This window comes from Carassius auratus, linkage group LG28B, assembly GCF_003368295.1.
Source record: "Carassius auratus strain Wakin linkage group LG28B, ASM336829v1, whole genome shotgun sequence".
NCBI lineage: Eukaryota > Metazoa > Chordata > Actinopteri > Cypriniformes > Cyprinidae > Carassius > Carassius auratus.
The window spans coordinates 6,821,955-6,894,043 of record NC_039293.1 but is presented as its reverse complement, the minus strand read 5'-3'; the positions used below and the strand labels follow the sequence as shown (position 1 = coordinate 6,894,043).

Genomic DNA, 72,089 nt, shown 5'->3' with positions numbered 1-72,089 from the left:
GAGTCCTGTTTGAAAATGAAATCTGCATCTCCATAAAGTTGGTCAGCAGCAGGAAGCATGAAGTGCTCTAAAACTTCCTGGTATACAGCTGTGTTGACCTTTGACCTCAGAAAACACAGTGGACCAACACCAGCAGATGACATGACACCCCAAACCATCACTGACTGTGTTAACTTTACACTGGACCTCAAGCAACGTGGATTGTGTCCCTCTCCTCTCTTCCTCCTGACTCTGGGACCCCGATTTACTTTCATCAGAGAACATAACTGCGGTCCACTCGGCAGCCGTCCAGTCCTTTTTGAAGCGAGACGCTTCTGACGCTGTGTGTTGTTCAAGAGTGGCTTGACACAAGGAATGCGAAGCTGAAACCCATGTCTTGCATACGTCTGTGTGTAGTGGTTCTTGAAGCACTGACTCCAGCTGCAGTCCACTCTTTGTGAATCTCCCCCACATTTTTGAATGGGTTTAGTTTCACCATCCTCTCCAGGGTGCAGTTATCTCTATTGCTTGTACACTTTTTTTCTACCACATCTTTTCCTACCCTTCGCCGCTCTATTAATGTGCTTGGACACAGAGCTCTGTGAACAGCCAGCCTCTTTTGCAATTACCTTCTGTGTCTTGCCCTCCTTGTGCAAGGTGTCAATGGTCATCTTTTGGACAACTGTCAGGTCAGCAGTGTTCCCCATGATTGTGTATCCTACAGAACTAGACTGAGAGAACATTTAAAGGCCTTTGCAGGTGTTTTGAGTTAATTAGCTGATTAGAGTGTGGCACCAGGTGTCTTCAATATTGAACCTTTTCACAATATTCAAATTTTCTGAGATACTGAATTTGGGATTTTCCTTATTTGACAGTTATAATCATCAAAAGAAAAAATAAACATTTGAAATGTATCAGTCTGTGTGTAATGAATAAATATAATATACAAGTTTCACTTTTTGAATGGAATTAGTAAAATAAATAAACTTTTTGATGATATTCGAATTATATGACCAGCACCTGTAGTGTGAGGCCAGGTGCTGCTGATTGTTCTAGGATCATCGCTTATTCATTAATGTAGATATTGAAGAGGGTCGGTGATATTTTTATTCATTAAAGTGTTATCCTTCACTGCCTGTGGTGTCCTGCAATCGTGACAGCTCATGTTTTTGCTTTAGTTTATTTCACATCATTCCACACAGAATCGTTCTGAGAGCTCCAGTGATGACACTGACTTAAACCGTACATGTCTTTACATTTGAGAACTGCACTGATGCTTTCGATGAATAAATGATGATCTGGATTCATGTGCTGCAATGATTACTCCTGAACTTTGACCTCTGATGAAACAAACTGCACAGTGATGGCTTTGTGGAGGTTTCTTTAATGTATCACAGTAAAAACAAACAAGAAACATTCAGATTTTAATTGTACAGCAAGACAATTCAATATTCAGGACGAGATGGTAACAGACAGTGAGTTACAGTGTAACATTATCATGCAGAATTCAAAACTGAAGAAATGACTTCGATCCACAACATTAATGCAGTAAAACCAAAAGTCTAAACAGCATCTAGTTTTAATATGAGTGATAAATGAAAAGAGGCATTACAAACTACAGCAGAACAAATTTGATTTCTGTGAAATTCTGTCGACTTTAATTCGCCTCGGTTTAGATTGAAGAATTGAGAAGGAATTTTAAAGAGATTGACACATACACACACACACACACAAGAGTGAATCCCTTGACCTTTGACCGAAGTCATCCAACCATCAGCAGAAGAGTGGAGGCTCAGTAGATGGGTGGAGAATAGTAAGATGGCTTGAGGTTACCATAGAGCAAACAGCTGCAGACGAGTGCCACCAGCTGTTGAGCAGAGACACACACACACACAGAGAGAGAGAGAAGTCATATGATGAGCCGGGTGTCGAGAGGCAGGCAAGGAGCGACACAAACACACACACACAGGGGTTAAATGATGTATATAGGGGTTCACGGGTTCTTTATACTGTACAAACTATATATTCTATAGCCCTTCACCAACCCTACACCTAAACCTAACCCGTCATTGCTTCTTTTGCATAGACTTGAACACTTTGTTGGCATTAATGGAAGTGCATTAGCATGGTTTAAATCGTACTTATATCAGTTCGTAGCAGTGAATGAAGATGTACCATATCGATCACAAGTGCAGTATGGAGTACCTCAAGGCTCAGTACTAGGGCCGCTACTCTTCACGCTTTATATGTTAAGTGCTTATAACGGTTTTCTTTTATGGAAGGTAGGGATGTTAACCGACTGTTAAGAATTTTGACAGATTAATACAATGGGCCCTATTTTAACGATCTGGAACGCAAGTGTCAAAGCGCAAGTAACTTTGTGGGCGGGTCTCGGCGCTGTTGCTATTTTCCCGGCGGGATAAATGGCTCTTGCGCCCGGCGCAAATCTAAAATGGGTTGGTCTGAAGTAGCTTCATTATTCATAGGTGTGGTTTGGGCGTAACGTGAAATAAACCAATCAGAGCGTCATCCAACATTCCCTTTAAAAGCAGGTGCGCAAGTTCCATTATGGATTGCTATTATTATGGCGTATTTACCAGGCGCACGCCAGGAGCGGTTCACAGCCGAGGAGACTGATGTTCTTGTAAGAGCAGTGAAAGACAGAGAAGATGTGTTGTATGGGGATGGGAGAAACCCACCCAAAATAGCGTCGGTTAAACAGGCGTGGGAGGAAATAGCCACAATTGTTTCATCGATTTTTTTTCCTGGTTCTTGACGGACAAACCAATTTGTCAGATGTCCTTATATACATATATGACCTCAAACAGGTCTGATCCTTAATTACTACAATTAGCCTGAATAATTTGTAAGCTAGATTTATGCCTATTTTTTCACATCTTCGTGGCACACCACAATGATTTCCGTCAGGTCAAGTGTTAATATTTTTTTAGTGTAACAATTTATGATTTGCAAAAATAACTGTTGCATCTGTGTAGATTACATGAGCAAAGTGAATGCGCGTTGTGCACGCTATACATTATGGTCAAGCATGCGCCCTTAAAATAGCATAATGAACAACGCGCAACGCGCCACTGACTTTAGACTAGGTTTTTTCTGGTCAGTGGCGCAATTGTTTAATGGAACAGCAAAATAGCACCAGGGATTGTTTGAGCCGGAACACGCCTCCTTTTTTGCGCTGAACCGCCCAGGCAGCGCAAGTTCATTCACTAGTTTAGCGACGTGCTTCTGTGGAGGGAAAAGCGCGCTTTGCGCAGGTGCAAAATAGGAATGACACATGCGTCGGTGTATAAAGTCAATTGCGCTGGGTGCAAGATAGGGCCCAATCAGTTAAATTATTAAAAAAGTTATTTATTTTCAGAAATTTATCAAAATATTTAAAAAGGTTTGCTTCTAAATTTACATAAAAAAACATGTTGTGTAGCCTATGGATAAGTCACATTTTATAATTTCATCCAGAAATATGCCTAATGCCAACGCGAAATGTTTACAAACATTATAAATAAACGCTGTAAACATCTATGCTATTTTAGTTCACCTCAATCCACAACAAATCCTTTCAATTAACAGTAGCCTATTTAAAAAAGAACAAGGATAAAAATAGCCGTGTTCCAATATCCACATAAAACAAAATGTTTTGTATAACATTATGGCGGTACAGTGATAATACTTAACAGCACACATTTTATTACATATTTAAATGGAGCAGTGTGGTTTTTTTTTTGTTTTTTTTATTTCATATGTTTGACAGGCTGTATTTTATTATGATAAAGAACAGACTATTTTGTCAAGGTATCAAAGCTTGTGTGTGTGTGCAGCACCAGCGCAATCACTTGAGTTTTTCCCTTCTAACAGAGGAAACTTCTTTGAGTCACAAAGATGATCGTAATTGTAAACGGTTTGCCTTTATTTGTGTACATTCACAATAAAAACTAATCTGTGTGTGTAAAATAAGCCTAAAGAAAAATAGGATGCCACTTTCTGCAATCTGGCTTCCTTTCGCGCAGCACAAACATGAACTGAAACTACATTTTTTTGTTCATTTTTGTAATTTATTATTCAAGTAAAAATATATATTTTTGTGTAGGCCTATTTATTAGCTATTTATTTATTATGTTTATTTATGATGTTTTTCTCCGATCACAGAAGTGCTGCAGGTGCGTGATGTGATGTGAAGACCATGTGAATCCTCATGTGCGCATGTAAAATTAATCCCTGGGAAAGACATTTTAGTATTTTCAACGCCACACAGACACTTATCCTTTCTAATTTAGTTCAATTCTAATTTAAAATAATCTTGTTAACAAACGTCGTTTAGGAAAAATAACAGAAATTACCGTATTTTCTGGACTATAAGTCACACTTTTTTTCATAGTTTGGCTTGTCCTGCGACTTATAGTCAGGTACGACTTATTTATCAAAATTAATTCGTCATGAACCAAGAGAAATGAATAAGAGAAAACATTACCGTCTCCAGTCGTGAGAGGGCGCTCTATGCTGCTCAGTTCTCCTGTAGTCTACACTGAAGACATAGAGAGCCCTCTCGCGGCTGGAGACGGTAATGTTTTCTCTTGGTTCTAAACATATGCAACTTATAGTCCACCGCGACTTATAGTCCGAAAAATACGGTAACATCCCTAATGGGAGGAAAACACTTGTTCATATATTGGAATCATGTCTGTTTTTCTGTGAATAGTATATTTCATCAATAATGTGTTTGCTGAGTTTGGTCATTTTAAAAGACAGTTTACTGCACTGAGATTTGTTAAGTGTTTTAGAGAGCTCTTAACGGACTCACCATGATTCCTGCCGTCCCCAGAAACCCTCCCAACACTAGCGGTGCGTTCGCGTCGAAGACCTCATCGATCACACTGGGACAGCTCTACACACACACACAAACACACACACACAGGTGAGAGCCTGCACTCCTCACACAACACACAGCCAGAGAGTCAGAGCAAGAAAAACAGGAAGTGACTCACAGAATACATCAGCTTCTCCAGGAAGCTGGCTTTTGGACAGGTGTCTCGCACAAACATCTCAATCGATCCACCGACACCGCAGCAGTCGAACTGAAACACACACACATCCCTGTCAGACCACATGTTCGAGTGTGTGTGTGAGTGTGTGAGAGAGAGAGAGAGTGTGTGTATCTTACAGTGTTGTGGAACAGTTTTAGGGTGACGGCTTGAGCGGGGCTCCTGGTGTTGAGATACTGAGCGTAGATTGTGGCATAGAAGTTCACCAACTCACCTGACACCTGCAATTCAACACACACACCTTAAAATCAGCTCTTTTATACAGACACCTGTGTGTGTGTGTGTGTGTGTGTGTGGTTTACCCGGTCACTCCACATGAAGGCCATCACACCAGCTGCGATTTCAATGATGATCAGAACGGTCAGCAGGCCAGAAAACTGAAGGGCAAGAAGAGTTGTGCTGTAGTGTTGGATTGATTAGTGACATTAGAGGAGAATTGCATTTTACAGGTTTAAAAAATGTGTCTAAAAATGAGAGTTTTGTCCTTCTGTATTAAGGGTTTTAACAGCTGTGTTCAGATTCTTCTCAAGTGCTGTTGTTTCTGCAGTGATGCTCACCACACCGAGAGCTGCTTTGCTGTTGTTGCAGGCACCACAGTCACCGATGATGGCCATCACCAGCATCAGGCCCCCGGTGACCACCAGCACCGACACTCCTGTGGACACACACACACACAAGCTCAAACACCAGCTATTTCACACCAGCCAGACAGAAACAGCAGCAGAACACACCGATGTTGAACTGAGCAGTGTTCAGATCGATGTCGAAGAACCCACGGGTCTCTGCTCCAAACCGGAGCCACATTCCTAGAGCCACCAGACCGAACCCCACCAGCTGCAAGACATGGAGACACCACAGCCCTCAGACACAACAGCACACACACACACACACACACACTGAACAACTGCTGTGACTCTACTGTGCTGAAGACACCCGTCACAGCTCTCAGGACGTTTCCTATCAGATGTCAAATAGACGTCTCTGAGGTGACTTTAAGATGTTTATGATTTAGAATGTATGTAAAACTGACATCTTATAAACGTCTGTCAGATGTTTGCACACAGTAGATGCTTCCAGATCAAGAGATCTTCTACAGACGTTTTGCAGATGTATTTGTGCTGTCTAGGTAGCACTTAATTTACATATTCAAATGTATTGATGGTGCTTTTAGCAGGCTTTTATCTAAGGAGATGGCATTTAACCGATAGAAGAGTAAATATTGATGAAAACTCACCGCGAACAGAAAGTTAAACAGGATCAGGAAACATTTACACATCTGCGCACACCCGTCCATGGCAAACCGATTGATTTCACTGCAACAAAAACATCATAGGAATCTCTTAATGAACTAATACAAACAATTTTTTAGCAAAAATAATGACGACACTTTAGCATAGAATTTGAGAAGCCTGAAGCGATTCACTGCCAGTCAAAAGTTAGGGATCAGCCAGACTAAATGTTTTTTTAAAGAAATCTCTTCTGCTTATGAAGGCTGTGTTTATTTGATCAAAAATACAGAAAAAAACCCACTAATATTGCAATTTGTTATCACAACATCTCTATTTTAATATACTTTAAAATATAATATACAGGTGCATCTTAATAAATTAGAATGTCATGGAAAAGTTCATTTATTTCAGTAATTCAGTTCAAATTTTGAAATTCGTGTATTAAATAAATTCAAATACCCACAGACTGAAGTAGTTTAGGACTATGGTTCTTTTAAATTGTGATGATTTTGGCTCACATTTAACAAAAACCCACCAATTCACTATCTCAACAACTTAGAATATGGTGACATGCTAATCAGCTAATCAACTCAAAACACCTGCAAATGTTTCCTGAGTCTTCAAAATGGTCTCTCAGTTTGGTTCACTGGGCTACACAATCATGGGGAAGACTGATGATCTGACAGTTGTCCAGAAGAAAATCATCGACACCCTTCACAAGGAGGGTAAGACACAAACATTCATTACCAAAGAAGCTGGCTATTCACAGAGTGCTGTATCCAAGCATGTTAACAGAAAGTTGAGTGGAAGGAAAAGGTTTGGAAGAAAAAGATGCACAACCAACCGAGAGAACCGCAGCCTTATGAGGATCGTCAAGCAAAATATATTCAAGAATTTGAGTGAACCTCAGAAAGAATGGACTGAGACTCGGGTCAAGTCATCAAGAGCACCACACACAGACGTGTTAAGGAATTTGCTGAACCACAGACAACATCAGAGGCGTTTTACCTGGGCTAAGGAGAAGAAGAACTGGACTGTTGAACAGTGGTCCAAAGTCCTCTTTTCAGATGAGAGCAAGTTTTGTATTTCATTTGGAAATTAAGGTCCTAGAGTCTGGAGGAAGGGTGGAGAAGCTCATAGCAAAACCTGCTTGAAGTCCAGTTTTAAGTTTCCACAGTCTGTGATGGTCATGCTTTAGCCTAACGGTTAGAAAGTTGGACCTGTAACCTGAAGGTCACAGGTTCGAGTCTTGGTGCTGGCAGGAGTTGTAGGTGGAGGAAAGTTTATGAACAGCGCTCTCTTCCACCCTCAATACCCATGGCTAAAGTGCCCTTGAGTAAGGAACTGAACCCCCCGCTGCTCCCCAGGCACCTGATATATAGCTGCCCACTGCTCCAGGTGTGTGTTTACTTTTCACTGCTGTGTGTGTGCACTTGGATGGGTTAAATGCAGAGTACAAATTCTGAGTATGGGTTAACATACTTGGCAAATTTCACGACTTTCACTTTTTCAATGTCATCCACTGGTGTTGTGTTTTTTTGAAAACCAAAGTCACTGGTTCGTTTACAAAGAAATTTTGGAGCACTTCATACTTCCTTCTGCTTACCAGCTTTTTTAAGATGCTGATTTCATTTTCCAGCAGGGTTTGGCACCTGCCCACACTGCCAAAAGCACCAAAAGTTGGTTAAATGACCATGCTGTTGGTCACCAGACCTGAACCCCAGAGAGAATCTAAGGGCTATTGTCAAGAGGAAGATGAGAAACAAGAGACCAAACAATGCAGATGAGCTGAAGGCCACTGTCAAAGAAACCTGTGCTTCCAGACCACCTCAGCAGAGCCACAAACTGATCACCTCCATGCCACGCTGAACTGAGGCAGTAAGTGAGTACAAACCTGATTCCAAAAAAGTTGGGACACTATACAAATTGTGAGTAAAAAAGGAATGGAATAATTTACAAATCTCATAAACTTATATTTTATTCACAATAGAATATAAATATCATATCAAATGTTCAAAGTGAAATTTTCTCTTATTCATTTGAATTGTAGAAGCCTGTATTCAAATTTTAGTAAAATACATGATTATTTGAACACATTACAAAATAAATGTACTGTTATAGCTTTGTCTGAGACCTGGTTAACAGATGAGAAAGGTGCAGAATTTTATTTTGAGGGTTATGAATTGTTTTATGTTAATCGGATTAATAAGAGAGGAGGTGGGGTTGCTCTATATGTTAGTAGTGATCTGAAATGCAAAACAATTGAGTGTATGACTACTGCAACAGAAGATTTAATGGAATGTTTAATTGTTGAGATCGAAATGAAGAAACAGAGGAATGTTGTTGTCACATGCTTATATAGAATTCCAGGGTCTAGTATTACAGTATTTAATAACAAGCTGGAGCAATTATTAGTTGGGATGAATGAAAATAAAGTGTCTGTAATTTGCGGGGACTTCAATATAAATCTCTTGAATGTGTCTAATCATACTAGTAGTTTAGATTTCCTAGATTTAATGTATAGCAGAGGCCTTTATCCTACCATTACTAGGCCTAGCCGAATAACCTCCAGTTGTGCCACATTAATTGATAACATTTTTGTAAATATATTGGAAAAAACAGTCAAAAGTGGTCTTTTGATAAATGACACAACTGATCATTTGCCGATATTTCTAACTCACTTCTGTGAAGTTAAAATAAATAAAGAAAAGTTTAGTAAAGTTATTAGGTTGAGAACTGAGGAAAGATTAAACAGATTTAGGGATGATCTTATGAAAGAACACTGGGACAATGTTTATAGTACAAATAATGTAAATAAGGCTTATGAATTCTTTCTTGAAAAGTATCTATGGTTATATAATAAAAATTGCCCAATAAAAATATTGAATGATGAAGCAAGAAATAATAATAAGCTTTGGTTAACGAAGGGTATATTGAAATCTTGTAAAAAGAAGAATAAGCTTTATCGGGATTTTGTAAAATATCGGACCGTAAACGCAGAAAAAAAATATAAAGCTTATAAAAATAGGCTGACTTCTATAATGAGATGTGCAAAAAAAGATTATTATACAAATTTGTTGATGGAAAACAAAAGCAATATCAAAAGAATGTGGAAAGTCTTAAGGGAGGTTATGGGCAGTAAAATGAATTATAGTCAGCCATTATACTTAATGAATGAACAGAACGTTGAGATAAGTGGTGAAAAAATGGCTGATGAATTTAATTCATTTTTTGTCAATGTTGGTTCAAATCTTGCCAAAACTATACCATCACATGATGAAAATAAAAGCTGGACAGGTGAAAGCAGAGTCATGCAGTCCCTTTTTTTAAATGAAGTTAGTGAGAGTGAAATTATTTCCACTGTCTCTAAATTAAAAAGCAAATTTTCATGGGATAGTGATGGCTTAGATATGTATATTGTTAAAGAAACTATACGTTGTATTATTAGACCATTAAACTATATAATTAATTTGTCTTTTGATACAGGTTTCTTCCCAGATAAAATGAAGGTGGCTAAAATTATTCCCCTTTTTAAATCTGGTGATAGACATAGTCTCACAAATTATAGGCCTATATCTTTGCTTTCTCAATTTTCAAAAATTCTGGAGAAGCTTTTTGTTAAACAATTTGATTGTTTTCTTGAAAAACATTCTTTGATACATGATAATCAGTTTGGGTTTCGAAGTACCCGCTTAACAGCTATGGCTTTGATGAAAATCACAGAAGACATTACTACAGAATTGGAGAATAAAAATCACACAGTTGGAGTTTTTATTGACCTTAAAAAGGCCTTTGACACTCTTGATCATGCTATATTGATATCTAAATTACAGACATATGGAATTAGAGGTGTAGTATTAAATTGGATTATTAGTTACTTAGAAAATAGACAATAATATGTAGAGTATATAGGCCATGAATCTAAGTTGGTAACAATACAGTGTGGAGTCCCTCAAGGCTCTGTGCTGGGGCCTAAATTATTTATTTTATATATTAATGACCTCTGTGACTATTCAAAGATTTTGCGTTTTGTTCTTTTTGCGGACGATACACATTTTTTTGTATCGGGGGAAAAAATTAAACATATTAATGAAAATTATTGAACAAGAATTGGTCCTACTTCAGAAATGGTTTAATAAAAATAAACTGTCATTAAACTTAAGTAAAACAAAATTTATGTTGTTTACAAATCAAAAATGTCCTGATAATGTTAGTTTGACTTTAAATGGAATAATTATTGAGAGAGTGTCAGAATTTAGGTTTTTAGGAGTACTCATTGATGAAAAATTTAAATGGAAGTCACACATAGCTTATGTAAGAAATAAAATTTCTAAAAACATTGCCGTTTTGAGCAAAGTAAAGTTTATGTTAAATTATAAGGCAATGAGAATCTTATATTGTTCCTTTATTTTGCCATATTTGATGTATTGTTTGGAGGTATGGGGAAACTCTTATTTTACTAATTTAATGCCCTTATTTATTTTGCAAAAAAGGGTTATAAGAATAATTAATGGAGTTGCTCCAAGAGAACATACTACAGGACTGTTTCTGAGGTCAGGACTACTCAAATTGAAGGATTTGGTTTCTTTACAAACTTTATTAGTTGTTCATAAAGCGAAACACTGCCTGTTACCACATGGATTGCAAACCCTTTTTACTGTTAATATTGAGACAAGCAGAAGAAATAATGATTTTAAACAAATACCTTAAAATACTTTTGCTGGAAATACCCTCAAACAAATGTGTGTTTCAGTTTCTGATGTGAAAAAATTGAATTTTCTAGAAAATGATTTAAAATGTTGTTCAAATATTCTTCAATTTAAATATAAGTATAAACAGAAGATATTTAATTTGTACGAAGATGAATGTGAAAATCATTAAAACTATAACAAAAATGATGGTTTCGACATTGTTTTTGTTGCTGGAGTCGTCATTATTGCATCGTTGTTGTTTTTTTGTTTGTTTGTTTTTTTTTTTTTTTTTTTTTTATATATGTCATGTCAGTGAGGCCATCTAATTTGTAATTTGTAATTTTCTTAATATAAGAATGGGGTAGGAGTTTATAAGATTTTTTTTTCTTCATCTTACTCCTGTTCTTCTTGTCATGGAATGTATTTTTGTGTGTTTTTTGGTTTGTTGTTGTGGTATTTTGTGTTGCATTACCATGAAAAGAGAATAAATAAATGAAATGAAATTAAATGATTTGAAATCTCATGCCAAATATTGGCTCATTTTGGATTTCATTAGAGCTACACATTACAAAAAAGTTGGGACAGGTAGCAATAATATACATATAAGGAACAGCTGGATGACCAATTTGCAACTTATTAGGTCAATTGACAACATGATTAGGTTTAAAAAGAGCCTTTCAGAGTGGCAGTGTCTCTAAGAAGTCAAGATGGGCAGAGGATCACCAGTTCCCCCAATGCTGTGGCGAAAAATAGTGGAGCAATATCAGAAAGGAGTTTCTCAGAAAAAAATTGCAAAGAGTTTGAAGTTATCATCATCTACAGTGCATAATATCATCCAAAGATTCAGATAATCTGGAACAATCTCTGTGTGTAAGGGTCAAGGGTCAAAACCATACTGGATGCCCGTGATCTTCGTCTCTTAGACAGCACTGCATCACATACAGGAATGATACTGTAATGGAAATCACAACATGGGCTCAGGAAAACTTCCAGAAAACATTGTCAGTGAACACAATCCACTGTGTCATTCACCGTTGCCAGCTAAAACTCTATAGGTCAAAAAGAAGCCATATCTAAACATGATCCAGAAGCACAGGTGTTTTCTCGGGGCCAAGACTCATTTAAAATGGACTGTGGCAGAGTGTAAAACTGTTCTGTGGTCAGACGAATCAAAATTTGAAGTTATTTTTGGAAAACTGGAGAGAACCCAAGTTGTTATCGTTGCTCAGTTCAGAAGCATCTCTGATGGTATGGGGTTGCATGAGTGTGTTTGGCATGGGCAGCTTACACATCTGGAAAGACTCCATCAATGCTGGAAGATATATCCAAGATCTAGAACAACATATGATCCCATCCAGACGTCGTCCCTTTCAGGGAAGACCTTGCATTTTCCAACATGACAATGCCAGACCATATACTGCATCAATTACCACATCATGGCTGTGTAGAAGAAGGATCCGGGTACTGAAATGGCCAGCCTGCAAGAATGGGACAACATTCCTATTCCTAAACTTGAGCAACTTGTCTCCTCAGTCCCCAGAAGTTTGCAGACTGTTATAAAAAGAAGAGGGGATGCCACACAGTGGTAAACATTTCCTTGTCCCAACTTTTTTTTTAGATGTGGTGATGCCATGAAATTTAAAATCGACTTATTTTTCCCTTAAAATGATACATTTTCTCAGTTTAAACATTTGATATGTCATCTATGTTGACACTTCCACTTCACTGCATTCTGTTTTTTATTGACAATTTTTATGGAATCAGGTTTATACATGTACAAATGAACATAATTTCCAACAATTCACTAAATGTTTTTCTTATTGGTTTTATGAAGTATTCTAATTTGTTGAGAGTGAATTGGTGGGTTTTTGTTAAATGTGGGCCAAAATCATCACAAATAAAATAACCAAAGACTTAAACTACTTCAGTCTGTGTGCACTGAATTTATTTAATACACGAGTTTCACAATTTGAGTTGAATTACTGAAATAAATGAACTGTTCCACAACATTCTAATTTATTGAGATGCACCTGTATTTCAGTGATGCAAAGCTAAACAGTTTATCTTTTCTAACAATATAAGTCTTTGCTATAACTTTTTGTCACTTTTTGTAACCCATCCTTGCTGAATAAAAGAATAAATTTCTTTCAAAAAAGAAAGAACTTTCGAACGTTAGTCAGAGGTGTCATGCACTCATTATGTTTCTCTTTATCTTCTTTTCTCTTTGGAGTGATACAAGCTCTTGGTGCATAAAGAAGATCTGTAAAGTTGCAAAGACTAAAGTTTCTAATCCACCGAGATATCCTTTTTCAAAGTTGAGACTAACGCCTCGTTCAAACACACCCTCACATCTCTACGTCAAAATGTGGAAAAGAGGACTATATCTGCCTGATCATGCCTAGAGCTGATCTAGAACTGAGTTTATATTTAATGGGAATTTAACATTGAAAGTTAATGTGAATAAAAACATTGCAAGTTAGGCAGTATACATTCATTATACAAAAAGAAAGCAAAGTTCAAGCACTCTCAAAAACTCCCATTAAAATCACTGAAGCTGTTTACACAATAAATTAATATCTTACAGATTCATACACACATCTACACTTGGCTTGCTTAGTTGGGGGAACTTCATTTACAGCAATATCATTGACTTGATTGTAAATGATTGCACAGATACTATTTAAACTGAACTGAGATGATGACATCACTTTATTCAATGATGAACTGCCTTTTTGCAGAATTCACATATATGATTTCTTATTTAATGCTGTTCAGGTGACTTGTCTTGACGAGAGAATTCGCTAGAAAGAGTTAAACAGTAAAATCTGATTGGCCAATCCATTCATGAGCTCAACAGCATCATGTGTGATTTTGTATAATACACAGCTCTGTAGAAACATGTCTGTCTCTGGCTCAGCGCCAGCCAGCAAACAAACGCAGATCTGATTTGGCAGCGGATGATATGACTAGTGATTTCCGATTCACGAACCAATCGTTCAAATTAACTGGTTCTTCTTAGTGACAGGTTGATCCAGTTCACCAAATCGAACTGAATCATTTGAAACGGTTCACATCTCAAATACGCATTAATCCACAAATTACTTAAATTGTTAACTTTTTTAACTTGACTGACACTCCCTCTGAGTTCAAACAAACCAATATCCCTGAGTAATTCATGTACTCAAACAGTACACTGACTGAACTGCTGTGAAGAGAGAACTGAAGATGAACACCGAGCCAGATAATGAACGAACACGCCCACTGCTGGAGCAGTTCTCACTTCTCGTTCTCGAGTCAAGAACCGGTTGCTTCGGTTTTCGGATCACCAGTACACTGAACTGAGAACCGTTTCTGTCGGACGCAAGATGAATGTTTCTAATCTGTATATTGTAGATTATGTGTAGGCCAAAGGGGTTTTCAGGGAAGTTGGGCAATAATTAAGACTCTATAGACTCTATGTTTAATAGGAATAAGGGATGGGCCAACCGACACACAGAGCGTCTGAACCGAACTGATTCTTTTGGTGATTGATTCTGATTCTGTGCTAATAAGCACGGGTAAACCGAGGGCTTGAATGAAGGCCAATCTGATGAAACGTAAGTTCATTTAATAACAAATACATCGCAATGGATTATGTATAGTAAGTGGATCATGTTTTCTACGGTGTTGACACCTAATTTATTTACTTTATATCTTCAAGACTTAAATCCTCCTATGCACATTATTGCTGTTACTGTATTTGGGTGCATTGTTGCAAAAGTTAATTGTAAACTTTTCATGATTATGAGGTTTTTAACTGACTAAAGTTATGATTACTGACTTTATATATTTATATATTAGACTTAACGCCATTACGTCATCGCCAATGACGTCATTACGTCGAGCGTAAAAGAACCGGTGAACCGTTTTTTTTTAACCAGTTTATTGAATCGAACCGTCCGAAAGAACCGGATCGCGGAAAAGAATCGAACTTCCCATATGACTCGCTGAACGTTATAATCACCCCGTAGTGAATGTATTAAATATAGAAAATATTAAACGGCTATTTTTTTCGTCTTTTGGAAGCCGCATTTAAAATCCACTTGGCATAACAATCTGAGAGGACACTTGATTAGCTTTGCGGTAATATATTGTTAGAAAATATTTCTATTTAAAAAAGTATCACAGGTTCCAAAAAATATTAAGCACCACTGATAATAAATCATCAAAATTAAAATATTTTCTGAAGGGTAATGTGATATTGGAGTTTTTTTTTTTTTTTTTTTTTTTTTTTTTTTTTTTTTTTAAATGAGCGTTCATCTCCATTATAAAAAATATTGTGCAGTTTCCAACATTGCAAGTGTTTTAACATAAACAAAAAAATAAACAAAATACTCACATCATCACATTTTGCCAAGGGAAGTACGGACTTACAAAAATATATCAAATTGTTTACACACCTTCACAGTTTTTGTTGCCTTTTGATTAAGAGAATAGCCTACTTAATCGTGTTTACATATTGCTTGACCTCAATGTTAAAAGCAATAAAAGATGTTTTGGAATACGCAAACATGTGATATTGGAGTATCGGCTGATGGAAATTCAGCGTTGCATCACAGGAATGCGTTTAATTTTAATGTATATATTTTTAAAAACGTTATTTTACATCGTAATAATATTTCACAATATTACATTATTCTCAATATTTTTTCATCAAGTAAACGCGGCCTTGGTGAGCAGACGAAACTCCTGTAAAAACATTAAATAACTTACTGATCCCAATCTTTTGACCGGTAGTATAGATAAATAAACTTGCCTTGTTCAGTAATGTGGAAATGAGGAGCGCTATCTTGCTGCTTTTCTGTCTGCGGTCCGGTTGATGATGAAATCATAGTTCTCTATAAACGAATCTTTAATGTTACAGGGAACGAGTCGTCTCGGGGCGTGTTTCTTTCAGTAGCGCATGCGCAGCATTCTATGAGGTCTGTACTGAAATTAGTTCACCTCTTTCGAGTCTTTGGGTTTTCCGAGTCGTTTGTTCATCCTGTGACATCCCCATAAGCTTTACCTAAGCAGTCGGAAAGAGACTCAATTATAATAATAACCAACTATTTATTACCTTTGTCACTACATTCAGTGCGTGGAAAATAACCATTATGACAGAAATGCACACATTTATATACTGTAAGAAGTAAAAAGCTACAATTTGAGGCCAAAAACGCAACACATAACTGTAAGAGTAAATAATAATTATAATATTGATGATAATAATTATTAGTAACCATGCACACTTTTGAAAGGAAATTAATTTCTCTATCCAAACTGTCACATCACGTGTTGAACTAATCAATTCTCTTCCATAGGTTTAGTTTATGGGTCTGTCTCGTGATGAAGGAGGGGAAGGACTCGAACACTGGTCAGATATGAGGTGAGCTGAGCTTAACCTTGGATTAATCTGCTCTGTTTCTCATAGCGTTATAGTTCTGTATTGTTTGAAGTGTGATCAACGTTTGCGTTTACGAAATGACTCGAAAAAATGACTCTCTCATTTTGCTGAACGAGACTCAAAGGACCGAGTCAGTAAAATGATCCGAACTTCCCATCACTAGACCCCCGCTGCTCGCGAGCGCGCACGCACGCATCCGCTGCGCCACTCGAGTGACGTCAGCGGAGCCAGTGAGTTTCAGTAGCGCAGGAACGAAAGCATTGACACAGGATTCTGCGGAAATCTCCCATGATTAGCGCCTTATCAACTGTAACTAGAAGGTCTGACAGGAAATCTGCAAATTATTTTAGGAATTCTGTATACGGCCCTGGTGGTCTATACACAGTAGCCAGAGCAAGAGATACATTAGATTTCTTTTGCATGTCTGACAGAGTAACATTTAGCAGAAGTATTTCAAAAGAGTTAAACCTGTATCCTGTTTTCTGGGTAACATTGAGAATATCACTATATATTTTTGACCAGTCTGACGGGGCTCGTGCTTATAACAGTAGTTTGGTGGAGTAGACTCATTTAGACCAAAATAATCATTTGGTTTTAGCCAGGTTTCAGTCAAGCAGAGTAAATCAAAACTGTTATCTGTGATCATTTCATTTACAATAACTGCTTTGGGTGTGAGTGATCTAATATTTATGAGCCTAAACTTTAAAAATTGTTTTCTGGTTTAATCACAATAAGATTTTTTTCTAGATTCTATATTACATTTATTTTTTGACCTAACTATTCGGGGAACAGACACAGTCTCAATAGATTGTACAGCGCAAGTGCTTTTATCATTTGAGTGTGTAGATCAAGTCATCATAGCAGATCAAGAGATCTTTAACAGACATCTTGCAGACGTACGTGTGCTATCTGGGTTACAGGGACAGAGTCGAAGTGAAGTGAATCCAGATCAAACTGACTGAAAGCACATGGTGAGTGTGAACGGCTGTAGAGAGGGTGACTGCAGGAACACTGCTGATCTGATGCCCTGATTCTGACAGAGAAACACCTTACAGTCATATTTGACACAAACTTCACCACAGCCTGGATTCCAGAGTTTGAGTTTCCTTCTTTGGCAGCCATGTTTGTTTCTGTGTGTTAGTCTTTTTGTAATTCAGAACGGTAAAGTATCCAAAAACATTTCAGTAAATTTCAGTAAATTTCCTTTAATTTGCTTTCTTTGACGTGTGAAGATGCGTTCTATTCCAATCATATTTTATTAGAGAAGAGACCTTTTTTTTCCCCAATAATAAAAACCTTGATAGAGGCCCATATCAGTTATGAGCATAGTCCTGATTTAAGTTCTGCTCTCAGTTGAGAAAGGAAGTCTTCATTTTGTAACTCTGCCATCATCATCATCATCATCATCATGTATATTATGTATAGATTATTTATTTTATATTTTTTTAGGGTCACACTTTTACCATCTGAGAAAGATGTCTAGACACTGCAGATGCAAAATAGCTTTCTGGCTGATTCTGGCAGATTGTAGATTTATGAGTTATTGACATGCGTTGTGTCTGTCAAATAAACCTGAAGTAAAATAACTAAAAATAGACTGCATAGCTAACAATCGAGGTTATGTCGTCGAGTGTTCTGATGTGTTTGGGGAGACAAGGACGTTTACTGGAGGCCATTCTTGAGGCAGAGATGTGCAGTTGTCAAAAAGGCAGATATTTTTCCTCAAAGTGAAAAAGTTGGTTTTAGTCAGGAGCCCAGTGTTGTGTGTCTTTCTCCGTGTCAGGACTGTGATCACTGAAACTGGATTAGGGTTAGAAATGTTCTGCTAGATCATGTGTTCTGGAACACAAGAGATGCCAGTCTACTCTGGCTTTTACTTTCATTTCCCCAAAGGACCCTTCTGAAATGTGGTTTACTCTGAAATAGCTTATTTCAGCAGGACTGAAACTAGGGCTGGGAAGGTTACTTTTAAAATATATTTCACTACAGGTCACAAAATAGAAACTTTAAAAAGTAATCAGTAACATATTTTCGTTAGATTACTAAGGTTTAGTAACTTAAATACTTTAGACTACTTTGAAATACTTAATAATAATAATAATAATAATTCCTTACATTTATATAGCGCTTTTCTAGGCACTCAAAGTGCTTTACATAGTCAGTTGGTATCTCCTCATCCACCACCAGTGTGAAGCATCCACCTGGATGATGCGACGGCAGCCATATTGCACCAGAACGCCCACCACACACACACACACACACACACACACACACACACACCAGCTTACTGATGGAGAGGAGACGGAGTGATGAAGCCAATCAGCAGATATGGGGACTGTTAGGGGGCCATGATGGTCAGAGGCCAATGGGTGAATTTAGCAGGGATGCCGAGGTCACACCTCTACTTAAGCTTTGTAACACAAAGGAACATGTTAACTTGATGTCTTGTTTTTAAGCTTTCCGACATCTACAAGCCATAATATTTGTGTATTCTTTGCATTTTATTTTTAAGAACATCAATTTTCCACAGAATTTCTATGAACAACAAAAAAAAATGTTATGTAATTTAAATCTCCCAATCAATTTAAATTCAATTTGAATGCAATGAATGGGATTCTGTTCTGTTTCATGCTGCATTCCAAGCTTCAAAAGGAATCCAGACACACCAGTCTGTGTCCAGATCAGAGGGTCACTGCAGTCACCCGGATCCAGTACGTATCCAGACCAGATGGTGGATCAGCACCTAGAAAGGACCTCTACATCATGAAAGACAGCGGAGACCAGGACAACTAGAGCCCCAGATACAGATCCCCTGTAAAGACCTTGTCTCAGAGGACCACCAGGACAAGACCACAGGAAACAGATGATTCTTCTGCACAATCTGACTTTGCTGCAGCCTGGAATTGAACTACTGGTTTCGTCTGGTCAGAGGAGAACTGACCCCAACTGAGCCTGGTTTCTCCCAAGGTTTTTTTCTCCATTCTGTCACCGATGGAGTTTCGGTTCCTTGCCGCTGTCGCCTCTGGCTTGCTTAGTTGGGGTCACTTCATCTACAGCGATATCATTGACTTGATTGCAAATAAATGCACAGACACTATTTAACTGAACAGAGATGACATCACTGAATTCAGTGATGAACTCTCATTTTGCATTATTGACATTGTTTTCTTAATTAATGTTTTTCAGTTGCTTGGACACAATATCTAATACAGCTCTAATACACCTTTAATATATCTCTAATACAGCTCTTAAACAGCTCTAATACACCTCTTAGATCTAATACAGCTCTAATTCACCTCTAATACATCTCTAATACAGCTCTAATACACCTTTAATAGATCTCTAATACACATTTAATACATTTCTAATACAGCTCTTAAACAGCTCTAATACACCTCTTAGATCTAATACAGCTTTAATTCACTTATAATACAGCTCTAATACACATTTAATACATCTCTAATACAGCTCTAATACACCTTTAATAGATCTCTAATACACATTTAATACATCTCTAATACAGCTCTTAAACAGCTCTAATACACCTCTTAGATCTAATACAGCTTTAATTCACTTATAATACAGCTCTAATACACATTTAATACATCTCTAATACAGCTCTAATACACCTTTAATACATCTCTAATACAGCTCTAATACACCTTTAATACATCTCTAATACACCGCTCTAATACACCTTTAATACATCTCTAATACAGCTCTAATACACCTTTAATACAGCTCTAATACACATTTAATACATCTCTAATACAGCTCTTAAACAGCTCTAATACACCTCTTAGATCTAATACAGCTTTAATTCACCTCTAATACATCTCTAATACAGCTCTAATACACCTTTAATACATCTCTAATACAGCTCTAATACACCTTTAATACAGCTCTAATACACATTTAATATATCTCTAATACAGCTCTTAAACAGCTCTAATACACCTCTTAGACCTAATACAGCTCTAATTCACCTCTAATACATCTCTAATACAGCTCTAATACACCTTTAATACATCTCTAATACACTTTTAATACAGCTCTTATACAGCTCTAATACACCTCTTAGATCTAATACAGCTCTAATACACTTTTAATACATCTCTAATACACTGCTCTAATACACCTTTAATACAGCTCTTATACAGCTCTAATACACCTTTAATACATCTCTAATACAGCTCTAATACACCTTTAATACATCTCTAATACACCGCTCTAATACACCTTTAATACTGCTCTTATACAGCTCTAATACACCTTTAATACATCTCTAATACAGCTCTAATACACCTTTAATACAGCTCTTATACAGCTCTAATACACCTTTAATACATCTCTAATACAGCTCTAATACACCTTTAATACATCTCTAATACACCGCTCTAATACACCTTTAATACAGCTCTTATACAGCTCTAATACACCTTTAATACAGCTCTTATACAGCTCTAATACACCTTTAATACATCTCTAATACAGCTCTAATACACCTTTAATACATCTCTAATACAGCTCTAATACACCTTTAATACATCTCTAATACAGCTCTAATACACCTTTAATACATCTCTAATACACCGCTCTAATACACCTTTAATACAGCTCTTATACAGCTCTAATACACCTTTAATACAGCTCTTATACAGCTCTAATACACCTTTAATACAGCTCTTATACAGCTCTAATACACCTTTAATACATCTCTAATACAGCTCTAATACACCTTTAATACATCTCTTATACAGCTCTAATACACCTTTAATACAGCTCTTATACAGCTCTAATACACCTTTAATACATCTCTAATACAGCTCTAATACACCTTTAATACATCTCTAATACACCGCTCTAATACACCTTTAATACAGCTCTTATACAGCTCTAATACACCTTTAATACATCTCTAATACAGCTCTAATACACCTTTAATACATCTCTAATACACCGCTCTAATACACCTTTAATACATCTCTAATACAGCTCTAATACACCTTTAATACATCTCTAATACACCTTTAATACATCTCTAATACAGCTCTAATACACCTTTAATACATCTCTAATACACCGCTCTAATACACCTTTAATACAGCTCTTATACAGCTCTAATTCACCTCTAATATGTCTCGCATACAGCTCTATAACCCACTGTTTTGGAGCACATTTTAAGTAAGTTCATTAGCTTCATTTTTAAACGGATAATGTCAGAAACCACACAGTATTACAGTACTGTAAAACACTCATAATTACAGACATGGAAAACAAAAGAATCTTCGGAGTCGGCGGATGAAGTATGATAAGATTCGAGCTGTTTTATAATTTGTATTAGTTGAGTTGTGGAGGATTGTCAGTGGATCCTTGAGGCTTATACTGAGAATGAATCCTGATGCTGTTATTTCAGGCCACAGTACATCAGCGCCACCAGCTGGACTATACAAATAATAACAACAGTTGTGTTACAGTTGGGTTTCTCCCTGATTTGTAATCGCAAAATGTTCAACTAGGGTTTTTTTTTTTTTTTTTTTTTTTTTGCATTTCTGCAGTATTCAGATGTCATGAGTTTAGCAGGAAGTATAGTGGAAAACTCTACAAACAGACGCCAAGACTGGTTAGATTAGATTCAACTTTATTGTCATTATGCAGAGTACAAGTACAGAGCTAATGAAAGTGAAAAGTGAAAATGAATGCAGTTAGCGTTTAACCAGAAGTGCAAGAATATAGTGTTATGTATACATTTAGTGCAGAGTAAGTGAAGCTATACAGAATGTACAGTGGAGCTGCTATATACAGTATTGAGCAGAGTATGTACAGAATATAAATAGGAATGCAATGAAAGATTATATATATCTGTGCATTATGAATAGCAGCAACATAAGCAAGGGGTAATAAATGCAGTTGGTTGAGTGTACAATAGTATTGTTAAACAATGTATTCTGTGCAAAATAACAGTAGTGCAATGATATTTTTATAGAAATAGTTTACTGTGCTATGTACAGTAACAACTTTAGACAGTTTATAGTGTAATCGCTTGAACCATGTGCAGTCTGTGTAAAATATGAGTAGTGCAATACATGTATGTAAAGTACTGTGACCGGTGCAGTAAGAGAGCAGGTGCAGGTTAGATTGGTGGTGTGGCGTTCAGTGTCAGTCTCGGGGAAGAAGCTCTTCCTGAGTCTACTAGAGAGTGTAGACACCTGTAACACCTGCCGGACGGAAGGAGGGTGAAAAGTCCATGGTTAGGGTGAGAGGTTTCCTTGATGATGTTTCTTGCCCTGCCCAGACAGCGCTTGTGATAGATGTTCTCAGTGGAAGTTAACTGTGTGCCGCAGATCTGATGACCGGTGTTCTCCACCCGCTGGAGTGCTCTGTGGTCAGATACGGAGCGATTGCTGGACCACACTGAGATGCAGTTTGTGAGTATGCTCTCAATGGTACAGCGGTAGAATTCAGCAAGGATCCTGGGACTCAGGTGAACTTTCTTAAGGCTCCCTAAGAAGTAAAGGCACTGCTGTGCCTTTTTGACCAGGGTGGAGGTGTTTAGGGACCAGGTGAGGTCATCTGAGATGTGGATGCCAAGGAACTTGAAACTCAACACGCGCTCCACTACAGCTCATGTCTTCAGTGTTATCAGCAAACAAACATTTGTGTGTGTGTGTGTGTGTGTGTGTGTGTGTGTGTGGTCACTCCTCTCATGTGATGTTGGTGGTCGAGGTTCGAGGGATGCTGTAGTAATTCTCTGCACTGATCTCCTGAAACATAAAACACACAACAGGTTAATCACATGACAATGATATCATCAGCTGCTCAGGATCTGATTGGACGATGAGAGCTCACCCTCATGAAGACTTCAGACATTTCCAGGTCTGGACACTTACAGCCGCTAGATAAGCTTTAAATTTATTGTTAGAATTGATTAGAGCTTACAATAGCTGTGTCCCAAAGTTGAGTGTACGCACTTCGAAGGCCACGGACTTCGAAGACCAGTCTCCAAAGTGCACGAAGGGTCCTCTGAAGTGCGTGGATGCTCCGCCTTCGCATGATTTCCTAATTCCTCCACCTGGTGTTTCCGATTAGCGCTCTGTCGCATAGCAATGGTGCGAGCGGAGCACTGACGAGAGGACAATCCTGTCAGGAGAGGTGGAGCCAGAGCGGTTTTTGTTTTTATGTTTTACGTCAAAGTGGAGAAGCCTCCGGCATAACCAAGACCGAGGCCAAGTTACACTGGTTCTGCTGCGTCCTTTGTCGGATTACAACTTTAAATGCAGGTACTTACTTGAATAATGTAACATTAATGATATGAAAAACTACAAAATACACAAACACACACATATTAGTTAAAATGCTTACTGATATCTTACAAAGGTGCGATTTTATGTAATTTATTGTCTTGACCATGGTGACCATATGTAGACATGTTTGCAACAACAGCACAATGAATTTCAGCAAAAAATTGTCTATTAACTTTGTATTAAGTCTTTCCCCAGCAGCCTCAGTTTCTCCAGAATAGTACTAAAATGACAAAATGGAAACACTTGTAAAAAAAAAACATAAAAAAACAAAACAAAGAGATCTTAACATTAGAAAATATGACACAGCAGGACATGCATACTAAATTCTGAAGTGCTAAAGTTTGGTTAAAACATTTATAGACACCTCTTGCATGACAGCACTTCAAAAACACAACAAAGGGAAAGACAATTGCCTTATACTATATATAATCTTGACTTGACTGTCTTATTGTTTCTGGGCTTTATGTAAAAAAAGAAAAAAAAAACACCGCTTTTAACACTTTGGCTAGATATTTGGGTAAATGAAAACACAATACTTACATTTCAATGTGAAGTCCCCCACAGAACTCTCACCTGCCTTGTTATTTGAATATAAACACCGTCGTCGTATGCACGCAAGTGATTCTGGGATATGTTAGGGTGCGAAGTGTCCATCAGATGTACACTTCGTTTTCATGGGAACTGAAGGGCGCATTTGAGGTCGCTTTCGAAATTCGTCAGCCTTTGTCGCGCTGCGGTGACGCATTCGCACTTCAAATGCGCACTTCGGAGACCACGCACTTAACTTTGGGACAGCTAAAGTCTCACTGCTGATTCGTTTACTTGTTTCAGGTTTAAACATGTTAAAAACAACTGAACAGCTGAAAAATATTATCACCCTTGGTAAATATGATCAAAGAAGGCTGTGAGATTAAATCCTTTTGAACTTTTATTTAAAAAAATCACAAAAATGTATTCTTTCACTGGATAATAAGAATTTAAAATGGGGGGAAATATCATTATGAAATAAGTGTTTTTAATACACAATACACAACTGGCCACAATTAAAAGCCGCCTTTTATTCAATACTTTTTGAAACTCAATTTGCCAGTTTAACAGCTCTAAATGTTCTCCTATAATGCCTGATGAGAAGAGATCAGAGACCATTCCTTCATCCAGAATCACTCCAGACCCTTCAGATTCCCAGCTCCATGTTGGTGCTTAATTTAGCCACTGTATTGAATAAATACCTGGGGTTATGTTTGTTTTCCTCTTAAAGAGAAGAAAAGTAATCAGATCTAGCAGCTTTTAATGCTTTTCTGTAGGATATGCTACTTTCCCGCCAAGCAATACGAAATACCTCTAGTTTTGTTTTCCTCCAGCTGCGCTCCATTTTTCGGGCTGCTCTCTTTAGGGTGCGAGTTATGCTCATTATACCACGGTGTCATACTGTTTCCTTGATCTTCCTTAAGTTTAAAGGAGCAACTATCTAAAATGCTAGAAAAGAGAGAAAGTTTCTGTTACATCATCAAGTTATTCTGAGTTTTTGGGTGTGCTAAGGAATTGAGATAAATCAGGAACATTACTTACAAAACAGTCTTTTGTGGTAGCAAATAGCAAACATATCAAACATAAAAAGACAGATAGCTTTAAAGATTATGGCTTTTCAAAAACACATTAAAAATAAAACAAATATGAGAACATATGATAGATAAAACTGTATTTAACAAATACGTTTAATATTTTCTAACTGTGAGTTAAGATTAGGGTTAGGGTTAGATGCTTTCATCCAAGGTCTTCATGGCTAAAGTAGCAGTGCACAACCAATTAATCAGTAACTCATAGTGCCCTCTACTGGTGAAAATAATCACAACCTAATGATTGCTAGCTGGGTATATTTGTTGGACTTTGTATACTTTTTCAGGGACAGGACACCCTAAACTGGGACTGTCAACAGAAAACACGGACGTCTGGTCACCCAAGTGTATTAAGATTCTTTAAAAATCATTCTGAAGAAATTCTTGCTGTTATTATTAAAATAATGCTGCTTATTGAAGTGTGGAAATTGTGATGCAGAGTCTGTTTTCAGAATTCACTGAAGAACAAAAAGTTTGAAGAGCACCATTTATTTAAAATATATAAATATTTTGTAACTTTTTAGTAATTTTTAAACAGTTCAATGCTTCTTGGATTAATAGGTAGGTGTAATGTGTAAAAACCATTTGATACATTTTATTTAAATTAGTTCTCTTTGTATTTCAGAACTTTAATTTGTAAAACCATTCCTTTTCTCCCTAATCTTTTCTGTAATTTGTAATACTGATCTTTAACCTCAAGTATGTGTGTGTCTGTGAATGTGTGTGTAGTTTTGGTGCTCAGGCAGAACTATAAATGTTGACAATCCAGGTGCTAAAGCGCTGATGGAGACGAATGTGTTGCTCTTCCTCTCCAGGGCAAAAGCTCAGTTTGGATGCTGTCATCAATTATTTTACTGCTAGAGATCATTTTCAATCTTCCACATATTTCACATAAATTCTTCATTGGGTTTGTCATCTGACAGCAGCTACAGCAGTTCATAAATGTTTATAAATTATTTGCTGCCTTTGTGTCTGACATGTGAGTGTGTGTGTGTGCAGGCCCGTCGCGACAAGGCAGGCAAACCAAGCAATTGCTTGGGGCCCCGAGCTGGCCTGGGGCCCCTAGACAACGACTGGTTAAGAATAAAATGCAACGACACTGTGTGAGCGCCCCTTTGATCGTCAATGCAGTAACATGCATCGGGATCCCCCTCAAGGGGGCCCCTTTCAGTAGTCGCTGACAGCAGCCAGCCAACCATGTGATCTCACGTGATGGACTAATATCTGTAAATATTAAGCCGGAACAGTCTATTTAAATATGAATCCTGCATGTTCTGCGTGTCTCTGTTAATGATGGAGCAGAAGCACGTCTTCCTTTATTAACACACACTGAAGAGCACGTGACGCTTGCGGTAATTTCAGCGTCTGCTGTCTCACTAAATAAGACGTTAACACATGAACAACATCTCCAGAACTGCTCTGACAGTCACTTCATGAGCATCTGACCGTTTGATTTGAGTAAATCTAGCGTCACATCACATACACAGAACTGTAAAGGTACGTCAACCCGTCAAAATAAAAGTCCTGTTTTAGACAAGTATTTGCCAGAGATGTATTTTTTTTTTTTTAAGGTTTAATCACACAAAATTTCTTCCATGTTTTATTTTTAATAGTAAATCCCCTTTGTTTACCAAAAAGCTAAGTTAGTTTTCAATAATTAAAATATAAATTAAAGTTTTGTGTGTAATGTTTAATGTGCATCTCAGAAAATGCTTTATTTAAAACCCCAACTGAATGGCACTTAAATGCACTTAATTCATCTGTCAACTTTATTGTCATTGTTCACAGTACAAGTACAGACAGAGAAACAATGGGTAATAATTAAATGTTTATTTTTGATGTATGCATTGCATTCTATGCATCTAAAAATAAAATAATTTTTTTCTAAAAAAGGATACTTAGTTGTTAATTTTAAGAGACCCAGGAGTCTTATTTTCTCTTGCATAATTAATATTAATAAGCAAAAACACAATTTTATCTGATTAATCGATGGAATTTTTGGTAGAATACTCGATTAATAACAATTTGATAGCTACAGCCCTAGATGAAAGTGGCACAGAAAATAGCATGCTATACTATTCCACCGTGATAATCTGTTTACCAAATGGGGGTTAGGAAAACCACACAATAAATTCAGTGCATCAAACATTAGCTTGGGATGTTTTTAAGCATTGGTAGTGAAAGCAGCTGCCTGCATCCCTTCCCTTCTAATATCAAAATATAGAAATGTTAACATATCTTAAATTTTTCTGTAAACTTTATAATAAGTAAAAATACTGTTTGCTAACAGTTAAATAACAAAGATTAAAGATTTATTAACTATCAATTTACCATCTATTAATGATTGTTATTACAAAGTGTGTACCATCTAACTTAGCAACTATGGTTTTGGGAAACGCACCCCTGAGCTGTTAATAGTGACCTCTTTCAATATGCTAACAGTGAAATGGTAAAACGTACTTCACTTATTTTCCCAGCTACACCATCAACTTCATCCTCAACATCAACAGATGCATCACTTCTCAGTGCTGATGTTTCCTCTATATAGCACAAGGTACCACAAGCTCTATAATTATAGCTGATATCCTGCATAGCCCAGAGAACTATTTTTTCAAGCAGTATTTTCACTGTAAACCTTTTTTATTTATATAAAGTGTGGGTGAACTTAAACTGTATGGCTATGCTGTGGTTCCTCTAGGCTTTGCGTGCGTGCGGGGGTCGGGGGGCCTCTATGTCCATTTTGCTTGGGGCCCCCAAATTCCTTCAAACGGCCCTGTGTGTGTGTGTGAGTGTTGCAGTGACAACGAATCTGAATAAAACAAGCAGTTAATGAATCAAGAATCTTTACATAACACAAGGAAAACTGTTGTCTAATTGAACAAAACATGCATTTTTCTTGAGCAGCAGTGTAAAATTGTTTTATACCTCAATCAGAACACACACACACAGGCAGACATTGTCACCTGATTTCATTCAAGACTGATAAGTATTTAGAGATGAAAGTGTCATACCTGCAGCCTGTCCTTTCATCCATTACTGACCCACACACACCTGTCTGTGGTGTGTGTGGTGTAGGATGGGAGGAGCAAGGACTTGCAGATGATGAAGTGATCTGATTTGTTTCTGCTCTTCCAGAATTAACAATGTATGTGTGGATAGCCTCTCTCTCTCTCTTACACAAACACACACACAAACACACAGATGTCAATCATTCTTGACATGATTCAGAATGTTAATGCATTTTTCACAATGGAATTTCGTGATTTTCAACACCGTGTTATGACATTTGTTTTTATTCTCTTGCAATAACGTCAACAGAGTTAGTGAAAATAGAAACTTTAATTGGTTTTCTACTACATTTATAAAATATGACACATTTAATAATATAAATGTGCTTAAGGGACAGGCTCTACAAGACAGAGCAAGTGATGTCATCAGTCATTGCTGCTACAGGAAACAGGTCGCAGCTAGGGGCTTAACCCTGATGACTACCTTTTTAGGATGTTGATTGACAGCTAGGGAGTGGGAGGGGATAAGTTCTCGTCTTTAATGCAGCATAAACAAAATATAAAATATGATATAATAATAATAATAACAATAACAATCATCTCAATAATGATGGATGAAGTATTCATTCGTTGAATCAGTCCGTTACCATCATACATCATAACCTCACGACAACATTGAGCAAAATTGGTAGGGCCAAGGGATGAGGGGGTGGGGCTGAAGGAGGTGGGGCTTAGATAATGCCATATTTGGCTAGATCGCTGAGCTCCATGTCTCCAAACGCTTCCCATGGGCACACCACAGTGATATCTGTCACGAGACAAAACACAGGCTTTAAACACTGAATACAGAGTGTGTGTGGGTGCCGGAGGGGGTGGGGTGGGGGGGTGGGGTTCACCGTGACTCACCTGTGCCGAGACCCTCCATACCAGGAATATCATCACCAAACCTGCAGACGAGAGGGAAACTCAGTGACTACAGCATTTGTGTCTGTGTGAGTGTGTGTGTGCTCATACCCTTTCTGCCCAGGCTTGGGGGCTTTGCTCTTGAAGGTGCGTGTCTGTCTTTGCTTGAATTTGGGTGGCCCTTTTTTGGGTGTGGTGGGTCCGGCAGTGCTGGCAGGTGTGGCCAGAGCACTTCCTGCAGGAGGAGCCACGTTCATGTCTGTGTTTCCCTAAAGAACAGAAAATAGGAGCAACACTTACGATCTGAGCATGTCACAAGAATCTAGGATTATGGGATTGCACCACTTGAACTGGAACAGGAACAGGAACATATCTCCCCTGTCTTAAAAAAAGATATTTCTTTAAAACTTTATAAATCTTTATCTGTTACTGATGGTGTTCCTCAAGGCTCTGTTATGGGCCCTGTTTTATTTATCATTTACTTGTTACCTTTTAGTTATATTGTTAGGAAATTTGACATTAGTTTTCATTACTATGTAAAGAAAACCTAGCTTTATTTGTCCTCTAAGTTATATTTTGCTCTTCTTTCTTCCTTTCTTCCTTTTTGCTTGCTTAAAAGAGATTAAATCTTGGTTTTTCGTCTAACTTTCTTAAACTGATTATTGACAAAGGCAAGGCACGTTTATCTATGTAGCACATTTCGTAAACAATGGTAAATCAAAGTGCTTCACATAAAAAAGTAAAATAAGTGAATAAATAAAAATTAAACAAACAGAGGTTCTTCTTGTTGACACTAAATCCAATAGTTTATTTACTTTCTATTGATAATCTACTCATCTACTCATCATACTCGTGTCTGGGTGACATCCTCTAAAACTTCCATCAATGGAACATCAGCCGTCTTCATCCATTTCTGACATCCAATTCCACAGCTATTCTTCTACATGCTCTAGTTACCTTGTGCATTGATTATTGTAACCTTCTTCTGTTTGGGTTACCTCACAAACTCCTTCATAAACTTCAGTCCAGACTCAGCTGCCTGTATAATAACTAGAACCTCCTTCATCAAGCATATCTCTCCTGTTCTCGTTCATCGACATTGTCTTCCTGTTAAATATTGAGTAGAGTACAAGATTCTGCTTCTCACTTTTAAAGCTCTTCATAATCTTGCACCCTCATATCACTCTGATTTGCTTCATATTTAAACCTCGAAGCTTACTCTCAGATCTTCTTCATCTGTTTCCCTTGTTGTACCCTCTTTTCATTTAGCCTCTGTGGGGTCCATGGCGTTTATGTGTGCTGCTCCTTGTCTTTGAAATTCTCTTCCACATTCTGTACGAGAAATTACTACTTTTAAATCATGTATTAAAACTTGTGTGTTTAGATTAGCTTTCTCTGATCAATTTTAAATGATCTAATATTATTCCATTATCTTGATTTTTATGATTATCACTGTATGGTGTCCTTGAGTGTTTTGAAAGATGATTTTAAATAAAATGTATTATCATTATTACAATTTTTATTATCAGATTATCGCTCATCATCTTGCCTTGATCACTGGCGCGTCAGATTTTCATCTCACAGTAAACCACGTCAAACACTGTTTTCATGTTGCCTTATTAAGAGCGTTAATCTCATTAACATAACAGACTTGTGAGATTTCCTTTATCTGTCTGATTATACAGTAGCATCTGTCTGTCTGTGGATCAGACACTGAAGTTTCTAACTTCATGTAATGCAGAGAATCACTCCATCATCTGATCATCAATGTTTCACAGATAAAGTATGTCAGTTTTCCTGCTTTAACACCAGAGCAGGGAAAACTAACCTACATGAAGCAAACACTCAGACTAGACGTAACAGAGCTAACATATGATTGGTCATTTGTGAACTACAGATCTGACCGAGAGCAAAAACAGTATTGTAGTTCTCTAAAGAGTGTTTACCTTTGTTTGTGGTCTGTGAGTGGAGTGTCTCTCTCTCTCTCTGTCTGTCTGTGGAATGAGGCTTTCCGTCTTTCCTGCTCTCTTATAGACTCACTGAAGTTTAGAGAGCAGCTTACAGCCCCCGTTAAAGAAACACTAATGGACTTAATGCTCTTTAGACTTTATTAGGTGTGTGTGTTTGTGTGTGCGTGTGTGTGCAGTCATGACACTTTAATCTCAAGGTTACAGTCTTGAATCCTGAACATGTGAGAAGATGCAGCTTTTCACAAAAACCCAAGAAAAAAGACTTCTGTTTCAACAAACCCTTCATGGATCACTTGAGTGTCTGTCATTATTGGAGCAGATCGAATAAGCTTTTTGACTTTTGACTCCACTGTGTTTAGCACATCTCAACACTATAAAGTCACTATTTTTACGTCTGTTCACATTTCTTTGATGAACAGGAAGAACAGCAGAACAACCTTTATCTTAATTAGAAATCTTTTGTAGCACTATGTCTTTATTGTCACTTTTGATCAATTTAAATAAAAGCATTACTTTTTATAATTTTCTTTGCAAAAAATAAATAAATAAATATATAAACTAAACAAATAAATAAATTAAACTGACTCCAAGCTTTTAGTTTCCGAGCCTACCTGATCACATTTTGCAAAAACAGGTGAACATAGCACATGGAGAAGAGGTGACTAGCCATGGCGGCGCTGGCAGCACCCAGGCAGAGGAAAATGGAAATGGAATGGAAATGGAAATTATTTTATTTGAAACAGGGACAATGCACAAATAAACATTAAACTTGTTAAACAAGAAAATATGTCTTGGGCCAGGTTATAGCAACAATTGCTAATTTCCACCTGTAGTCCCTGGGCAGGTATGACAAATTAAAAAAAAAAAAAAAATAACAATTATAAAATTTCACAGAATTATGGATAAAATGAAGTCATTGAGATTACAGACAAACAAGTTTGTAAATAACAGAACCAGGGAGGCCATCAACCCATTTACTCTCTATCTCCTCTCTCTCCAACAAACACACTTAAACAGTTCAGTAGCATCTTAAGCACACACCCACACACCAACCCCATAAACACACACACACACACACACACACACACAGGTATACTATCTCAAAGATGAGTGCAAACTTGCTTACTTAGCAACCAACTCTTTGTCAGGCATGAGAAAGTGTGAGAATCTGTGCACAAAATATGTTCCGTGGGAAGAGTATTCCACTGCCTCATTGCCACACATGAGAAGGAGGAGCTCCCAAATTGTGTTTTACATTGTGGGATGCTACACTCCCCCCTTGTGACACTTCTAGTTGTTCGCACTGTTTTTTCGGAGCAGAGTGTCACAAACTTTTTCAGAGGGGGAGCAGTAGCACTATATATGATTTTATGTAGCAAAGTCAAGTTTGAGTGTTTTATTAGATTATCAAAGCTAAGTATATCATATTTGATGAGTATTTGACAGTGATGATAAGAACGTGTTTTTTTATCATGGATCTTGAGACAGTTTTTATACAAAGATTCTAAAGGTTGTATGACTGTTTTACATGCCTGAGACCAGGATGTAATGCAGTACAAAAAGTGGGGGATGATCATTGCATTTAAATCATTGCATTTAAATAAGAACACAAGTGTACCATATTTTCGGACTATAAGTCGCACCTGAGTATAAGTCGTATCAGTCCAAAAATACGTCATGATGAGGTAAAAAACATATATAAGTCGCACTGGACTACAAGTCGCATTTATTTAGAACCAAGCACCAAGAGAAAATATTACCGTCTCCAGCCACCAGAGGGCGCTCTATGTCTTCAGTGTAGACTACAGGAGAACTGAGCAGCATAGAGCGCCCTCTCGCGACTATATACGGTAATGTTTTCTATTGGTTCATTTCTCTTGGTTCATTTCTCTCGGTTCATGTCAAATTAATTTAGATAAATTAGTCGCCCCTGACTATAAGTCGCAGGACCAGCCAAACTTGGAAAAACAGTGCTACTTATTGTGACGGCTGGTGAAAGGACAGTCTGGAAACAAACTACACAGAAGCCAGATGGGGGTAAACACAACAACAATCTTCCTGTTGGCCTTCTGTAGCTAATCATAGCTCCATGTAGCTGTTTTTATTTTATATTTTTTCTCTATAATCTTTCTTACTATCACTGCCTGTTTGTTTGTTTTTTTAATTGTAAAATATAACTTAATTCACACCATATTTCTGATATTACCGATCAATCTTATCAGATTAACTTTGATCGTTCACTCTTCCGTGACTGCAGCACACCTGCAAAGCGTTAGCTTGTCATTAGCGTTTTCTTTTCTCCTCTCCTCTCCTCTCTCACGCTGCAGTTTTCCACAAGTTCATCAAACAACCGCAGTAAGAATATTTCATCAAGCACGGTGAGTAATGGCTTCTCCTACAATTGTTATTTGCACCTCTTGCCACATGTACAGTTTATCTATCTCTGTCGCTGATGAGGGATTCACATGTGATAAATGCAGGGAAACAGTTAGGCTGACAGAGAAGATTTCAGAATTAGAGACACGCATCCAAACTTTAATTGAGGACAGTAAGAATGTTAGGGCTCTAGATATGGCTTTGGATGCGTCTAGCTCAGGGATTCCTGTACATTGTCCGGTTCCAGCAGAGCCCCTGCAGCAGGGCAACTGGGTGACGGTGAGGCAGCGTAGTCGTGGGTCAAAACACCGCTCTTCTGTTCCAATCAAAACATTAAACAGGTTCTCCCCACTCAGTGATGCACCCACTGAGAAACCTGATGAAAGTGCTCTAGTTATTGGTGATTCTATTGTACGGAACGTGAATATAGAGACACCAGCCACCATAGTCAAATGTTTACCGGGAGCCAGAGCGCCTGACATCTTGGCAAATTTAAAAGTGCTGGCTAATGCTAAACGTAAATACAGTAAGATTGTTATTCATGCCGGCGCTAATGATGTTCGACTTCGCCAGTCGGAGATCACTAAAAATAACTTTAAAGAGGTGTGTGAACTTGCAAGCACGATGTCAGACACTGTAATATGCTCTGGTCCCCTCCCTGCTTACCGTGGTGATGAGATGCATAGCAGATTGTCATCACTCAATGGCTGGATGTCTAAGTGGTGCCCACAGAATAACATAGGTTATATAGACAATTGGACGAGCTTTTGGGGCAGACCTGACCTGTTTAAAAGAGATGGTCTTCATCCCTCCTGGGGTGGCGCCACTCTTCTGTCTAGAAATATGGCAAATAGTCTTAGTGTTTATACTTGACTAACTGGGGCCCAGGTCAGGAAGCAGACAGACTGGCTAAACCGACCGTCTGCTAGCTGCCTCCCGTCACAGAGGTCAGTTAATTCTCAGCACATAGAGACTCTTTCACCTAGATATCACACTATAGAGACTGTGTCTGTTCCACGAACTAGAAAATACAAAAAACGTCCAAACCAAGTTAAGGTTAACAATTTAATTGAGGTTCAACAAATAAAAAACAAATGCAATATGGATAAACAAATGATAAAGATTGGCTTATTGAATATCAGATCCATTTCTACGAAAACACTTTTTGTAAATAATATGATAACTGATCATAATATAGATGTGCTCTGCTTGACAGAAACCTGGCTAAAACCTGATGATTACATTATTTTAAATGAGTCCACCCCCCAAGATTATTGTTATAAACACGAGCCGCGTCTAAAAGGCAAAGGGGGAGGTGTTGCTTCAATTTATAATAACGTTTTCAGGATTTCTCAGAGGGCAGGCTTCAAGTATAACTCGTTTGAAGTAATGGTGCTTCATATAACATTATCCAGAGAAACCAATGTTAATGATAAATCCCCTGTTATGTTTGTACTGGCTACTGTATACAGGCCACCAGGGCACCATACAGACTTTATTAAAGAGTTTGGTGATTTTACATCTGAGTTAGTTCTGGCTGCAGATAAAGTCTTAATAGTTGGTGATTTTAATATCCATGTCAATAATGAAAAAGATGTATTGGGATCAGCATTTATAGACATTCTGAACTCTATTGGTGTTAGACAACACGTTTCAGGACCTACTCATTGTCGAAATCATACTCTAGATTTAATACTGTCACATGGAATTGATGTTGATAGTGTTGAAATTATTCAGCCAAGTGATGATATCTCAGATCATTATTTAGTTCTGTGTAAACTTCATATAGCCAAAATTGTAAATTCTACTTCTTGTTACAAGTATCGAAGAACCATCACTTCTACCACAAAAGACAGCTTTTTAAGTTATCTTCCTGATGTATCCGAATTCCTTAGCATATCCAAAACCTCAGAACAACTTGATGATGTAACAGAAACTATGGACTCTCTCTTTTCTAGCACTTTAAATACAGTTGCTCCTTTAAGGTTAAGAAAGGTTAAGGAAAACAGTTTGACACCATGGTATAATGAGCATACTCGCACCCTAAAGAGAGCAGCCCGAAAAATGGAGCGCAGCTGGAGGAAAACAAAACTAGAGGTATTTCGTATTGCTTGGCGGGAAAGTAGCATATCCTACCGAAAAGCATTAAAAACTGCTAGATCTGATTACTTTTCTTCTCTTTTAGAAGAAAACAAACATAACCCCAGGTATTTATTCAATACAGTGGCTAAATTAACGAAAAATAAAGCCTCAACAAGTGTTGACATTTCCGAACACCACAGCAGTAATGACTTTATGAACTACTTTACTTCTAAAATCGATACTATTAGAGATAAAATTGCAACCATTCAGCCGTCAGCTACAGTTTTGCATCAGACAGTGCACTATAGACCCCCTGAGGAACAGTTCCACTCATTCTCTACTATAGGAGAGGAAGAATTGTATAAACTTGTTAAATCATCTAAACTTACAACATGTATGTTAGACCCTATACCATCTAAGCTCTTAAAAGAGGTACTTCCAGAAGTCATAGGTCCTCTTCTGACTATTATTAATTCCTCATTGTTATTAGGACATGTCCCCAAAACCTTCAAACTGGCTGTTATTAAGCCTCTCATAAAAAAGCCACAACTTGACCCCAGAGAACTAGTTAATTATAGACCAATCTCGAATCTCCCTTTTCTGTCCAAGATACTAGAAAAGGTGGTATCCTCACAATTATATTCCTTCTTAGAGAAAAATGGTATATGTGAGGATTTCCAGTCAGGATTTAGACCGTATCATAGTACTGAAACTGCTCTCCTTAGAGTTACAAATGATCTTCTGTTATCATCTGATCGTGGGTGTATCTCTCTATTAGTTTTATTGGATCTTAGTGCTGCGTTTGACACAATTGACCACAACATTCTTTTGCATAGACTTGAACACTTTGTTGGCATCAGTGGAAGTGCATTAGCATGGTTTAAATCGTACTTATATGACCGCCATCAGTTCGTAGCAGTGAATGAAGATGTATCATATCGATCACAAGTGCAGTATGGAGTACCTCAAGGCTCAGTTCTAGGGCCGCTACTCTTCACGCTTTATATGTTACCCTTGGGAGATATCATCAGGAAACATGGTGTTAGCTTTCACTGTTATGCTGATGATACGCAGCTCTATATTTCCTCGCAGCCCGGTGAAACACACCAATTTGAAAAACTAATGGAATGCATAGTCGATATAAAAAATTGGATGACGAGTAATTTCTTACTGCTAAATTCAGAAAAAACAGAGGTGTTAATCATAGGGCCTAAAAACTCTACTTGTAATAACCTAGAACACTGTCTAAGACTTGATGGTTGCTCTGTCAATTCTTCGTCATCAGTTAGGAACCTAGGTGTGCTACTTGATCGCAATCTTTCCTTAGAAAGCCACGTTTCTAGCATTTGTAAAACTGCATTTTTCCATCTCAAAAATATATCTAAATTACGGCCTATGCTCTCAATGTCAAATGCAGAAATGTTAATCCATGCATTTATGACTTCAAGGTTAGACTACTGTAATGCTTTATTGGGTGGTTGTTCTGCACGCTTGGTAAACAAACTACAGCTAGTCCAAAATGCAGCAGCAAGAGTTCTTACTAGAACCAGGAAGTATGACCATATTAGCCCGGTCCTGTCCACACTGCACTGGCTCCCTATCAAACATCGTATAGATTTTAAAATATTGCTTATTACTTATAAAGCCCTGAATGGTTTAGCACCTCAGTATTTGAATGAGCTCCTTTTACATTATACTCCTCTACGTCCGCTACGTTCTCAAAACTCAGGCAATTTGATAATACCTAGAATATCAAAATCAACTGCGGGCGGCAGATCCTTTTCCTATTTGGCGCCTAAACTCTGGAATAACCTACCTAACATTGTTCGGGAGGCAGACACACTCTTGCAGTTTAAATCTAGATTAAAGACCCATCTCTTTAACCTGGCATACACATAACATACTAATATGCTTTTAATATCCAAATCCGTTAAAGGATTTTTAGGCTGCATTAACTAGGTAAACTGGAACCGGAACACTTCACATAACACCGTACTTTCTACATCATTAGAAGAATGGCATCTACGCTAATATTTGTCTGTTTCTCTCTTGTTCCGAGGTCACCGTGGCCACCAGATCCAGTCTGTGTCCAGATCAGAGGGTCACTGCAGTCACCCGGATCCAGTACGTATCCAGACCAGATGGTGGATCAGCACCTAGAAAGGACCTCTACTGCCCTGAAAGACAGCGGAGACCAGAACAACTAGAGCCCCAGATACAGATCCCCTGTAAAGACCTTGTCTCAGAGGAGCACCAGGACAAGACCACAGGAAACAGATGATTCTTCTGCACAATCTGACTTTGCTGCAGCCTGGAATTGAACTACTGGTTTCGTCTGGTCAGAGGAGAACTGGCCCCCCAACTGAGCCTGGTTTCTCCCAAGGTTTTTTTTCTCCATTCTGTCACCGATGGTGTTTTGGTTCCTTGCCGCTGTCGCCTCTGGCTTGCTTAGTTGGGGTCACTTCATCTACAGCGATATCGTTGACTTGATTGCAAATTAAAACAGACACTATTTCAACTGAACAGAGATGACATCAATGAATTCAATGATGAACTGCCTTTAACTATCATTTTGCATTATTGAGACACTGTTTTCCAAATGAATGTTGTTCAGTGCTTTGGCGCAATGTATTTTGTTTAAAGCACTATATAAATAAAGGTGATTGAACAACATGAAACAACGATCTCACAAACACAAGACGTGAGACAAGCCATTATATAGGAGATGGGTAATGAGTGGCAGCTGTTGCTGATACAATTAACGGAGACGCCCACAACTAATCACTGCAGACGCAGAACACACAGAAATCACCACAAAGTGTAAACAACCCGAGATCACGGTTTACCAACCGTGACAGTACCTCCTGGAGTTCCCAGAAGGGCCTACCTGCTGATTGAATTCATCAATAAGGGAGTGATCCAATATGTCCCTAGCAGGTATCCAACTCCTCTCCTCCGGACCGTAACCTTCCCAGTCCACCAGATACTGGAATCCTCGTCCCCTCCGTCTCGAGTCCAGAATGCGATTAACCAAATAAGTCGGTTCCCCATCTACGAGACGCGGCGGCGGGGGAACCGGAGTAGGAGGATTAATTCGTGCATAAAACACGGGTTTAATTTTGGACACATGAAAGGCGGGGTGTATCCTCTTGTACGCAGGAGGTAGTTTATTAGAAACGGATTGCAATGGAATGTTACTGGTAGAAAGCCACACTTTTTGACCCACGACGTAGACGGGAGGCTTTGACCGGTGGCGATCGGCCTTGGCCTTAGTGCGCTCCCTCACCCGGAGCAGAGTCTCATGGGCTCTGGTCCAGGTGCGGTGGCACCTCTGGACAAACGCGTGAGCGGAGGGGACCGCGACTTCAGATTCCAGACTGGGAAACGCTGGTGGCTGGTACCCTACACTACACTGAAACGGAGAGAGGCCCGTAGCTGACACTGGCAACGAATTGTGGGTGTACTCCACCATAGAAAGTTGTTGACTCCAGGAAGAAGGATTCTTGGAGACCAAACATCGCAACGTCCTCTCTAAATCTTGGTTGGCTCGCTCAGATTGTCCGTTGCTTTGGGGATGATAACCCGACGACAAGCTAACTGACGCTCCTAATAATATGCAAAACTCTTTCCAAAATTTGGATATAAACTGAGATCCCCTGTCTGAGACCACGTCTACCGGGAGGCCATGAAGCTGAAAGACGTGATCTAAAACAGTAACCGCTGTCTCTGTGGCTGTAGGTAATTTGGGCAAGGGAATGAAATGTGCCGCCTTCGAGAACCGGTCCACTACAGTCAAAATGACTGTCATGCCATTAGAGGGCGAGAGGGCGGTGACAAAATCTAGAGCGATATGTGACCAGGGTCTCGAAGGGACAGACAGCGGTTGAAGGAGCCCATCAGGAGGTCGGTTAGATGACTTACCACTGGCGCAAACTGAACAAGCCAAAACAAAATCGCGGACATCGCGAGCCATACGTGGCCACCAGAATCGTTGTCTAACCAACCCATTAGTTCTACTTATCCCTGGATGACAAGCCATGTTGGAACAATGACCCCACTCGACAACTTCGGACCTTAACTCTTCCGGCACAAATAAGCGGTTCAGTGGGCAACCGGACGGAGGCATTACCCCTTCTAAGGCCGTCTTGACCTTCGACTCGACCTCCCATACGAGTGCTGAGACTACTAATCTCTCAGGCAAAATACACTCGGGAGTAGCGGGACGGGCGGAGGGATCAAAAAGACGTGACAAAGAATCGGGTTTAACATTTTTAGAACCCGGGTGGTACGATAGTGTAAATTCAAAATGGCCGAAAAAAAAGTGCCCACCGAGCCTGCCTGGAATTTAGTCTTTTGGCAGTTCTAATGTACTCTAAATTCTTGTGATCGGTCCAAACAATAAAGGGAATCCCTGAACCCTCTAACCAGTGGCGCCACTCCTCCAATGCTAATTTGACCGCCAACAACTCTCTATTGCCAATGTCATAATTACGTTCAGCAGGAGATAATCGATGAGAGAAAAACAAGCAAGGGTGGACCTTATCGTCTGAAGCAGCACGTTGGGACAACACTGCTCCTACCCCCGCCCCCGCTGGAGAAGAGGAAGGACGGATGAACCCAGAGGCTAAGGAATCAGAAATGTATTTCTCCATGGCCTCCCTCTCAGGAATAGAAAGAGAGTATAACTTGCCCTTAGGCGGAGACTTACCTGACACTAAGTCTATGGCACAGTTGTAGGGACGATGCAGAGGGAGAGAAGCAGCACGGGACTTACTGAACACTTCCTTAAGGTCCAGATACTCAACGGGCACGTTTTGCAAAACCATGGTCTCCCTCTGAAAGACAGAAACAGGAACAACAGGACAAGCAGAAACCAGACAAGACTCATGACAACTTTCACTCCACAATGTGACAGTGTTAGAACCCCATTCCACTTGTGGATTATGTTTGGACAACCAGGGGTGACCTAATACAATGGGAGCAGCAGGGGAGTCCATTAGGAAAAGGATATGGTTTCTTGATGGTTGCCAGATGTGATGAGTGTGATGTGTTCATTATGGTGGGTGACGTGAGGCAGTTCCTGGCCGTTGAGTGCGGTGACATGGATGGGGAGAGACACAGGAAGGACAGGAATGTTCAAGTGATGTGCCAGTGAAGAATCCATGAAGTTTCCTTCGGCTCCGGAGTCCAGAAGGGCGTGACACTGGTGATGTTGATTTCTCCACCGCAGTTTCACCGGAAGGAGGGTCGATGATGTAGGTGAGGACTTCTCAGCGGAGATCCCACCCGATAGTAGCCTCAGGTTTACTACCGGGTTGGGTCCTTTAACCGGGCATGAGTAGTTGTTATGGTCAGAGCCTCCACAGTATAAACATAGTCCTTGGGACCTCCGCCGTTCCCTCTCCCTCCGGGACAGCCAAGCTCGACCCACCTGCATGTGCTCGTGATCGTCGACAGAACCGACCGTGTTCCCTCGACTCAAGCGCCCCCTACCAGGAGAGAATGGAGGTCTGGAAGGACTGTGTTGGCGGCCCAGGCGATTAAACCTGGCCTCCACCTGCAACGCCAGGTCTATGAGTTCGTTGAGAGTAGGGGGCAGCTCAAGGAGGTACATCTCCTGCTGAACACGGTCGGATAACCCATGCAGGAATCTATCCCACTGCGCCGCCTCGTTCCACTGGCACGCGGCCGCCAGGGTACGGAACTCGATGGAATACTCAGTGACAGATGAATGTCCTTGCCGGAGTTCCGAGAGGCGATGGGCGGCCTCCCTGCCGGTTGCGGCCCGGTCGAAGACTCTCTTCATTTCATCTGATAGGAGGTGGAACGAGGCACAACACGGATGTTGATTTTCCCACACCGCCGTTCCCCATAAGGCAGCCTCTCCAGAAAGAAGTGTGAGCGTGAACGCTACTTTGGATTCCTCCTTAACGAAAGTGCGGGGCTGCAGAGCAAAATGCATCGAGCATTGGTTAAGGAATGTTCTACAAAAAGTAGGCTCACCAGCGTAGTTCTCCGGCGCCGGAAGTCGCGGCTATGGCCGGAAGTGATCCTGGGGAATCCCTGGGGGAACGGACGGCGCAGGCGATGTGGTGGGCGCAGTGGGAGATTTGAGCTGATGGATCCGCTGGGTGAGCTCTGACACCTGTGTCACCAGCGCCACAACGAGGATGATGATTGGGCCACAACGAGGATGATGATTTACCTAGTTTAATTAATATTATTTATATTATATTTATTTTATAATCATTGTCGCTATTATAAAGTCTGTCAGATTGTCACCTACTGCACTAGCCACTCAGTCAGATAAGTCAAATAACACAGCATAAGCTATTTTGCATTGTTTTTGTTGCTAGGTTAGCAGAGTTAACTTATTCAATTGCAATTTCGGCTGACTATTATAATGTTAACCCTTTAAAAACCCTAACGGCTATACAGCCCTTCTCTAGGAAAACTTAAAATGATGCCATTTGATTATTTTAATTTTTACTCAAAATGGCTGCGTCAAAGTGCCCACGACGAGTTACACACTGGAAGAGAGGTAGCTAACGCATGATATTTGGGGATTAAAATCCTCCTTGCATTTTGAAAGCTGTATATTTTTGTTTAGCTGTATATTCAACAAAGTAGATATTTTCTCATGTTACTAATGATTTTCCAATATCATTAATATGCAATATAAACAGTGAGTAAATAATATGAATACCATATACATTATTAGGACGTTTTGTGTGAGTAATTTGGTAGTATAGTTTTTTAATTTTTTTATGGGATGAAATTTGCAGATTTCCTCTCAGACCTTCTGATTACAGTTGATAAGGCGCTAATCATGGGAGATTTTAATATTCATGTTGATAATTCAAATGATGCATTAGGACTTGCGTTTACTGACCTAATAAACTCTTTTGGAGTCAAGCAAAATGTCAGCAAATGTAAGAATAAATTATAAAAGGTAGAAAAGGTGGTATCCTCACAATTATATTCCTTCTTAGAGAATAATGGTATATGTGAGGATTTCCAGTCAGGATTTAGACCGTATCATAGTACTGAGACTGCTCTCCTTAGAGTTACAAATGATCTGCTCTTATCATCTGATCGTGGGTGTATCTCTCTATTAGTGTTATTGGATCTTAGTGCTGCGTTTGACACAATTGACCACAACATTCTTTTGCATAGACTTGAACACTTTGTTGGCATCAGTGGAAGTGCATTAGCATGGTTTAAATCGTACTTATATGACCACCATCAGTTCGTAGCAGTGAATGAAGATGTATCATATCGATCACAAGTTCAGTATGGAGTACCTCAAGGCTCAGTACTAGGGCCGCTACTCTTCACGCTTTATATGTTACCCTTGGGAGATATCATCAGGAAACATGGTGTTAGTTTTCACTGTTATGCTGATGATACTCAGCTCTATATTTCCTCGCAGCCTGGTGAAACACACCAATTTGAAAAACTAATGGAATGTATAGTCGATATAAAAAATTGGATGACGAGTAATTTCTTACTGCTAAATTCAGAAAAAACAGAGGTGTTAATCATAGGGCCTAAAAACTCTGCTTATAATAAACTACAACACTGTCTAAGACTTGATGGTTGCTCTGTCAATTCTTCGTCATCAGTTAGGAACCTAGGTGTGCTATTTGATCGCAATCTTTCCTTAGAAAGCCACGTTTCTAGCATTTGTAAAACTGCATATTTCCATCTCAAAAATATATCTAAATTACGGCCTATGCTCTCAATGTCAAATGCAGAAATGTTAATCCATGCATTTATGACTTCAAGGTTAGACTATTGTAATGCTTTATTGGGTGGTTGTTCTGCACGCTTGGTAAACAAACTACAGCTAGTCCAAAATGCAGCAGCAAGAGTTCTTACTAGAACCAGGAAGTATGACCATATTAGCCCGGTCCTGTCCACACTGCACTGGCTCCCTATCAAACATCGTATAGATTTTAAAATATTGCTTATTACTTATAAAGCCCTGAATGGTTTAGCACCTCAGTATTTGAATGAGCTCCTTTTACATTATACTCCTCTACGTCCGCTACGTTCTCAAAACTCAGGCAATTTGATAATGCCTAGAATATCAAAATCAACTGCGGGCGGCAGATCCTTTTCCTATTTGGCGCCTAAACTCTGGAATAACCTACCTAACATTGTTCGGGAGGCAGACACACTCTTGCAGTTTAAATCTAGATTAAAGACCCATCTCTTTAACCTTGCATACACATAACATAATAATATGTTTTTAATATCCAAATCCGTTAAAGGATTTTTAGGCTGCATTAATTAGGTAAACCGGAACCGGAAACACTTCACATAACACCGTACTTTCTACATCATTAGAAGAATGGCATCTACGCTAATATTTGTCTGTTTCTCTCTTGTTCCGAGGTCACCGTGGCCACGAGATCCAGTCTGTGTCCAGATCAGAGGGTCACTGCAATCACCCGGATCCAGTACGTATCCAGACCAGATGGTGGATCAGCACCTAGAAAGGACCTCTACTGCCCTGAAAGACAGCGGAGACCAGGACAACTAGAGCCCCAGATACAGATCCCATGTAAAGACCTTGTCTCAGAGGAGCACCAGGACAAGACCACAGGAAACAGATGATTCTTCTGCACAATCTGACTTTGCTGCAGCCTGGAATTGAACTACTGGTTTTCGTCTGGTCAGAGGAGAACTGACCCCCCAACTGAGCCTGGTTTCTCCCAAGGTTTTTTTCTCCATTCTGTCACCGATGGAGTTTCGGTTCCTTGCCGCTGTCGCCTCTGGCTTGCTTAGTTGGGGTCACTTCATCTACAGCGATATCATTGACTTGATTGCAAATAAAAACAGACACTATTTCAACTGAACAGAGATGACATAACTGAATTCAATGATGAACTGCCTTTAACTATCATTTTGCATTATTGAGACACTGTTTTCCAAATGAATGTTGTTCAGTGCTTTGACGCAATGTATTTTGTTTAAAGCACTATATAAATAAAGGTGATTGATTGATAAATTCTTGCCTTCGAGATCGTAAATATTAGTTTGGTTCAGGTTGGGTTATCTGAGCAGAGAAGAGCAGGTACCTGGGAACAAAGAATGAGTCACACAAGTGGTGCAGGTCATTCTAATCTCAGCTTTATTGTACAAGGGGTGTTACTTTTATATGGAAATGAAACAACGTAATGTCTGGCAGATATTTAGATGATCAAGCATAACACACTGCATTGAGCAATACCATGAATATAGAGTAAGGTTCAAATGAATACATCATACCTTTATCACACAATGTCCTTTATCACAAGATGTTCACGTACACGAGCAGAATCTCACAATGGCCACTTTAAGACAGTCGAAGACATGTCTTACACAACCGTGAACAATCTTGGGCATATCTTATGTTTCTCGATTATACTTGCATACACAGTAATCAAATGTGATATATATATTTTCAGTTAGTATTCATTTCTGTTATACAATTTTCAGAATAGGAATGAAAATGGTTAGTATAACTCTTAATCAGGATTACACACATATATCAGAATCAGTTTTCAGGCTCTAACTCATAAGTATGCACATAATCATCTCCAGTAGAGCTTTCAGCATCTGTTGGAAAATCCTCAGCTTCAAAAATCCTCAGCTCCAACTGCTCTGGAACCCTAACAAAGGTTGGTACTGGATTGGATACATGCAGCATTGCTTGATAGGTATTTCCCATAGTGAGCACTGTAACAGAACGCATTATAGAAGTACTAATACATTGCAGAATACAGGGTGCTATTAGCAGAAGAATAACTATGAATATAACAACAGGTATAACAGTGTGTAGAATCCAAGTTCCCCATCCTCCCCATAGGCCGCTGAGCCAGTTCAGCCAAGAATCATCTTTCTTTGGCTCTAGGATGGATTCTCTCATCTGGTCCACAATATTGGAAATGTTGTCAGAGTTATCTGGAATGTAAAAACAACAAGATACTCCCAACATTTTACAAACTCCTCCCTGCTGAGATGTTAAAAGGTCAAGAACAAGTCTGTTTTGAACTACTGCTTCTCTCATCTTTTTCATTTCCTCTGTTATCAAACTTAATGCATGAGTAATATCATTTTTCAATGACAAGACTTGCCAAGCTAAACCATTTATTTTGTTTAAAGCAATGGAGGTTCCTACCACTGGAAAGAAACTAGCTATGGACCATCCCACATATTCCCATGGGGTTGTCCAGGGCGTAGCTGTTTTGTATCCATTGTATCGATCAGGCATACTATGTACCTCTCTTTTCTGTCTGTGTGATGGTGCCTGTCTTTCCAGGTATCAAGGTCCTTACGTGTCAACACGGTAGTTCCTGTGGAGAGTATAGCTGGATAACAACATCCACGCCATTCTCCTTCATCCAAATGGTAATAACCCATTCCCCCACAGGTCCAAATCATACCTGAGGGAGCTATCAAGATAAGAAAACGGACAGTGAAAATTCTCAACAGTCTGGTTATCATACTTAATAGTACAATTAGGCCAATTTCCAGCATTTTGAATCAGAGTTATTGCATTCTTACAATCTGACATTCCTACATAATGTTTTCCTTTGTTTGAACAAATACACAAATCTACGAGATGTTACTGTACATGAAAGGCTGGTCCTTTAAAAGGTAGTCCTTTATAGGAACAATTATACTCTTGTAGCGAAAACAACAATGCTCTGTTTGTTCTTAGATTATTTGTCATCTGTAGAATTATAGACATCTGGCGCGGTACATCACATCTGTTTCTTTCAAGACATACCATATCTGAAGTTACAGGGTGTGTTTTCCACGCTGAGTGGAGTTGCATACAAATCCAACATTCTCCATCTATCTCTTCCTTCAAAACTCCTCTTTGTAACAAAGCCAATGCACATGCATAATTTCCTTCACATCTAGCCTTAGCTGTCCTCACTTCCTTAACATTATTGCTTAAATCAGAACTCATGATAAATTCTATGTCCTCAGTGGATGTCTCCTGTGGGAGATCAATCAGATTTGGAGGCAGCTCAGAAATTACTCTTTCAATATCTCTGTCTTGTTCAGGCATTACAACATTAATCTGAACTTCCCGATAATCATCTGTTCCTGTTTTAGACCATGCACAATAATATCTTCCAGCATCAGAATACTGAACTTTGGATATTGTGATTTTTAAGAACCATGCATAGCCCTTGCTCCCATCTCTCCATATCATCCCTGTCTGTTCCTTTTCCACTATTTCTATCTTAAATCTTTCATCAATTCCCCATGCTCCTGACCCATAATAAGCTTTGACATCAGACCAACTACAAAATTCTGAACAAAAATAGAATTCAGTGCCATATAGACTTCTGATGGTTTTCAGATTCTTCAGTAATCCTACACTTGCAGATATAGGATCACACAGAAAACTTTCATCTTTTCCTTGTCTTAGAGTGATTCTAAGTGGATTGATATGAGGGGTACTTACCCTTGCCTCAGCTAGTTCTCTTTTCTGTGGCCCTGTGTCATTCTGTCTCACTTTCTCTACTTCCTTTAAGAAAATAAGTGACACAACTATTATAGCTATTGTCATTAAGACACATTTGGTTCCTCTTAGTCCACACATTCCTGGTAATCGGAATGGGTGCCACGGTTTAGGTCTTCTTTCTATTCTTCTTGGCATAAGAATTTGTAATGGGCCTCAACTAGTAATTTTGTGTTGTTATCTATTTTATAGATGACTAATCCTCCGTCCTGGTGTGCCTGTCTTGGACGAAATATGGCTACTAAAGCAGTGTTAGGAGGTCTTCTGGCTATTCCAGTTTGTAACAATTCCCATGCATCTATTGCATTTTCTGGTGGGTGTGCATATATTTTAGTAACTGTGCCACGAATTATGTCTCTGACAGGTAAATCAAAATTCTCAAATGCTTTGAATACTATTTCATACCACGTTTCTCCCTGCACTAATGTCCACTCTCTTAAGAACTCAAAGATAAACATTAGATCATTTCATTCTCAGGGTCCCAATACATTTCACTTCTGTATACTTCAAAGATTCCGTATTTTCGAGTGAACAACCAAAAGGTAGTTCTATTTGGAAATAACCTCTGCAAGACTAGGTTTTCTATGTTAGGATTTGCTTCTAATGTAGCCTCTGCTAAGCATACAAGTTCTTCATTGAAATCAGTAGCTGCTTCAGCTAGTGTACGCAGAGTAAAACTCTCTAACAGTGGTACGTCCAGCAATAGAATTTAGCCCTTAATGGTAACAGGGTGGTTTAAGGAGTTAGCACTGTTTTGACTCAATGGGCCAACTATCTTTTTGCTTTGGACAACCCCCACCTCACTATAAGAGGTAGTTCCTTCCTCCGCTTAACCAGTGCCTTTTCCTCCCTGTTAAACAGTAAGGTGAATCCCCATTCAAGATTCTATGTGAAATTGGAGCTTACCTGCTCTCCTGTAGAGTAATTCTTCAGGCGTGTATCCACTGCGGTTGATAATCTGTCAGCACTCCCTTCCGGGTTACTGCGATCACAGTGGCTGGTCCAAGATATCTTGGTTCTCCCACCTTCGTTGGCTTCAGGCTTTTGATAAGCACACTCTGTCCTGGAACAAAGGGGTGAGTAGGCTTTTCTGAGGGAAGAGGAAGACACACAGAAACATCAGCACATATGGAGTTAAGTTTCTCAATGAGGGAAGTCACGTAGTCCTCCTGGATCACCTCCAGATCACCTAAGGAAGTAAAAGGCCTGCGAGACCTTTAACACATGGGGTCGGGAAAGGTCTACCCATTAATATTTCAAATGGTGAAAACTTAGTGGTGGAAGATGGAGTCATTCTTAGTTCTGTCAAGACAGCAGGTAGCAAATCTACCCATTTCTTTCCCGTATCAATAGAGGCCTCAGTGAGCCTTCGTTTGACTGTTTGGTTAAGTCTCTCCACATTGGACGAAGACTGTGGATGGTAAGGTATGTTCAGGTGCCAATCAATCGATAATACTTTAGCGAGTAGCTGTGTTACCTTTGATGCTGTTACGTGTTAGAACGTAATTGTAGTGTCAAAAGTGTTAACCTGTGAGTGGTGTGCATTTTCTTGTCTCTCTCTCTCTCTCTCTCTCTCTCTCTCTCTCTTTCGCTCCCTGCTCATTAGAGCAACAGGTGCAGCTGTTAAGTGGGCGCAGCTGAAGCATGTCAACGTGTGGATATAAGCAGTGAGGATTGTCTGTTTGTCGAGCTCACCCTCCTGCTTCCTTGGTGTAGATCATGTGTGGATGACTGCTGCTTTAAAGAACGGTGTTGTGTTAACCCCGAGAGAGCTGTGCTGTGTCCCAGTTCATGTAAAACTCCTGGTGAGGAGTTAGAACTGGTAGTGGTATTAGGCCGGTAATTGTATTGGCAAACTAACCATTATTTGTTTAAAATAACCTGTGAGAGAGGTTTTTAGGCCTTTTTGTTTCCTTTATAGTTTTCACCTGTTTAGTGGTCAGAAAGGGAGGTAAGGATTTGTATTTTATTTGTTGTTTAATTCCAGGGAAGAGGACTTAAAACTTAGTTAGAAAACTCCCTTTTGTTTATTGTTTTGGCCATTTGAAGCCCTCTCAGCTTAAGTTATTCCTCAAGTCTCATCCCAATGTAAACAAATAAGTACCACTTTTCTTGACTTCTGGGTTGTGTGTTTGTGGAAGCAGGAGAGTGAACTCCGGGTGGCACCCCTTTTCTTTGGTGTCGCTCTCGAAGTGCGTGCATGTGGCACGTAACAGATGCGAATGGTGTTCCATTATCACTCTCAATAGTGTTAGGTATCCCAAATCTAGGAATTATTTCCTTAGTCAAAATCTTTACCACTGTTTTAGCATCTTCCTTTGCACATGGAAATGCTTCTGGCCACTTTGAAAATCGATCCACAATAACCAAAAGATATTTCAAATTACCTATTGGCGGCATGTGTGTGAAATCAATTTGTACATGTTGAAATGGTGCTTCTGGATGCGGTAATGCGTTGTGTTTAATAGGTTTGTGCGAGTTTACCTGTACACACGTGAGACACGAGTCTAAAATCTGCTTTGCTGTCTTGTGTCCATCTGCAATGCAATACAATTGATTAATAACTTGTACTACTTTTGCACAACTTGTATGTGACAGTCCATGGTAATGTCTAATTAGGACAATTAGTCCTAATTTTGGTAAGGCTATTCTTCCTTTCTCATCTCTTAAGAGTCCATCTTTGTCTGGAGCACAGTTATGTTTACTCCAGTGCTCTAAATCAACTTGTAGAGGTTGACTCTGCAAAATTTTAATGTCAATGTCAGGAACATTAGTCACATGCATAGTCATGGCTACCTGTGTTTTGTCACCCATATTAAATGGTGATTTTTATCTGGGCTTTGGCTGCTTCTTTTGCAGCTTCATCAGCTCTTCTGTTTCCTACAGCCTGTTTTTCTTCACCTGTTGCGTGACCTTTTACCTTTACTATGGCCACTTCGGCGGGTAGCTGTACTGCTTTGGTTAACTGTCCTATCAGGTTTGAATGTGCTATGGGTTTCCCATCTGCAGTTTTGAAATATTTTGCTTCCCAAGTTTTGGCAAAGTGGTGTACCACTCCCCATGCAAATTTGGAATCAGTATAAATAGTTACTCTTTTTCCTTCCATCAGCTCACATGCTCTTATTAATGCTACTAATTTAGCAGCTTGAGCGGAGTTAAAATCTAAAGCAAATGCTTCAATTGTTTCCCCAGTCTCCGACACCACAGCATAGCCACAAAGGTAGACCCTATCAGCAGGTTTTGAACATGATCCATCAACATATAGATGTTCCCCCCCATCCAGGGGTGAATCCAAAAGATCGGCCCTGGAAGAACATGAGGAAGTTAGTTCAATTATGCAATCATGCTCTGTGACATTACCTACAATGTTAGCCATTCCCAACACACCCAACAGTGCCAGGTTAATGGACGCTGTAGGTTGGATCATTAGATTTTTAGTTGCCAGCAGTGTTGCCTCGTAACCTGAGTTTCGTTGCCCTGTCATGTGTTGTGTTTGCATATTGTGTAAAATTGCGCCTACCTGATGTGAAGTATACAATATCAAAGGGTGTGACAAAACCATTCTCTCAGCCATCTGTACAACCAGGGCAGCTGCAGCCACAGCACGAAGACATGCTGGCATACCTGTAACTATGTTGTCTAATTTCTTAGAAAGGTATGCTAATGGTCTGTATGTGGAACCATGCTGTTGCAGTAGGACACCTATGGCCACCCCCTCAGTCTCACGGTCATGCAAGTGAAAGTCTTTGTTGTAGTCTGGTAAGCCCAGAGCTGGGGCCTTGGTGATTGCCTGCTTCAACGCAGTGAAGTTCAGTTCTGCCTCCTGAATCCAGTTCAAAAGCGTGCTTGGTGGAGCTTTGTGATCAATCAGGCTTCTCAGGTGCCTGTCATGCACTGCACAGTCAGGTATCCAGGATCTGCAATAGTTAACCAGTCCCAGGAAGCTTTGAAGCTGTTGTATAGTTCGTGGAGACTTCATCTTCCTGATCAGCAGGACCCTGTCTGTAGAAATCGCTCTCAGACCTGGCATGATGATGTGTCCCAAATAGGTCCCTTTGGAGGCCTTGAATCCTGCTTGAGTGAGCACATTGCATACAATGATAGAGGCTTTTTCACAATCCCCTTGTGTTTCACCTGTTATCAAAATGTCATCTGCGTATTGGAGAACGCAGACTGTAGAGGGTAAATCAGTCATCTTTGCCAATGTCCTCTGTACTGCCGCCAAGAAAACTGTGGGACTGTCCACATAGCCCTGTGCCAAGCGTGTCCAGGAAAATTGTTGAACTTGGAAAGTGAACGCTAGTAGAGGCTGAGTGTCTGGATGTACAGGCACAGAGAAAAAGGCTGCACACAAATCAATGACTGTGAAATATTTGTGCGTACATGGAATAGAATTAATCACAGTCGGTACATCAGGAACAATTGGAGCTAATGGTGTTATCAATTGATTTATAGCTCTTAAATCGTGAGTTAAAAGCCATGTTTTGCCATCTGCTTTAACTATGGTGTTAATTGGCGTGTTGTAAGGTGAGTGAATCGGTACGAGGACACCCTGCTGGACAAAATTCTCAATCAATGGCTTTATGCCCAGTTCCTTATCTTTAGACAAAGGATATTGCTTAATATAGACAGGTTTATTAGTTTTCAATTTTGCTTTATACGGTTCCATGTCTATAAATCCTGTGTCATCTTTATACTGTGACCATAATGCAGGGTCTACCAGAGTTTCCACTGCTGGTGGTATGTCAGACCTGGGCTTGAATATGGCTGGTTCTGCTTTGCTGTCTTCCCAGTCCGGCAATGGGTTTACAGAGACCTGTAAGCTAGACAGGAAAGAGAACGTGACCAAATCATCAGTAAATTTAATGTCCATATTTAATTTGTGCATCAAATCTCGTCCTAACAAATTTAATGGAGCTCCTGGAATGATGGAATGTGAATTTGTGAAAGAATGGAATTAATCCAGGAGCCCTTACCTCTAGAGGAGGCATTACAGGACATTGAATGTCAGTTCCTGAAATTCCTACAGAGTTTACTATTTGACTAGAAAGAGGACCCTCATAATGTGCAGCAGTCATTGTCAGCTTCAGAATCTAGGAGGAACGTCTGTGGATGACCGTGCACTAACAATGTAACGTATGGCAAATCTTTCAATCAATCAATCACCTTTATTTATATAGTGCTTTAAACAAAATACATTGCGCCAAAGCACTGAACAACATTCATTTGGAAAACAGTGTCTCAATAATGCAAAATGATAGTTAAAGGCAGTTCATCATTGAATTCATTGATGTCATCTCTGTTCAGTTGAAATAGTGTCTGTTTTAATTTGCAATCAAGTCAACGATATCGCTGTAGATGAAGTGACCCCAACTAAGCAAGCCAGAGGCGACAGCGGCAAGGAACCGAAACTCCATCGGTGACAGAATGGAGAAAAAAACCTTGGGAGAAACCAGGCTCAGTTGGGGGGCCAGTTCTCCTCTGACCAGACGAAACCAGTAGTTCAATTCCAGGCTGCAGCAAAGTCAGATTGTGCAGAAGAATCATCTGTTTCCTGTGGTCTTGTCCTGGTGCTCCTCTGAGACAAGGTCTTTACAGGGGATCTGTATCTGGGGCTCTAGTTGTCCTGGTCTCCGCTGTCTTTCAGGGCAGTAGAGGTCCTTTCTAGGTGCTGATCCACCATCTGGTCTGGATACGTACTGGATCCGGGTGACTGCAGTGACCCTCTGATCTGGACACAGACTGGATCTGGTGGCCACGGTGACCTCGGAACAAGAGAGAAACAGACAAATATTAGCGTAGATGCCATTCTTCTAATGATGTAGAAAGTACGGTGTTATGTGAAGTGTTCCGGTTCCAGTATACCTAATTAATGCAGCCTAAAAATCCTTTAACGGATTTGGATATTAAAAGCATATTAGTATGTTATGTGTATGCCAGGTTAAAGAGATGGGTCTTTAATCTAGATTTAAACTGCAAGAGTGTGTCTGCCTCCCGAACAATGTTAGGTAGGTTATTCCAGAGTTTAGGCGCCAAATAGGAAAAGGATCTGCCGCCCGCAGTTGATTTTGATATTCTAGGTATTATCAAATTGCCTGAGTTTTGAGAACGTAGCGGACGTAGAGGAGTATAATGTAAAAGGAGCTCATTCAAATACTGAGGTGCTAAACCATTCAGGGCTTTATAAGTAATAAGCAATATTTTAAAATCTATACGATGTTTGATAGGGAGCCAGTGCAGTGTGGACAGGACCGGGCTAATATGGTCATACTTCCTGGTTCTAGTAAGAACTCTTGCTGCTGCATTTTGGACTAGCTGTAGTTTGTTTACCAAGCGTGCAGAACAACCACCCAATAAAGCATTACAGTAGTCTAACCTTGAAGTCATAAATGCATGGATTAACATTTCTGCATTTGACATTGAGAGCATAGGCCGTAATTTAGATATATTTTTGAGATGGAAAAATGCAGTTTTACAAATGCTAGAAACGTGGCTTTCTAAGGAAAGATTGCGATCAAGTAGCACACCTAGGTTCCTAACTGATGACGAAGAATTGACAGAGCAACCATCAAGTCTTAGACAGTGTTCTAGGTTATTACAAGTAGAGTTTTTAGGCCCTATGATTAACACCTCTGTTTTTTCTGAATTTAGCAGTAAGAAATTACTCGTCATCCAATTTTTTATATCGACTATGCATTCCATTAGTTTTTCAAATTGGTGTGTTTCACCGGGCTGCGAGGAAATATAAAGCTGCGTATCATCAGCATAACAGTGAAAGCTAACACCATGTTTCCTGATGATATCTCCCAAGGGTAACATATAAAGCGTGAAGAGTAGCGGCCCTAGAACTGAGCCTTGAGGTACTCCATACTGCACTTGTGATCGATATGATACATCTTCATTCACTGCTACGAACTGATGGCGGTCATATAAGTACGATTTAAACCATGCTAATGCACTTCCACTGATGCCAACAAAGTGTTCAAGTCTATGCAAAAGAATGTTGTGGTCAATTGTGTCAAACGCAGCACTAAGATCCAATAAAACTAATAGAGAGATACACCCACGATCAGATGATAAGAGCAGATCATTTGTAACTCTAAGGAGAGCAGTTTCAGTACTATGATACGGTCTAAATCCTGACTGGAAATCCTCACATATACCATTTTTCTCTAAGAAGGAATATAATTGTGAGGATCCGCGATCTTTATTGTTATTAGTAAATGTGAGGGTCGTCATAGATACATTGGAACTGACATCACTCTGTAGGCATCCCTATTGTGGTCCTTGAGGCTTCTGCGAAGAAGTAGGATAAGTGGAGTTAATTCCTTCTCTGTCTCTCTGCTGAGAGTGATCTATTCTGGGCTTCCACTGCACTGAATCTCCCTGAGGACGATTCTGACTTCTCCCTTTTCTGCAATTTCTTTGGACATGACCTTCCTTTCCACAGAGATAACAGACTATCCTTGATCTTTTTGGAACACTCGATCTGTGCTTTAGTTCTGCTTTTGGGTCATGTTCACCTCGCTGTGGCTTTTGCCCAGTGAACATAGCAGTTTCAGTTTTGACCACAAACCCTCCAGAAATATCTAGTTCCCTAACTCGCTTCCCTAATGCTTCTATGGTCATTTCTAACAAGTTAGTTGTTGTGATTCTAATCAGTAGTGCTTGTTTTCCATGCATATTATTCAGAAATGTGTTGATGAATAACGCCTTTAAGTTATCATCAAGTGGGAGTTTAGATTCCTCCACCCATGCTTTCTTAAATCTCAGATAGAAATCTGAAGCAGTTTCTTTAGACTTCTGCTTTGTGTTTGCAGCAAACGATAAATCTTGTTTATTGCCTAGACACTTCTCTAGGAATGCTCTAAACTCCTTAAAGAAAGTAGTATGATTTTCCTGTTTTTCCCAGAAAAATACATGTGGTTCTTTTGATGTAGCTAAACCTGATATATGATAATTTTCATACGCCAGCGTTTTGCATTCACTAATCAGCATTTCCTCAGTGACCTCTCCTTCCATTGTCCTTGCCAGAACTGCTCTGTAATCAGCACCTGTAAAATGAGCATACTTTGTGTGTGATTGCAGAATAGTTACAAATTTACTAGGATTCTGTGGAGAAGGCAAACTTTTACAGATTGCTTCCATGTCTGTCATTTTTACTGGTTTCACCCCTATCGCATTTCCCGATCTCATCCACACCATTGCGCTCTGACTTTTGGGAGTTTCCTTTGTCTCTACCTTTGTATCTTTGAAAGTACCTGACTTTTCAGTAACAGGACTGTTGTGCGGTGGCGCTGTGGGTAGGAGAGGAGTGCAGTAGGGTGGTAGCTTATCTTGTGGAAGGCTGTTTTGCTTAGCCACAAAGGCAAGTAAAAAGAGAAAAAAGAGAAAAGCTCTCAATGGAGGCGGTCGCATTTCTTTCCTCTCCTCCCTGTCTTCCCTGCTTCGCCTGTTTCTCTTGTCTCGTCTACTTTGAGAGACTCTCTCTGCATTGCTATCCTAAACTATCCTAAACTGAAACATGGATTTGATAAATTGGTCTCTCAATGCAATTGACACCATCTTCTCGACGAGAAGCTTGGGTTCGGGGGAACCTGACTGCCCTGCCGGAACGTTTGCAGCTGGCTACACGATGGACGCGTGGGCGAATTGGTGGGTCGTGTGTCTGGCGGCTCTTTCTGTGGAGGACATTTGAAGACATCTACCTATTCGGAACCATGATAACAGGTCTTCTGCTGATTGGATTAGGCTTTGCCCTGGGTTATCGGAAAAATTAAGAAGACGGGAACAGCTGTTCAAAGCCTCATAAGGCTGCCCGTCATGATTGAAGCAGTGGGCAGAACGGTCAGCATTGAGACTGAGACTATTAACCGCAATATGGATAACATCACGGTGAAGCTCACGGCTTTGGAAGGGAAATTGGAGGATTTGGAGGCCAAAAGGGACAATCATAGTAACCGTTAAATTGGAATGCGGCTACTAGACCAAAACAACTGGTATCTTATCTTCTTTCGGCTCCACTACCAGCTTGGCCTTGGCTGGAAAACAAATTTCTCCTTGGAAAGCACGGCAGCGAGAGACTCTGCGTTTAACCCCCCCCCCGCCCCGCCCCCCCCGTTTACCCCCACACCTGTTGATTGTTGACTCTGTCTAGGACCTGACCAAGGCTGTCTCCATGGCAACTTGCTGTGACGCTGTATAATCTGCGGACTGAGGCATCTAGAGAGAATCGCAATTCTCCAGGCCTACAAATACACAAACTCTTACACATATACAGATATGCACTCACCCACACCCCCATCCCTCGCCTTCACCGCTTTGTTCCGCCAGTCTGGCAAGCGGGCCTGTGACCAGCGCTGTAATGGCTGTTTGACCGGATGCTGATTGCCTGGACTGGATCACCTCGACCCCCCCCCCCCCCCCAAATTTCCATCCCCAGTTGCTAGTCGTGTGTTTATGGTGTATTGATTATGTGCATTTGTGCTGTGGTGTTTTTACTGTTCTCAAACGGTGCTCCCATAGGAGCACAGTCTGGGTGCTGTTTTTTTTCTCCTCTCTTTCCTAATGTTTTTGCTGTTATCTCTTCCCCTGTCCACTGTATTTTGTTGCCTTGTGCCCACATGTGCAATGACAATAAAGTTGAATCTGAATCTGAAGTACCTTTTTCTTTTCTGGTCCTTGATCCCATACCTTTTTCAGATCCTTCCAAACATTATAACTTTTAGTCATATATTTATAATCCCAAGTGGGATTGCCCCACCCTTCAAAAATTAGACTTTTAGCCAATTCCATACCCTCATCTGTGAATGAACCCTCTCTAGGATACGGAGTATCAATTTGTGGTTTCATGCACTCTGACCATCCTGCCATATCACTTACAAAAGGTTCTGCATAAAACCCTTAATTATTTCTGAACATAAAATCAACTGGTGTCTCTCCTGGTAATGGTCTTGACTTTGAACCCCCCATCTTCCACTTAATAGCAGCGCAAATTGTAGTGTTTTTAGGCAGTGATAAACAAGCAAATTTGCAATTCAAAATTCTTCTATACTCTTTTGCCCAACCTTAACTGTGATACCATGTATCTTGTTGTAACCTTGGGTGATTTTTCTAGGTTTTGACTTACACAAAGCTTTCGCCCTGATCGTCACTAGATCACCTTCTTTTGTTTGGGTGTTTCCTAGTTTTGGGCTCTCGCCAAACCAAGTTCGGGTCGCCCCTAAAACACCTTTTCTTTTGGGGTCACAATATTTCAACATGTAATAACAATTGTTAATTAATTTCCACAATATGGATTTTGATTAAATTTCAATCCCCAAATAAAATCAATTTCCGCGATGGTTAAAATACAGCTAAAGTGTAGAATTCGCAGTACGCAACCGTGATCAAAAGTACAGTATGGCCAGTACTGCACATCCAATCACTCTACGCTAATAGTCAATTGACTACTGTTGCCAGCCTTAGTGTAACAACAATGCAAAGCTTAATTCCACTAGCACTTAGTGATTACAACTCCTTCCCGTGTCTTTACGGGGAATGCGGGATAATTTTTACATTAATCCCCTACTAGGATCCTACAGGGGTAAGCGCTATATTTCTTTCAAGAAATATACGAAAACACTTACCCCCTTTTATGTAGTAAATATTAGTTTGGTTCAGGTTGGGTTATCTGAGCAGAGAAGAGCAGGTACCCGGGAGCTTAGAATGACCTGCACCACTTGTGTGACTCATTCTTTGTTCTTGGGTACCTGCTCTTCTCTGCTCAGATAACCCAACCTGAACCAAACTAATATTTACTATCTCGAAGGCAAAAATATACAATTTATTCTTACAGCAAATAACCTGCCTGATCTATCTCAACTGCTATTTCTACCCAAAAATACACATGAACTAGACGAAATGACTGGCAACATGGGCACTATTTTCTCTAATACATTAGAAGCTGTTGACCCCCTTTCAACGACAACAAAGGGAACCCCTATACACAGACAATGCAAGTACTTCCAGACTGATCTATACTGATGTATCTTATATAATTTTAACCTCATTGAGGAACTCAATGCGAGGGTTAATTAAGTGATTGATGGCTGTTCGTGTCTATGCAATTTCACGTATTGCTGTAAACTTGGGATTCCACATTTTCATTCATTTAAACTCATTCTTCCCTAACGATCTTCCTGCAACTTGTATGAATGTGTGAGTGCGTGTGCTTATGTCTTAGATTAGTTTATATGTCTTAGATTTATCTAATCAAGCCTTATTCTTGCTTATTACCTATAAATCCCTGAGTGGTTTAGCACCTCAGTATTTGAATGAGCTCTTGTTACATTATAATCCTTCACATCCGCTGTGTTCTCAAAACTCTGTTTGATAATACCTAGAATATCAAAATCAACTGCGGGCGGCAGATCCTTTTCCTATTTGGCGCCTAAACTCTGGAATAACCTACCTAACATTGTTCTGGAGGCAGACACACTCTTGCAGTTTAATTCTAGATTAAAGACCCATCTCATTACACATAACACACTAATATGCTTCTAATATCCAAATCCGTGAAATTTTTAGGCTGCATTAATTAGGTGAATCGGGAACAACTAATCACCCCATGTACTTGCTACATCATTAGAAGAATGGCATCTACGCTAATATTTGTCTGTTTCTCTCTTATTCCGAGGTCACCGTAGCCACCAGATCCAGTCTGTATCCAGATCAGAGGGTCACTGCAGTCACCCGGATCCAGTACGTATCCAGACCAGATGGTGGATCAGCACCTAGAAAGGACCTCTACTGCCCTGAAAAACAGCGGAGACCAGGACAACTAGAGCCCCAGATACAGATCCCCTGTAAAGACCTTGTCTCAGAGGACCACCAGGACAAGACCACAGGAAACAAATGATTCTTCTGCACAATCTGACTTTGCTGCAGCCTGGAATTGAACTACTGGTTTCGTCTGGTCAGAGGAGAACTGTCCCCCCAACCGAGCCTGGTTTCTCCCAAGGTTTTTTTTCTCCATTCTGTCACCGATGGAGTTTCGGTTCCTTGCCGCTGTCGCCTCTGGCTTGCTTAGTTGGGGTCACTTTATCTACAGTGATATCATTGACTTGATTGCAAATAAATGTACAGGCACTATTTAAACTGAATAGAGATGACATCACTGAATTCAATGATGAACTGCCTTTAACTGACATTTTGCATTATTGACACACTGTTTTCCTAATGAATGTTGTTCAGTCGCTTTGACGCAATGTATTTTGTTTAAAACGTTTTATAAACTGTTGCTGCCTGTTGGTGTAACTCTAACTCTCGCTGTTGGACAGTGTTTTCTCTACTTCCTGTTGGCCTTCTGTAGCTAATCATAGCTCCGTGTAGCTGTTTTTATTTTATATTTTTTCTCTATAATCTTTCTTACTATCACTGTCTGTTTGTTTGTTTGTTTTTTAAGTTGTAAAATATAACTTAATTCACACCATATTTCTGATATTATCAATCAATCTTATCAGATTAACTTTGATCGTTCACTCTTCCGTGACTGCAGTACACCTGCAAAGCGTTAGCACCCGTTAGCTTGTCATTAGCGTTTTCTTTTCTCCTCTCCTCTCTCTCGCTCCAGTTTTTCACAAGTTCATCAAACAACCGCAGTAAGAATATTTAATCAAGCACGGTGAGTAATGGCTTCGCCTACTATCGTTATTTGCCAGAGGTGTCAAGTAACGAAGTACAAATACTTCGTTACTGTACTTAAGTAGAAATTTGGGGTATCTATACTTTACTTGAGTAATTATTTTTCAGCCGACTTTTTACTTCTACTCCTTACATTTTCACGCAAGTATCTGTACTTTCTACTCCTTACATTTTAAAAAATAGCTTTGTTACTGCTATTTCATTCTGGATTGTTATCGTTCAGAGAGAGAGAAAGAAAAAAAACCTATCCAGATAAATCGCGCCATCAGGATGGAGTGAATTTGATTGTGGTTGGATGAGATACACATATACCTTTCCAACACCCTATTGGTCCATACGCGATCCATCACACCTGCACATGACACAAATCACATCACACTGCATAGACAGTTTTGGGATCGTTTATCAAAAATATATTTCTTAAAAGTAGGTTGGAACCAGTAGTATCCGATCGCCTCATATGAAACCGGCGCCAGACCGGTCTCCTCTCCGTCTTTCAGCGCGCTCTTCAATCCGCAGATCGCGGCGGAGCAGCACGAGCTCAAACAGAGACAGAGGACACAAGGTGTGTGTTTATCGATAGATTGTTAGAATATACGTATCTGTGCAGTTCTTTGTCATAAATACAGTTTACAAAAGGTCACGATCAGTCGGTTTCTCATCTACTGTAAAGTTTCCTTACACTTATTTAAATATAATTAATTTAATCATAGGTACTTTATGCATACACTACTGTGCAAAAGTCTTAGACACGTTAGTATTTTCACTTAAAAGAATGGTGTTCGGACAGTTATTTATATATTTTGCTGTAGTGTGTCAGTAGAAAATATCAGTTTACATTTCCAAACATTCATTTTGCCGTTGTCAAACTGCTTGTGCATTCAAAATCGCACTAGATTATTATTAAAATTAATGGCAAACTGATATTTCCTACTGACACACTACAGCAAAAGATATAAATAACTGGCTTAAAACCCTTTTTTGGGGTGAAAATACTATTTTTTCTTTTCCATGAGACTTTTGCACAGCACTGTATTTAAAAACTACATTGTTGCTATTTTATAAAGGATGACCATACAGTAATTCACGGGACTGATTAAAGACAGTGACAGACAGCACTCATCTTAACTAAATATCAGAGTGAGTGACAGAGATACAGCAGAAACATGTGGTTTTGTATTAAATAATGACCCAGATTGTGAAATACATTTATTAGCCTTAGATTAAGGGAAGCACAACTTGGGAAATGAGAGCATCCAAGGTGAAAGCTATGGATTTATTTTAAATATTTGTAATGTTCTTTAATGTTATCCATAGTTTTTTTTGTAGTTCTTTTTTTTTTAAGTATCGGTTCAGGCACGTTGAGGCGCCAGTACCATTTTAAAAGTATCGAAAAGGCACTGGACCCTACTTAAAAGTTATTATTTATTTCTCACTACTGGCTCATTTGCCAAACAGGTGCTTTCTCTTCCTCCTCCACAAATTAAGCTACTGTAGGTAGTTGGGTAGTGAGACGTTTTAATAAATTATCATTTGCGATTGATGACACAAATGACAATGTTGTGATATCTAGGCTATAGAGCATCACAGTCCCACCCACAGCTGGTGCCGGAACAAAAAATTCAATGCAATTTCTGCATTGACATTTGGGGTATAAGCCATAAAAACGTGACCATACATGGTAGACTTAAAACCAGCTACGGCTGTACTAAGCGACAGTATATGCTCATATAAACGTAAAAAGATCATGGGGCACTAACCTTGTTTTGATCTAAATGCCTTTTATTCGCGATGTCTTGGCTAAGTACTTCATTACCCACAATCCTGAACAATCCCACAATCCCACAGTGATGCATCTGATTGGTGGAGCTCGTGTAACCGTCTGGTTAAACCCCTCGAAGGTCCGTGAAGACTGAAGATCATTAATTAAAAAATAAAATAAAATAAAAACCTGTGTTGCGTTTTTGCACGGTAGACTTATCAGTGCAATCATGATCTCCTTGGCTGCCATTGAGAGTTTTGCAGGGAGGTTGGTAACTTTAGTTAGCATTATCGTCCACTTTAGCAAGGCTTCTGTAGCCTCCATATGAAATGAGTCATATCAAGCATTTTATAATGCCACTGTCAAAACAATATTTAGCCTAGGCATACCTTTTTGTGCATTTACTGAACATTTGTGTAATGGCAACGACATGTGTTGATGACTGAGCGGTGATTGCAGTCAGGTACAGAGCACTGCACCATTGCTGACGTTATCGTTAACCACTTTCAAACACGCACACAATATATAATTACTGCACATTCACTATATAAAATAAAATTCACTGGAGGAAAAAGTTCGCGCGAGCGGCCGTCATCAGATTTGGAAGTCGCTCAAAAGGCTCGTTGCCTCGTTCTCAGTTGTGGCTTCAGTCTAATTCAATGAGGCGCGGTGGTTTATGGGATGAGTAGTTCCTGCGCTCGAAATGAAAATATGTACACAGTCTTGTACCTTTGACTTTTTTTGGATCTTGTCTTAATTTTTTCACTTGAAATGATATGTTATATGCTTATGAGTTCAGCCGTGGCTGGTTATCCTCACACATGCTCTAAAACTCTTTAAATACGGATTTTTCCGAAAGTGAATGGGAGAAATGAATGGGAAATTTACTTCCGGCACCAGAGCTCTCTCGGGCTGTGGGCGGGACTGTGAAGCTCTATATCAACTTTGTAACTCGTTACCCTCCCCGAACACTGGACATAGCAGACGTTTGTACCGAATACAAGAAGCTATCAGTCAAGAAGGTATCAGGATCATGAGTTATTTTTCATTTTTAGTTTTTGATTAATCACTTAGATTAATCATTCATTTCATCACTCATACTTTGTTCACAACATGAGGTCACTGCACAATCACAGTGCACTCATACTGTGGTGGAAATATGAGGTCAGAACACACTCACTGTGTGCTCATACTGTGGTCACTGTGTGCTCATACTGTGGTCACTGTGTGCTCATTCTGTGATCACTGTGTGCTCATACTGTGGTCACTGTGTGCTCATACTGTGGTCACTGTGTGCTCATACTGTGGTCACTGTGTGCTCATACTGTGGTCACTGTGTGCTCATACTGTGGTCACTGTGTGCTCATACTGTGATCACTGTGTGCTCATACTGTGGTCACTGTGTGCTCATACTCTGGTCACTGTGTGCTCATACTGTGGTCACTGTGTGCTCATACTGTGATCACTGTGTGCTCATACTGTGATCACTGTGTGCTCATACTGTGATCACTGTGTGCTCATACTGTGGTCACTGTGTGCTCATACTCTGGTCACTGTGTGCTCATACTGTGGTCACTGTGTGCTCATACTGTGATCACTGTGTGCTCATACTGTGGTCACTGTGTGCTCATACTGTGGTCACTGTGTGCTCATACTGTGATCACTGTGTGCTCATACTGTGGTCACTGTGTGCTCATACTGTGGTCACTGTGTGCTCATACTCTGGTCACTGTGTGCTCATACTGTGATCACTGTGTGCTCATACTGTGGTCACTGTGTGCTCATACTCTGATCACTGTGTGCTCATACTGTGGTCACTGTGTGCTCATACTGTGGTCACTGTGTGCTCATACTCTGGTCACTGTGTGCTCATACTGTGGTCACTGTGTGCTCATACTGTGGTCACTGTGTGCTCATACTGTGATCACTGTGTGCTCATACTCTGGTCACTGTGTGCTCATACTCTGGTCACTGTGTGCTCATACTGTGGTCACTGTGTGCTCATACTGTGGTCACTGTGTGCTCATACTGTGGTCACTGTGTGCTCATACTCTGATCACTGTGTGCTCATACTGTGGTCACTGTGTGCTCATACTGTGGTCACTGTGTGCTCATACTGTGGTCACTGTGTGCTCATACTGTGGTCACTGTGTGCTCATACTCTGGTCACTGTGTGCTCATACTGTGGTCACTGTGTGCTCATACTGTGGTCACTGTGTGCTCATACTCTGGTCACTGTGTGCTCATACTGTGGTCACTGTGTGCTCATACTGTGGTCACTGTGTGCTCATACTCTGGTCACTGTGTGCTCATACTGTGGTCACTGTGTGCTCATACTGTGATCACTGTGTGCTCATACTGTGGTCACTGTGTGCTCATACTGTGGTCACTGTGTGCTCATACTGTGGTCACTGTGTGCTCATACTGTGGTCACTGTGTGCTCATACTGTGATCACTGTGTGCTCATACTGTGGTCACTGTGTGCTCATACTGTGATCACTGTGTGCTCATACTGTGGTCACTGTGTGCTCATACTGTGGTCACTGTGTGCTCATACTGTGATCACTGTGTGCTCATACTGTGGTCACTGTGTGCTCATACTGTGATCACTGTGTGCTCATACTGTGAGATCACCATATGTAATAATTCTGTTAGTTCACTGATATCTAAAATGATTCAGTTAACTCAAACTTTTACACCCACATTCTTTATTTCCATCAATCAAAACAATCAAACAAAAAGTCAGATTTTTCCTTTATTTGGTTTCCTTTTCAGCCTGGTGTTGGCGTTGGACAAAAAAATTCTACTTGGCGAATACATTCCTTGTCTGGTGTTGTTCTAGTGGTTACTTTTAGCTTCTTCACCTCTATTTCATTTTGTTTGTGAAAAGACCTGACACATTCTAAAAACACAAAGAGCAAGGTGTTAACATTACAATTTCTATAGCAGCATCCAAATGCACAAACCAAAACTTAAACACTTACTTTTCAAACATGTCAGGAGCACAGGTGGAAACACCTTCTTCCCATCTTTCCCCGTTCTGTTATACAGACAGAGAACATTGTCTGACGCTATGCTTTTTAAAGCCTGTCTCACCATCTCACCTATATTGGAGCTGCCATGAGTATGGATGAGATAGTGTACCTGACAAAAACATACATAATATTGTCATGATTAAAATATACCAGGCTTCAACATTTCTTTTACATGGTATCTGCTGCAAAATAAATAAAACAGTGGCTTTGTTGTAAAAATAAACGCTAAATTTATATAGTAGTACTAACATAAAGCTCTCGATAATTTTTGTCTTCTTCAAGCCTCTGACAGAAGGCTTCAAACATTTCAAAGCTGGAGCACTGTTGTTGTTTAAAAAGTTCCTCATGGGCATCTTCTTCTGCCCGCTTCATGAGAACAGACTTAACTTTGGCCAAGTCATTCATGATGACAGCTTGTCTCTGTTCCAGCATTTGAATTTGTTGAAGTATCTTAGTATTCAGATCTGAAAAATTGTAAAGTTAGATTGTTATATAGCAAAGGATGTTTTATGTCTGTATAAATAAATAAATAAATAATTGATATATCACATACCAAACAATTTCTCCATGGTGACTTTGCATTTTGTTTCCTTTGGTTCCTTCCCTGTTATCAAAATTACATACATAGGTGGTTCACTTTAATTGTGGGGACATTTGGTACAATGTAAAAAAAAACACACACACGCACACGCACACGCACACACACACACACACACACACAATAAATCATATTAAATTATAACTCACCTGAAGAAGCAGAGCTTTTGGGATGATCATCCTCATGCATTGCCACATTTCCCTGAAGAGTATCTGTGAGAGTCATGACACAAAATTCTCTTATAAGGTACCTTGTGATGTGTTTGCATGTGTTAAAGGGAATATCTATTGTCTCACCTAAGAATACTGGGTTGGGCTGGCTTGAGTTTAAATAACTGTCATCAGGGCTTTCATTGTTATCATCCAGACAGTCACCTGAACAATGTGAATTAGAATGATCAAATTTATGGAGCCAGAAGAGTCTCAATAAAGATAAATGCACACACTACAGTCACATATGCACACATAGGATTCATACATGCACACACATAATTCATAAATACACACACAGGATACACAAATGCACACAAAATTCACAAATGCACACACAAAATTTTAAAAGCACAGAAGATTCACAAATGCATACAAAATTCAGAAATGCACACAAAATTCAGAAATACACACACAATTCAGAAATGCAAACAACATTTACAAATGCACTCAAGATTCACAAATGCACAGGACAAGATTCAGAAATGTATTTCTGATGCACACACACATATATCTTGATTTACAAACTGCTTGCGGTCTGTGAACTTCACTGCATTTGTGTGTGAATTTTGAGACTCCCTTGACTTGGCTCGACACACAAATGCCTTTTTTTAAACAGGGAATGATCTGCAACCAATCAGATTTCTCCCTTGTTTTAGCCAATCACAAGAATGCACCCCACGTGGGGGATTGTTTACTTATAAGCCAATCAGCGAACGACTCACTTTCCTCAGCGAACGACTCACTTTCCTCACCCAGCGAGCGACTCACTTTCCTCACCCAGCGAGCGACTCACTTTCCTCACGAGTCACGCAGCGAGCGACTCACTTTCCTCAGCGAACGATTCACTTTCCTCAAGCAGCGAAGTTGAGCGAACGATTCACTTTCCTCAAGCAGCGATCAACTCACTTTCCTAAGCGAACGACAGCCGGAGACCCACTTTTCGCAGCCAGAGAGCCACTTTCCTCTCGCAGCGGACCACTGACTCTCTCTTCATGTAGGGACTGAATATTATAATTAAAGTGACTTCTATATTGCATCCAAAAGAATATTTAGATATATGTAAATATTCAAAAAGGTTTAAACATTTTTTTTTTTTACTTTCATTAAAATATTTCAATAAAATGAAATAAATGCCTATTGCAAATTTATGAATCCATGGTTAACTTTTTTTCTGCAGTTACTGGGCTATATGTATTGAGACATTTTTTAATTTATATTTTGTAAAAAATAATAAAAAATAAACCTGAATTGTAATCTAAACATCTGTATTTTCGTGTGAACAAGTTCATGTGATTGGCTTATAAGTAAACAATCCCCCCACATGGGGTGCATTCTTGTGATTGGCTAAAACAAGGGAGATATCTGATTGGTTGCTGATCATTCCCTGTTTAAAAAAAAAAGCATTTGTGTGTCGAGCCAAGTCAGGGGAGTCTCAAAATTCACACACAAATGAAGTGGACTCTTGACTACTTTCAAGAAAAGACATAAGACATTCAAAATCTGCAAATCAAATTATAAAGCTGATTCTGCTAAGTTCCTTAGATAAGTTAAAACACAAGCTTACCATGGTATCTGGGAGTTTTGGCCAGCTGAACATTCTTTGTCTTCAGACCAACTCGCTTCATTGCATTTCTTGACTTCTTTAAATGCACATCATCTGTTTATCACATTAAAATTAGTATGATCACCTAATCTTTTGCCATAACAAACCTTGTATACACAATGAATAAACAATGTATACACACCTGGTATCCTGGTTTGCACTGTAATTTCTTTATAAGTCATGTGATGTTGTTGAAGATCATGAAATTCTGAGAGGAAGATATAGAAGTAAGTGGCTTAATGTACATCAATACATGAATGCATGGGTTTTCTAACCGGGGTCAGGGGACCCACAACAGGCCTCCAGAGGGTTGTGAGGGTCTTCATAAAATTCATAAAAAACATAAATATTAATATATTCAAACATTGTTACAGTCACATTTTTAAGTTCTTGATAGAGACATTTAAGTGTTTATATTTGTTTTTTATCTGTAGTATGGGATTTGTATTTCTTTGTAAAACAGAATTCTTTGTAAAGCTTCTATAAAACTAATAAATTTGAACTAAAAAGGTTTATCTTCAGGTTTACATGTCCAACATTACTCCTAAGCTAAAGGTTCATCATATATGGTGGGATTTGGCAATATAAAGTGTAAAAACCTCTGCATAGTAACACATTATACACACCATTAATACATGAATTTATCTTTTGTATATGTGTTTATATGTTTAAATCACCTGAGACATCAGAGCTTGTGGGCTTGGGATCATCCTCATCTTTTTTCCCACTTCTCTGAAGAGTATCTTTAAAGATAGCTCATGCAGAAGAAAACATTTTTTTTATTAAATAAAAGTTTAGTTAAAAAGTTAAAACACTGTCACACTGAACTTTCTGAATGAGCTGAATATTGACTAATGTTCAAAAGAAGAAAAACACAAACTAATAAAAAATGGATTGAAAAAACATAAAAGTGCAAAGTGCAAGTTCAAAGTTCTACATCAAAGTTAAAACAGGCTAACCATGGTATATAGGAGGTTAGGGCAGTGGGACATTTCTTGACTTCAGACCAGATTGCTTCACTTCATTTCCTGACTGCTTCAAGTTCATATCATCTGTTTAGTACATACAAATAAAGAATGATCACAGAGTTACGCCTAAATTGTTTTCTGCATACCAATCATTTCAATATATACAGAACTTCACAGGAAGAGGTCTCTGAATTGATGTCGCTTTCATCACAGAGCTTATTTTTCCTTTTTCTCTTCTCAGGTAATTCCACAACTGCAGGGTCTGTCATTGAATAAGTAATTGAGTCCTCTGCTGCTGAGACCCCCGTTGTGTAATCTGAGATGTATTGATTTGCTTGATCATAGTCTCCTGTAAGTGGTAAATTTATGTATACTATGTGTATAATGGAAATTCAGTCAACTATTTATTCATCATAGAATACATAAATATATTATGATTAGTACATTTATAAGACCACCTATCATAATATTGAGAAAAAAAAAATCTTCCAGAAATGTTAAATACTTATGTCAAACTAAAATTGTGATTGTCTTATATAAGGCACAACAACTTGAATTTGTGTTCTTATACCCCCATTTCAGCATCACATTCATTTTCAATTCAAATCACCATTATTGCAATTTCTTACCAATTGATGGTCCAACGATCTTCACAATGTCATAAACCTTCCAGTTAGGGTTTGGTGGAGAATTGTTTTTAATGTTTGAGAGTGATGATGTCCATCGACACTTCAATGTTCCATGGTCATCAAAAATCCAACTGATTGGTACAACAGATGTCTGTCCATCACCGAATAAACAAATTCGATACTGAAAGACGCACGCACACGCACATGCACACACACACGCACGCGCGCACACACACACACACACACATTATTCATAGTCTTTGGATCAAAATCAGGATAACATGCAATAAAAAAGGCAAAAACCCTGCCTTACTGACTTACTTGACTAACTAATCAAACTGAATGCATGAGCGGTATAAGCGCTACCGCATTGTATTCATCTTTATCAATCAATGACAAAGGTATCATGATTGCTTTATGTCTCAGTTGAGTGGTGTCAGTATGTAACATTTTAGTGTGATTCCGAAATCCTTTGAATATGCCAATTATTCTGGAGTCACATGGCTTAGTGTACAAAGGTTCCATTCTGCAAAAAACCTCACAAAAAATCAGATTTTCTTGAACTCCATGTATAAGGCAGTAGCTATCATTGGTCATTCTGTAACATTCTTTTGTCTTTGGCATACCAGAGGTAACATTTGATTTCTTAGAACTTGATATTGCTTGCCTCTCTGCCAATCTGTTAGCTACTTGAATCAGTGGATCACTTGAACCGCGGATAAACCTCTTGATTTGACCCATATTGTTCTCAAACTTGTACGCTGAACAATAGTGTAATGATCTGTTGTAATTTGCAACATCAGTGAGATGTAGCAAGCAATGCACATTATATGAGATGAAACTCATGCTATACAGGCTGCTACCTTTTTCAACAAAATATGTTAACAGCTCATCTGCATAATCACGATGCTCCATTAGGTTTTCACTGTACAAGATGCGCATTCCAATACTAAGTGAAAGGAAGTGAATATACTTCTCCTTATCGAGAACATATTTCAAAATCACTGGTCCAGTATAAAGCAAAAATGTTCGGAATTCAGTTGCTTTCCAGTGCTTCAGTTCATCTAACCCCCTGGGTTTCCTATTGAATTCAGGAGGTATGTGATTTCGGACAGCTTGATGAAAATAAGTAATGGTGCTAAGATGTCCAGCTGATAATCTATGGGCCAAAGGTCCTTCTTTCCACAGCATCAACATTCGCTTAGTCACTCCTAGATCTACACAATGCATGGGATCTATTGGGAACTGCCTGATCATATCAATGTCCAGATTCAAAAGAATGCTATCTGTTAGGTGATGTTCAGGATTTGTCTTCTGTCTAAATGACTCATTGGTTCTGAGATTTCCTTTATACAAAAAAAGCATTTTGCTCTCATGAACTCCCTTTACATCACAAAAGTCACAGCCATAGCGGCCATTAAACTGAACTATTCCTTTGATGAGGGCTCGTGCTGGTGCATCACATATGATGTTTTTGAGGACAATTCTCTTCCCTTTAAAGCCTGTTTCCATCAGTTCTTGCAGCTCCTCCATAAAATCCCTCAAAAACTCCAAATCACTTGGTTTCTTTGCTCCAGAAAACAGAGCAACAACGAAAGGACTGTTTTTCACTTCATCAACGTTGATGACAGCACACTGAAGTGGCCACATTGTGAGGTTTTTGGACTTGAAAATGGGTAGGCCATCAATATTCAAAGAAATCTCAAAGTGGTCGTATTTTGAAGTGTCTTGCTCAGACAGAGTATGTGTAAGACCTTCCTTTAATCCAAAATATGTGTATTTGCCACCTATCAAAAACAAGATTTTACAGTTCAGTGAAATTTCTGAATAATATTACCAAATGAGTGCATGGACATTTTCAAAGTTAAAATGTACCTGATTTTTCTGTTATTCTCAAACTGCCAGAACGAGGTGTTTTCAATAGTGTTCGTCCGTCTGCTGGAACATCAATGTCATGTTCCTTCAAAATCTTAAGCAAATGAGTGAGAGAGGTCATGGAGATGTTGAATTTTATTGCCCACTCAGACAGCTTTTTCTCCAGAGACAAAGCTAGCTCTGAGTTACTTTCACTGGTAACATCCATGGAATCATTTAGTCTATCAATTTCATACCATAGCACTTGATCTTGCATATTAATTATGGTATTCTGTTGTGATTCTGAATCATACTGTTCTTGCAAGTCTTCATTTTGATGCTGCTCCACAACATTCAGCATATTTCCTGAGTCGTCTGATGAGTAGTCTGATTCAAGTTCTCTGGAGGAGTGTTCACTATCAGAAGTGTTTTCATTTTTTTTCTGAACAGCCAAAATGATCTTTTTTGATTTTCTACGAGCTTTTTGTTGCTGTCTTTTCAATGCCTTAATTTTTGTTTCCAAATCCTAACAGGCCAAAAAGAACTTCTGTATTAGTAAAACATTATATGAAACACATACATTTTTTACAATTTTTTTTAGTTTGAGAAGACAACCTTAGCCACTTTCACTGATTACTGTATTTGATAATTGTTTAAGAAGTCTTCTTTGGACAATTGTTGTGTATCCTAAAGAAAGTGTGTATCATAAAGTACTTTAAACTACACATTTGTAGATCTACACTTTACATTCTTAATGATGTAGTGTTGCATCTGATGTCTGGGTAAAGTTGCTTGTTATGTTAATAAGAGGATGAATGTCAGTCACTTTGAGTTTTGGTAAATGGGAAGTGACGTTGAAGCTTTTAACATAAAACAGCTACAGTTCCGCAGATAGAAGTTGTTGTTAAAAAACTAGTCATATAGCGTGGTGAAATAAGGCTTTTTATCTTTAATATGAGTGTCTAAGAGTAGGCATACTTCATCTTTTTATCCAAAGAGTAATGATAGTTTACACTATTCCACCAGTGCAGCATTCTTGCTTACTGTTGTTTTACAGTGCTTGTTAATTATTGAAATATAAGTATAAATAAAAAAGAATTAATATATTGAAATATAAAGTTAGTAATGTTGTGATGATCTGACATGGCCTAACAATTCACAAAAACTGATATGCAAACTAGCTGCAGCTAGCAATTTTGGTGTGATTACTGAAGGTAAAATGGCTGGTGCACATGTAGCATGTGTGAGTAGTACTCTGCAAAAAAAAAAAAAAAAAGACCAGACCACATTGCACATCTAAAAGTATGTAAATAGGCCACTCACCATTTCTGCGGTTTAACAATACCATGCACAACTTTTTCTTCTTCTTTACATGTTTTATGGTGGTTGGAAGACCAGTTTAGATGGTGCATTTACCACCACCAACTGGACCGGAGTGTGAAGCATTCACAATGAGCTCACGCTTTACACACATGCTGAGGATCACAGTATGAGGATCAGATGAACTCACCTTGAGCTCACGCTTTACACACATGCTGAGGAAGGAAAAAAGCACCAGGCCCAGATTGTGTTACACC

General features: G+C 39.2%; 3 protein-coding genes across 10 annotated transcripts; all 3 read right to left on the bottom strand.

The window, feature by feature from the left end:
- Positions 1-1,343: 1,343 nt before the first annotated feature.
- Positions 1,344-15,903, bottom strand: LOC113067457 (CD9 antigen). The gene is made up of 9 exons (XM_026239878.1): positions 15,752-15,903; positions 6,271-6,349; positions 5,768-5,870; positions 5,594-5,691; positions 5,339-5,413; positions 5,156-5,257; positions 4,980-5,069; positions 4,796-4,879; positions 1,344-1,846 (listed from the first exon to the last, which is right to left on the bottom strand). The coding sequence occupies exons 2-9, from the start codon at positions 6,328-6,330 to the stop codon at positions 1,772-1,774; spliced, it is 687 nt and encodes a 228-aa protein (XP_026095663.1). The 5' UTR covers positions 6,331-6,349; positions 15,752-15,903; the 3' UTR covers positions 1,344-1,771.
- Positions 15,904-28,621: 12,718 nt separating this feature from the next.
- On the bottom strand, positions 28,622-31,254 carry LOC113067477 (retinal cone rhodopsin-sensitive cGMP 3',5'-cyclic phosphodiesterase subunit gamma-like). Its single transcript, XM_026239897.1, has 4 exons — positions 31,159-31,254; positions 29,324-29,481; positions 29,216-29,256; positions 28,622-29,117 (listed from the first exon to the last, which is right to left on the bottom strand). Exons 2-4 carry the CDS (start codon positions 29,467-29,469, stop codon positions 29,041-29,043), a joined length of 264 nt encoding a protein of 87 aa, XP_026095682.1. The 5' UTR covers positions 29,470-29,481; positions 31,159-31,254; the 3' UTR covers positions 28,622-29,040.
- A 33,063-nt stretch (positions 31,255-64,317) lies between these two features.
- LOC113067385 (uncharacterized) lies at positions 64,318-71,033 on the bottom strand. 8 transcript variants are annotated; one of them, XM_026239769.1, is made up of 12 exons: positions 70,534-71,033; positions 68,659-70,445; positions 68,021-68,113; positions 67,739-67,816; positions 67,204-67,269; positions 67,023-67,115; positions 65,543-65,620; positions 65,396-65,458; positions 65,202-65,252; positions 64,898-65,112; positions 64,598-64,757; positions 64,318-64,515 (listed from the first exon to the last, which is right to left on the bottom strand). In XM_026239769.1, exons 5-12 carry the CDS (start codon positions 67,241-67,243, stop codon positions 64,385-64,387), a joined length of 831 nt encoding a protein of 276 aa, XP_026095554.1. In that variant the 5' UTR covers positions 67,244-67,269; positions 67,739-67,816; positions 68,021-68,113; positions 68,659-70,445; positions 70,534-71,033; the 3' UTR covers positions 64,318-64,384. The 8 variants fall into 8 exon arrangements, 2 of the variants coding, with proteins under 2 accessions (XP_026095554.1, XP_026095555.1); XM_026239770.1 differs by having other exon boundaries at positions 67,739-67,804; XR_003279335.1 differs by lacking the exons at positions 64,318-64,515; positions 64,598-64,757; positions 64,898-65,112; ... (3 more) ...; positions 67,023-67,115; positions 67,204-67,269.
- Between the last annotated feature and the right edge of the window lie 1,056 nt (positions 71,034-72,089).

What these genes read in the sequence shown, in the direction of transcription:
- LOC113067385 (XM_026239769.1), bottom strand. Translation starts at nt 67,243, where the DNA reads ATGACTTATAAAGAAATTACAGTGCAAACCAGGATACCAG. An exon ending in CAAAACTCCCAGATACCATG is followed by an intron (nt 65,621 to 67,022) that starts GTAAGCTTGTGT and finishes CACATTGTTCAG; the next exon opens with GTGACTGTCTGGATGATAAC. An exon ending in AAAATTATCGAGAGCTTTAT is followed by an intron (nt 64,758 to 64,897) that starts GTTAGTACTACT and finishes TGTTTTTGTCAG; the next exon opens with GTACACTATCTCATCCATAC.
- LOC113067477 (XM_026239897.1), bottom strand. Translation starts at nt 29,469, where the DNA reads ATGAACGTGGCTCCTCCTGCAGGAAGTGCTCTGGCCACACCTGCCAGC. An exon ending in CCCAAGCCTGGGCAGAAAGG is followed by an intron (nt 29,257 to 29,323) that starts GTATGAGCACAC and finishes TCTCGTCTGCAG; the next exon opens with GTTTGGTGATGATATTCCTG. An exon ending in TATGGAGGGTCTCGGCACAG is followed by an intron (nt 29,118 to 29,215) that starts GTGAGTCACGGT and finishes GTCTCGTGACAG; the next exon opens with ATATCACTGTGGTGTGCCCA.
- LOC113067457 (XM_026239878.1), bottom strand. Translation starts at nt 6,330, where the DNA reads ATGGACGGGTGTGCGCAGATGTGTAAATGTTTCCTGATCCTGTTTAAC. An exon ending in GCAAAGCAGCTCTCGGTGTG is followed by an intron (nt 5,414 to 5,593) that starts GTGAGCATCACT and finishes CTTGCCCTTCAG; the next exon opens with TTTTCTGGCCTGCTGACCGT. An exon ending in TGGGGACGGCAGGAATCATG is followed by an intron (nt 1,847 to 4,795) that starts GTGAGTCCGTTA and finishes TCTGCTCAACAG; the next exon opens with CTGGTGGCACTCGTCTGCAG.